General features: G+C 30.0%; 1 pseudogene; it reads right to left on the reverse strand.

Moving 5' to 3' along the window:
• Positions 1-5,082: 5,082 nt before the first annotated feature.
• Positions 5,083-49,617, reverse strand: LOC121115946 (S-methyl-5'-thioadenosine phosphorylase-like; annotated as a pseudogene).
• Between the last annotated feature and the right edge of the window lie 22,472 nt (positions 49,618-72,089).

The following is a 72,089-nucleotide window of genomic DNA, read 5'->3' on the forward strand; positions in this document are numbered from 1 at the left end:
CATCAGACCTGAAATTTAACAACATATTGAATATAATTATATTGAATCATTATAAGATAAAGTTATTAATGATTTAGTTTCACCAGGAAGCTTATAAGGCCAAAAATTTTGAGCAAAACTTATTTTTACAGAAAATCCACAAGCATTACATAAAATTTTCATATAGTAACTGATTTTTTAGACAGTGCACAACGCACTTTGTTGCTTGGGCATAAAAAAACTAGCCAATGTTCAGCAAATTACTAAAAATTATAAAATGTGCAAACAAAATTATTAAATATTTAGTAACTGTTTTTTAGAAATAAATCTAATAAAAAAACATATAACCGGGAGGGAAGACGGAAATTCAGCTATTATTAAAACTGTTTTTTTTTTTTAAATCCACCAAGCCTGTTCATAATAATACCGAATATTCTGTAAGTCTTCATACTGGAAGCCCTCGGCTGAGACTTTCATTATACTAATATTTCCCAACATTTATAAAAAAAAATAACATCCAAATTAGTAAAAGTATGAAAAAACGAATATTGGGGGAGGGGGCTTGGGAATAACGACTATAATGTATATTATGAAGACATACACATTTAATTTACAAAAAGAAACCCTTATTTTTAAAGTTTTTGGATTTTAGTTTGTCCCCTCCATAGTGAACTAGAATTGTATGCACCCCACATTTTAATGAATTGCTTAAAATCTGTCTAAAACAGATTTTATCCCCGGAAGTTGTAGTATGCTCTTAAAACTCTCTTCAGAATATATGCAACACTTTGCTGATGTAAAAATATATCTTTTTGTTATTATTTATAAATATTGCCATTTTTAATAAAGGTTTGATGAACTTGTTCACTTTTATATTGTTCTTTTGCTTTTTCTAAGAACAATGTTTTAGGGGATATTTTATATATCACTCTCATTTCATCAAAATTGATGAGCACATTTTTGGTACCTAAAATTCCTTCAAGATAACTAATATTCCATAGTTTTTATCTTAACTGTAATAAAATAATAATAAAATTTGTGTAATATTTGGGTTAACGTCATAAACCACTTCACTTTCTGAGTATTAATAGAATGCTGACTAAAAAAAGTATTTTAAATTGTTGAGACCCAAAAATTAAAATAAACCAAGGACAATATGGATTTTAACGGTCAAATAATGACATGTTTTGAAACTTTTCATTTTATTAACTTAAATTACCTATTATATGTTTTATAACATATCGTTCGCTCATTATTCAATAAATGAAACTTGAACCTTTTCATAAATAAGTTTTTTCCAAAATATTAAGTAAGTTGTTTTAAGCAACTATTTTTGAGAACAAAGACACGTTTCAAATGGATGTTGATTTTTCAGAAAAATTAAGATGAATCAGAAGCCCAGTAGCATATTCCAACATAATAAAAATATTAATAAAACAACGTTTGTGAGTATGTATGTTGGAATAAAAATGATTTGAAAATATTAATGAAATCTTGCAGGAGTTTTGCTTGTAGCATTTTGCGTGTATATAATTCCCCCTGATATAAATTATATTTATATTCTTGTTTTATTAAATAATAACAATGTCGTCGCAGGTATGAGTGTGCTCATGAAAAACAGACAGTAGTTGTTGTCTGCTAAACAAACTTTTAGACAAAATTTATCTGTTTGACAACGCTTAATAACTCAGTGCAATGTAGGCTACTACTGTTAGTTAATCAGTAAAGAGAAAAATGTATAAAAGATCTATTTAACTTTTATAAGGGCAATATGCAAATATTATTGGAAATTGTCAGTTAATAATGATCTCAACGCTAAAATTCTTATTAGCTCCCATTCATATAGTAAAAAACAAACAAGTATCTTTGAATGTTTTTACAGTTTTAGTCAAGGAAAGTGTGAAGTCCTTCAGCATCTGACTTAAACCCATTATGTCAGTGGTACGTGTATTGTTAATTTTTTTAAAAGGACAATTTTTCTCAAGTAGTACGCTATGTAAAAAGTTGTAATAAATTATTCATTGTAGGGACAAATGAAGAGGGAGGTCCAAGATGTTAGATCTTATTTAGAGAGGGCTTTCTCAAATAATGGAATATACTTTTAATAAAGCAACTCTTTACATGAAGTATTATCTTAATAAAAAAACATTTTTCTATGTAATATATCTGTATAAAAGTTAATATAGTTATAATATTAAAGTTAAATTTCACAAAACTTTTGACTCACTCATTATTATGAGTAAATACAGTGTACCTAATTTTTTCAATGTTTATATTATTTGATAAAATCAATGGTGAAATACTCAAAAATTGCATTGCTGTATATTTATGATGAGTTTTTAGTCCAAGTACTTTTGTTTATAACTAAATCATTAAAAAATATAAACTATATAAAATTTGAAATTATAAATAGTATTTTGTAGAGGTTTCATTAATGTTTGTGTACAACTTTTGCTTATAAAACCAAATTAAATAAACCAATATAATTAATGAGCTTGACGGATTATCCGAATGAGATATCCATTACATTAAAATCCTTAAAGACACGATGATTAATGATTATTGGGCTAACATGGATATAGATACCAATTTGGTAGAAATATAATGTCTCGACTAGTGATGTTAAGATGGCGTACTATGACAAAGACGGATAATTAATTATACAATCATCATTATATACATCAGGGCTATTAAATTACAAATTATACTATGTTAAATTTACAAGTCAAGGCCTTGATTTGAACTAAAAAATGGAATAATAATTACGTCATGAAGAACATGATTAATAGGAATTACTATTACATTCTTGGCGTAAAATGTCAAATCTCTCTTTTTGAAGGAACCTCAGACGAAGACACTCGGAAGTTGTTGCTGTTGAATTGTCCGTTATGGTGTCATCTTACTAACATAAAAACTTACTATGTATTTTGTTATTTGCTGCTCAAAATTATTCTTCTTTTCCTCTAATCAGTGTTCTGTACGTTGATTGGTTGAACTATGATTATGTCACAAATATGTATTGAAGTTACATTTATATATACGAGTATTTTTTAATCATATTTTCTTTTTTATTTATTTAAATTTTGTATACTACATAAAGAACTTTTCCATCATATTTTTCATATCAAATAGTCTAGATTATGTTGAAAATGAATGAATTGATTATAATATGTATTCAGTAACGTAGCTGGAAAAGATAATCTCTCATCATTGCCCAAAACAAGGGGATCAATAATTCCATAAATGATATAATTAAATCATGATATCTATGTAACACATTTTAAACTTTTCCTAATGCCTGGGATTTAATGGTTATTATTAAATTTTTGTCCGCAATATTTCAAAAAATATAAAAATGAACGTTTTAAATATAAATTTTGCTTATATGGTCTATTTTTTATTATTATTCTTAAGTGAATGATAAGATTCTGATTCATTTTCAATAGTTCATTCAAATGTTTTCAATATTGAAGTATCCTTAATGGAACTTAAGTAAGTAAAAACTGCCTATGAAATAAAGAAAATGTCAATTCCTTGAATTTTTAAAAGAAGGAAAAAGTACATTGTTTATAAAAAAAAAAAAAAACTTTCTTTTAAGACTATTAATGTATCAGTTTGTATAAAAATATATTAAATTTTTAGAATATCTAGGTTTTGCACAACAGCTTCTTGTGTCCCTTATTATATTTCTATAAATAAAATGCAAACTCAGTGTTGACTCATACAAGTTGATCTGTATGCCTCATTAAGAAGTCTATATTAAGATATGCCTATCATTTCTATAAATATTTAATAGGTAGTCATAAAAGGATTTGGGTCATTCCACGTCACTTGTACACACTTTTTTTTTGCAATTTACGCCATAATCATCATCGATTTTGATGTTTGTTGTAAGCTGACTTTTCGATATGAAATTTTGACGTATTTTTTTTTCTAATTGAGCCACTTTGTGTGGAACTATGACTTTCTGAACAAAACTGGTCCAATGCATTAGGCCTAACTTTGAGAAGGGACTAGAACGACCCAGGTGAGTCACAGAACCCTAATATTTCACACACTCTCTTATTTTATATAGAAAACCCAGGTCATTAAAAATTATCAAACTCAGAGATGGTCATGCCGTGAGGGTGTGTACACTTGAAAAAGAATGCCCCATTTATGAAATAGATTACAAGATTAATGTTGTAATTATTTGGCTCATTAGATGAATTAGTTATGTAGTAATTACACATTATTATGAGCATAATTGAATTATGTGTAATTGGTACGATATCTACGACAGTTTATAATTAATAAGTTAAATTATGTAGAAAATTATTAATTTTTTCTACAATAGAAATGTTTTGAGCATAGACAAAATTAAAAACGATTTTGTGAAAATAGATTATAAAAATCTAAAAAACCCTATAAAATCGTCTCAACAGACGAATTTAAAAGCTTTTTAAAGCTTATTCCATTTTTTAAACTCTATTTTTCATCATAAAGTCAGTATATGTTGGGCCTAGTCAAAGAAAGGATGTGCAAGGTCTATTTATTTGCTCTATTTCCAATTTGTAATCTTCTTTATTTTTAAGTGTCCATGCTGATAACATTTGAATCTTCAAATTAGGCAGGAATAATTAATAAAAATACAAATATTTCGCAAGTTGCCAATTGATTACTATGTTTTTTGAGAAATTTACACTTATTGGAAATTTATTTATTTTCACATCTCTACACAGGGTCACCGGAAGTACGGAAACACTAAAGTAACTGGGGCTACGAAGGGCACTAAAAAAAGTTCATTTAAAATATTTAAAAATTCTAGACCAAACATTAGTGAAGAAATAAGTACCCCTCCAAGCAGTAATGGAAAGGTTGATATTCTCTGCTTTAAGGGAAAAGGTGACAAGATGATTGAAACAATACTGAATTATAAAAATATGTACGTAAAATTATATTCAATAATTCACACGGTGCTAGGTCATTTCATTCCCAGTAAATTCATTCCGTGTCTTTCCATTCCTAGTAATTTCATTCCTATTAAATTCATACCCTGTAAAATTCATCCCCGTACATTTCATTCCCCCTTTAAAGATGGATATTTAGTGACGTCATAAGGTTTCAATCCAGAGATGAACTTAAAGTAGGTATGTGTAAGTGATCCTTTAAAAGGGTGAGTGAGGCCTGAGCAATCTTACTTAAATTGAACTGTGAGAAGAGAAATAGGAGAAATGAAATTAATGTAGTGGTAATGATAGACGATCGCAGGGAATATTAATGACGTCATTTACTTCTACTTCCCTAGGTTTGAATAATATCCACGGGTTGGGATTCCATTCACAACCTTCACAAATTCACACACCCTCTCTAAAATATGAATAAGGATGGGACTTTTGAAGAGCAAGAGGAAAATATAACTGTAATTTTCCTCTACAAAAATCATATGCCTAACAATGACGCTGAACTAAAGCTGAACCATTGGAAGTAAAATTAATAAAACCTACCAGAATTAAAGGTGACAATTCCCCCCATTTAATGGACATCTTTAGCTAAATAATATGAAGCACTTTGTTACCCCTTTAAGCTGCAGCTAGTATCTTGGTTGGTGAGTGATGGGATATGAAGGATATTTTTTGGAGATCTGGGCACTTTTTTAAGGCTGGTATTCAAAATTGGTGGTTAACAGAAATTGCCACTTAGCATGAGTGAAAATCCGGATTTTATTGTCTGGAAAATGAATCCCAAACCAAAAAACAAAAAAAGAATCAACACTTCGGTGAATATATCTTGAAATGTGTTTCATAAGATTTCAAGAAAGAGAAAGCGGATGTGACGGAAATCAAATCTTAAAAAGCGTGACACAAAAGGGATTATATATAGAGATTGTATATTGTATTAATTAAATACACATTGTGTGATATCAAAGATGCTTTATTTAACGTCTTAGGACTTAGTGTGTATCAAATTTATGATTAGAAGTTATAGTTCTTTTTTAATAAATATTTTTGTCAAGTTTTTATTTTCCTCATTTTTACAGTAAAAGCTTTCGGAAAATATTTTTGAGGGGTTCCATAATAAAAAGTGTATAAATGAAAGCCTAGATTAGTTTATATTACAATCAAGAAATAAATCTATACATTTCCATAATATTCTTAAATTTATGAATGAAAATACATATAGCATTTTATTATCAGTAATTATCGATTCGATAATTCCTGGGAATCAACACTAAAACTCACCTTAAGAGATTACTGTCATTTTATGTGATTTCGAAATAACATATACATATTTATAATCAATATATACATTATACATGTATCTACATATGTAGAAAAACTTCAACCAAATAGAAGAAGTGTTTGCCTCATTAATCGATTCTCTCACTAAAACGGAATCTAATCTATTCCAATGGACTGCAACCATTTTGATCTAAATGTGAATGTTTCAACCAAATCGAAAAATAAACATTATTATAACTAATTATGTACATTAACTATATTAAGGCCTAAAGTAAGCATATCAATGCACTTTTCTATACAGTTAATATCTCTTTTTTTCAAGTATTTGTTCTTAGCCTCCTACAGGGTCCGTATTATCGTGAGTGGACCCTAGGGCAAACATAAATATGCTGGACCCTTTTTATGACTTTTTTTTTTTGAATAATACATTTCGAATTTTATATCCAATGAAATTTTTTATCAGAAAAATGATAATAAAAGTTTCATAGGTGGGGACCTGGGTCAAGTTCCCTCATTCCTCCCTAAAATTCACTCTGTTTTCACATCCATTTTAATGTTGATTTCCAGACTAGACAGCCAGTTGAGCGATATCAATTTTTGTCAATTATTATTTTATGTATGATGACGTAAAAACCTAAGAATTTAGTTGGTTCTTTAGGAAGTAGATCACATATAAATGGATCTTGGTAAAGGTATTGTTTAAAAATCCGACTTTCAATCAATAATTTGTTTTAATTCTCTTTCAAATTATATTTAATCTTACATTTTTACATTTTCGATACAATTATAATATACATAGCAGTACTTACTAAATCAATTATATATAATTGAATAAATTCTTTATTTTTCTGCTCTTTCAATCGAGGGTTTAATTGATTAATTATTCAAGCCACTTTAGAAGATAAATGATTTTAATACCATTGCATTATTCTATTACGAGTAATGGATATATTTCTTGGATGAAAAAGTATTAAAAAATAAAGTGCACTTTAGAAAAAAATAATATAAATTTGAATTTTTGTTTGAAAATAAGGACAAAAATTAGGGATAAACACGGATTAACAAATTGATTTTAATACTACGTAAAGTTACATTTCCCCCTATTTTCAGTGTACTTTTTCAATCTATATTGCAAGACGTGATTTTAGGAACTATACCTTTTGATGTACTTACAAAGTCAAAACCTGTCAAAAAATAGTTGGAAATCAAAAAGTTTAGAAATTTGAAAATAAATATTGAGTAATTTAATCTCTAATGAAACTTTATCAAATTGTCTTTTTCAAATGAAGCTGCTCGGAGTTGTGAAAATATTTTTGATATGTTTTATTGTTTACTAGACCTCAATACAACATATTTGACGTCCATATTCTACTTAATTGAATACTTATAATACTAATCCCCATTATCTAATGAAGAATGTTCCAACTACCAACTAGGGATAGGACGTGTATTGGAACCCGACCCAAAGTAAACGGGTACGGTAAAAGTAAACTTGTATTATCCGAAAAGATCCGTGATCTGAGACCCAAACCGGCTTCAGGGATCCAAACTTTTAGAGATCATAAAAAAAGATTTGTTTGATTTTCCAGATGCTAAAAAGCTTACACATCAAATTTATATTTCATATAGAGTCCCAGGGGTTGACAAAAAACAACAACCCTTTTTTTAATTCAAAATGGGAATTTTATAGAGCAAGTTCCCTTAACACTTTTCAAGCCATTGTTTAGCTTAAACGGTATTTTTCCCCATTAAAAAGTAGTGTAAAACTAAAAAAACGAAATTGTTTTCGATCCAATGTTTTGTAATTAACAAAAGTAACGCCGTATCACTTTGAACAATAACTCACAAACTAAAAATCAGATTGTCATTAAATTTTGAAAGCTATCTTTTGAATGGTGGCATTAACCCTAAATCAGGTGAAATTTCAAAATAGGGCCATCTATCTTTGATGCCGATACTTGTCAGTCCACGTGTTAGTATTGCTACATACTTGAGCCTATTTATAAAAGAAGTATATGTTTAATATCGAAGGTAAACTCCATTTATCTTGATTAGTGATTGGAGTGATATCTACATAAACAATTATTCCACACGGTGTTACCTCACCTCACAAATACAAAGTGTTGACTGTATTTATTCGTCAGCTGTCGAAGTGTCTTCTCTTTTTCTCTAATCAGTTTTCTTAACATTGACTGGTTGGATAGAAATTAGTTCTTATTAGGTAGTGAAATGTTATAAAATATTATTGAATAATAATTTCATAATTGGAAGAATTTTTTGCCTTTTGCTGTTTTTTTTCGGATGATAGGTTACGAGAAGGGTTAGGAAGGGTTTGACCTTAATATAACAATAAATGTAGTAATAACTAATAACTATATTCTAATAGTAATAACCTTGGGTAACCCATTGTTTCGGCATCAGTAATCAGTAAAAATATAACTTTAATCCTGATTTGATTTTATTTAGGTCCGAACTTAGGGTAAAATACTCCAAAAATTCGAAACAAGTATTTGAATAATTTTCGCTTCAGATTTGGATCCGAAAATTTGGGTATCCTAAATTTATTCGAATATTTACTTCTTTATGTCCGAACCGGCCCGGATCCGAGAAATGTTACTAGCAACGGATTTTGAATTATTTTTTCCTCTTTTTGAAAATAGGTAAATAGATGTAAAAAGGTCATTGAGTAAATCATAGATTCTTAGCCAATCACGTTTTTTTCTCTGTCGTTATTTATCAAAGCAAATTGCACTTTAAAAAAAAAAAACATTTTATATTGAAAATATCTCATAATATTTTCTGCAGTTAAATAACTTACAAATTGAATTTTGTACAATTAATGTATATTTTACTTTTACAGCTCCCAATTTACTGAATGATTTACTATTTTTGACCATTTCCTTATTCATTTAGATAGTATCAGACCATTTTTCCTTTGCTAAAGCTCATATAACATTTTTGAAATAAGGCTTTAACATTGACAGAGTTCAGAACAGCTGGTACATTGACAGTCCCTCTTGACTTTCTACAGCCATCATATTTAGTCATCATAGCAACAGAAACATAGGATATACCCGCTTCCTTTGCCAAAACAACCTCTGGAGCTGTTGTCATATTGATGACATCAGCATTTCACGATTGAAAACAATAATTATTTAGCTCTAGAAGAAAATTTTGGACCTTATATTGTAAAAATAGTTCCTTTAGGGTTAATTTTAAGACCTATTTTTATTCCAATATTATATACAAACTTAAAACTTTTCTAAAAACCTGGTAGAAATGGAATCAAAGCACAATAATGATCATCAGGGTTGCATAAATCATGAAAGGTTTCGCTTCCTCTTTGAGGTCTTATCAATAAATGTATGTAAAATAACAAATTCTAGAGGGTTTTTCTCCTCTTTGAAAGATCTGCTTGCTGTTTTAGCAAGGATATGAGTTACAACAGCTTGTCTTAAAGCAACAATATATATTTGCCTCATAGTTAATTTCAGTCGGATTGAATCGTTTGTCATGCGATTGTCTAGATAAAAAAACTCTGTCAATACCGTTTATCCTTCCGGATACTAATGCGGAGGATGCAGTGTAAGATTCTTCCTTTTCATGCCATCCCATAAATAAAATCCACTTCCACCAATGATAGCCATTTTGATCCCCAGATTCCAGATTTACAAATTGCGCTTTTATCAAAACCTTAAAGTTTCAGCTATTAAATGATGTAATTTTCAATTACTTGTAACTACATACTATAAAAGGTTGAAATATATCTAGAAATTCAGTGGGGGGAGGAAGGATGTCATAGCCTCACCCTTAATATATAATATATCAAGAATATTATCCAAAAAATATATTAAAAAATGAAAAATAATTACGTCAATTCTTTGTATTTCAAAATAACTTCATATTTTGTTTGTATGATTTGCATATTTATGTATAATTTTTCTTATTGTATTAAGTGCATCAATCTCTTTAAATGCATTCCTTTTCATGTATTGCATAGGATATTGAATAAACATTAAGGAAAAAACGCGTTGAAAAAGTTAATTATATTGGAGGAAAAGCTATTTTTTATAATTCAGCTACTATTGAAACCATCTAAAACTAGGTCATAAATAGATTTGAAGAAATTGTAGGCTCTATTTATGAGCAGAAAATGTTTTCATAACACTGTTTTTTGCAGGAAACTCCCAACATATTTATCATATTAGCAATTAAAAGGTTAGTTTTATTAAGTCTTTATTAATGTCTTAATTAAAAATTGATTTGGGTCAAAGTTATCACATACTTGTAGCAATCTTCATTGCGTCTCTTAACCTTTCCTTCGAAAAGAGAAAGACAATACGTCTGAAATTAACTGTTAGTCTGTTGGACTGTTTAATTGTAGGGGAATTAACGAAAAATAATTTCATTTCAACAAACTATGTTCAAAACTAGTATGTATTTAGAGACAGTATCAACAGCTGAAAAAGCTACATAAGCGTTGTTGATGTAGTGGAGATGATGCCACTGCGATGAACAAATGTCCAGAAATTTTGACTGAAAATGTCTGAATTTAAATCGTGTTTTCGCTAACTTTGCAGATCGTAGGTCTTGACGGTTCTTTCTTCGATCGCTGACACGTCATTGGCGTTTCTGATTTGGATTTTGTTACAAAATTTGACAACATTTCGTAACAAATATTGGACATGTCTGTGATTAACTTTAATCGTAACTTTTAGCCAAAAAAAGTTAATTAATTGAAACTAAACAATAGATAACTTAAGTTTTAGACAAATAAAAATGGTTCCTCCCTCTCTCAGAAAATTAGTTTATAATCGTATACAAATACTAATTCCATACCTCATTAAAATAAACTGAATTTGCATTATAACTTATAATGGGATAAGCTCAAAATTTAAAAAGGTATATGAAGTATCTAAATAAAGCATAACATTGAATGATAGCTACATTTTTTTATTATTCTGCTCGATGAAGAGGAGTGCCCTTGATGATTGACCTTCAATAGAGCCCATTGATGAAAATAGTTTTGCTCTTAGAGTTCCTTCATATCCGTTCAATACTTTTATTTTTAACGATATACCCTACTTTCATGTCGACTGTATTTTAATCCGCTGTCAAATTGTCCACTACTCTTGACCCTCATTAGTGTTCTTGTCGTTGACTCGTTAAACTCAAGTTTGCTCTATATAAATTGCAAAAAATTATCAACTACTGAATGTACAGGGGGGTATGAACAAATTGGAAAAATCTTTAAAGGCTTATAACGAACGAACGAACCAGATGGGATTGAACCATATTTCTTTTGACTATTTGAAAGCTACATTGAATGTTATTTAATTATTCATAATGAGACCCGTATCTCTTGATAACCTCAGATACACGGCGCTGAAACCTTTGGCAGGCCCAGGCGACCTCGTGCAGATCCAGCTTTGCCATTGGACTGGTTCTGGTTTTGCACTTTTAATTTGCATTCCGTGGATGGATGGAGTACCCTAAGGAAGAAAGTACACCTTTCAGCAAGACAGAACAACGGCCCACAAGGTCAAGGAAGTGCATTATGTCTTCACTTTTGGAGCCTGGATTTTTGGCTTGCTACCAACCTGGACCCTTGTGATTTCTATCCATGGGAAGGGTCGAGTATGAGGCCTGTGCCAAGTATCATTCGTCCGTGGAGGCTCTGAAGAAGTCCAAAAAAGAACAAACCTGGATCTGCACGAGGTCGCTTGCAGCTGCCAAAGTTTCCGGCACCGTTTGGCAGAAATGATCAAGAACGCCATATCTCATTATGAATAATTGAATGACATTAAATGTAGCTTTCAAATAATTATAAAAATATGCTTCTAGCCCATCTAGTTCCTTCGCTATAACCTTATAATATTTTCACAATTTAGCTGCACCACCCTGTACTATGAATAGTCCCACAGGGGGAGGTCTGGTTCGATTTTCAGAGGGAGGAGGGGAGTGATATGTAAATATTATGATTGTTGAAAATAATATTATCGGGTGGTATGTTAAAAAATGAAAATAAACCGAAAGTCCTGATATAATTTGAAGACTGTATGGAAGAGGAGCAGTATAGTTGTCATGCCGTTTCATTAAATTAGCAATGAAAGAAAGTAACTTGTAACTCCACATCAAATCCTCAGAGTAACTCTTCAATTTGGCAAATTTCTGGAATTTTGAATTCATTGTGTTTTTATCAAAGACAAAGTTTTTATATAGAAAATATCAATTTTGACCTTGATTTTTTTTATTATACTCAATCCCCCCCCCCTTGAAATATTCAACACAAGAGGGCTTATAAACTAAATATGTGCCTTTTTTCTTTATATTTTTAAGGAAAGAGTTAAGAGATACAATACAGATTACGTCAGAAAATACGCCAATTTAAAAAGCCAAAATTCCTAGATTCGAGTGGGCTATAGCCCTTCTAGACCCCCCTCCCTGGCAGACACCTCTGAACGTATCCAATATGTTTTCGTAGAGTACTATTTTCTAGGAAATATTTTAAAAATAATCCAGAAGAGACTTATAAAAAATATATAGATAGATCATTATTTAAGTTTTGATGACACAATAGAATAATTTTTTCTTTTTTTTGGAAAATCATGTCGTGACCGTTCTTTGTTTCCCACGACCCAAACTTTGGAAACATTGTACTATATAATATGGAGTAGCAACATAAAACTGACATACCATGGGCATAAATAAATTATAAATGTACCAATATTTTTAATTACATACATATAATCCTACATTTTATGTCTAAAATTTTGAAAATGAGGGTCATAAATTTAATTTGCAGACGTGGTACCGGTTTTTCATAACAAAAAAAATAATTTTAGATACTAGAATTGGAAAAACAGTTGTTGCGTAAGCTTTTCTTCTTTTTAATTTATTATTTAATAGCGTGTGGGGATATTAGCTTCTTCCCTAAAGCAAGCATTCTTGCCTTTCTGTGGTGTAAATTGTTTTAAAGATGCAGGATAAAAAAAATAATTTATAAATTAAAATATAATTACACTATTTTTCAAACATTAATGCTACTTTATATGTATATAAAAGGTTCGCCTCTTAATAGCAATATTTCATTATCTCCCCCGAAAATCATACAACAGGCAGCTGATAGTACAAGGCTTTTAATTAAGTAGTGCCATATGATCTTCTGATCGTGCACTTTTTTTTTCATGTCATAACACCTAATTTTAGAACTAACTTTTGACCCTTTTTAGAAACATAGCAGGGGTAATGGTCCTCCTGCTGCCAGCAATCTTTTTGATCCGGCACAAAACAAGGTCATCTATGAAACTTAGATAGCTGACCCTGATTTATATGTCAGAGATATGTGGATAATTTTTTATAGTAGTAAATATTATTTAATTCACTTTCTTTTATGAACAATTATACTACAAATATTATTTTACAGTAATGTCCAAGTACATCATTAGTATTAACTTTCAAGCTAAACGCAGGTACGACTCTCACATAGAACAAAACTCCAAAAAGTAATTTTGAAACTTCAAGATACCTTAAAAAAGTTGTTGGTTGCAATAAAAAAAGGGTCAATATTAGCTATTCTTAGAAACACTTACTAAAAAGTTAACTTTGATATTCAGGTAGTAAGAAATAGTTTCAATTACATTAAAAGTTAGAAAAATGATTTAAGACACGTCGGTCAGTGAAGGAATGATTATATGAATGTATGATCCTTGTAAATGTCAAATGGTTTGATAATTTAACTCAAGATAAATTAAAAATCATGTGGTTTTTTTTTGTTAATTCATACATAAAAATGTAAATATTTAATATTGAAATTTTGAAGATTGTATCTCATTTATTTAGGTAGTTTTATTTTTTTATGCAGAAGTTTCTACTTCTCCATTTTTTTTTTGCTCCTGAATTAACATTAGCGGCTTTAATTCACTTTGTACAATTATCTTAATATCTCAATTAGATTACTTAGTAGGTTATTGAGCATTGGCATTTTTATCCGACTTTTTATGCTTCTTAACGAGATTTGTTATATTTTTAACCAGCTTATCGTTATCAAAATTCGATTGGTTAGAAAACTCAAATGCGCACAGGCCACCTTCTTTGATTTTTTTTCTTTGTTTCCTCGTGCACATCAGATCTATCTGCAATTTTCTCTTTAATTTTTGAGATTAATTTCCTCAATCTCTCTTTCACAGGTATAGAAGGTGTTGTCTTTCTTGGATGGATATTTAGATTCATATTTACTTATGAGGTTTGTAACACAGGAATTCAGAACACCAATAGATGACTCCAAGGATTTGACATCATCATCAAATCTCAGATTAAAGCTACTAGCTACTCCAAGCTTATAATGAGTTTTGGCTATTGATCGGGAATCTGATGGCAACACCCTGTTCGTAATTTTCATTTTAAATAAATACTTCACCAAGAAGTTTATATACTTCTCACAATTTTGTTTCTAATTCAATACGCTTATCTTCATTTGGATCTTCAATGCTGTCAGCGTGTTTTTGAAAAATAACTTTGGCTACCTCGAGAATTTCCCAAGATAATTAAAAGTTAGATGAATGTTCTTCTCCTTCTCTTTCTGCTGTATCTCTGTCCTTAACATCTTTAATCTCCTAAGTACTTACATCATTAGAACATATAGACTCTGTTACTTCTAATCGGTCTTGTTTATTAACGGAAAATGTAGACACTGGGGCATCTTACAATCCATCTGTTGTTCCTGAAAAAAAAAAATAACCTGATTTTTAAAAACTTTGTATTGACCAAGGTTATTTACTTTTGCTCCTCTTGGTTAAAATGAACCTTCCCTAATTTCTCATATGTTGGTTCCATGGATGTGAATCGCAAATTAAATTATTTAATATACAAGTATGATGTAATATGAATATTATTTGTTCCTGTTTTTTATTGGGGGGTCTTACATATCATATTCGTGGTACTGTAAAGCGAAAGTGTGAAGTCCTGACCCTGTTGACTACATATCATAAGTTTTTTTCTTTTTAACGAATAATAGTATATTTATATATAAGAAAGCTAAAAAATCTTTTAAACCTATGTAAACACAATATGTATTATATATACAGAAATACCCCGATAAGTCCGGGTCATTGGTTCCACAAATAAACTAAACTGTTTCAAACACAATACGAGTGTCAATGTACTGAACTACCATTTTGTTAATTTCGGATTGAAATGGTAATTTTATTATTACTAAAAGGGGGCTGAAATAAAAAAAAAACTGTATTATAACTTCACTAAACAAAGTAAAACTATAAGTTAGGGATAGGACAGTATCCTAAGCCCACGGCTTGGAACAAACTCTGGTACACCCTTTACAGTACGCGGTTCGGTACAGTATAAATGTAAAATCATTTTTACTAAATGAATTTCTTTTCTGTACAAATAGTGTATTCCTAAATATACTTAACTTCTCTAAAAAAGTTAGGTTGATATAAAATAGACAGAAGTTATATAGTTCTATTATGCATTAATTTATAGTTTTTTCGCTTGTCTACATTTTCCGTTAATATACAAGACCGATTAGAAGTAACAATATCGCCAGCTTTCCAAAAAAATATTTCGTTTGATACAATTGTACCTGTAGTTGCAGTAGTCACTGTTGTATAGTAAAGCTAACTTGGAAACATTGAGAAATTTATCCCTCCACCATACCACCCACGGTTTTTTGTCAACTGTATTGGTTCCCAAACGACTCCAAAAGCTGAATAAAACGGACACGGGGATCGCTAAAGTGAGATGGAGATCAGCTATGAGAAATCCATTCACCGATTCAAGAGAGAGATGGCTACGATATCGTCTCTCTATGTCAACAGTCTTCACCAACAAGTCGAAAAAAGATCAAAAGGAGAGGCTCTGCTCTTTTTGCAAGGATCGCATAGAGCCATCCTTCCATCTTCTTTATGGATGTAGTGCACTTCTAAAGGAAATAATGGAACAGAAAATTCGGGACGCTATGCCACCGATGCACGGCCTTTCCTACGGGCTGACGCAGTCATCACGAAAGTGATCTATATTTTATACTTCACCCGGACTATGGGCTCTATGACAAAGACGTCTGGACTCGTTGATTTCATTGACGGACAATTGAGGGTGCTTCAAACGTTTTGAGCTATGGTGTTTTATATATGATTATTCATGAGAACAGGCCGAGATCCTCTCTTCTCTTAAGTCGTATGGTAGCTTGCTTATCAGATCCACTCAGGTTTTTTCCCCCGTATATTCGAAGAGGGGAAGAAAGGGGAAAAATATAATAATACGCAAACTCAACCTTTCATCTGTTTTATATATTTAATGTTAATGATTGTTTTTATTTCTGAGTCATTATCTCATTTTTTTGTATAAACAAATGCATAAATTGATTGTTACAAAAAAAAAAATTATTTATTATTATATTTGCGGCCTGTCAACACTAAAGGAAGCTATAATGATTTCCCACAAAATTGAGTTTTGTACATTTGCATTCTTACAATAGTTCCCTTCTACTTATGCTAATACAACATTATGATTAATTTTTTGAAGGCATGACTTTTAAATATTGGAAAAGTTACCTATAATAATTTAATAAATACATAAAATAAAACAGTTTCTATTTGGAATGACATATCGGGGTTAAATGAAGTATAATAAATCAAGTGAATGTCTTAAACTTCTATAAAATACATTATTAGGTACTTCAACTCTGTGGCCAGTAATTTTTTTCCCACTCACAATTTTGTCTCGAGGAGATTTTGCCACATGAAATATTCGCCCCTTTTTTATGTTTTTATATTATCGGTTCGAACTTTAATATTGTACTGAATGGTCAATTAAAATCTGAACCCTTTGAGCTTTAAACTTCAATAAGATATAATTGATTAATTAACTTCAGAATTTCAACAGAATTAATACCATAAACAGATATGTGTCTGAGCTCTCTTAATCATTAATGTAGAATCCCTAAGTGGCAATGATGGCTTCCAGGTGGTGAGGGAAGGCCTTGCAACCGCTGCAGATGTAGTCCTTTGTCATGGTGTCCCATTGCTGGGTGACAGTGGATTTGAAGGAACTCGTAGTCCTTCTTCCTCTCCAACATTTTGGAAACGCTAACGGCGTAGACGGTAGTATTGGAGATACCCAACTGTTTGGAGTGTGCGAATGGAAATTAGCCAATCACACTCAAGCGTCTTTTTCTCGACTTCTACGTAAGATAGAGAGCTCAGCTGTGTTTGATTTTGTATGTAATTGTCTATGCTTTTATATTTCAAAATATGAATTATTTTCAATCACTCAACCTTCATTAATTATTGAATTACTATGTTTTTAGACATAAAAAAGGGGCGAATATGTCCTACGGCAAAATCTCCTCGAGGAGAAATTGCATAGAACCTTTCAATTCATCCCAAAAGTTTGAATATAAAGTGAATAATTGCACAAAATATGTCATAAATTCAAAAATTAATGAAGTAAAAAAAATTAATAGGAGTTTTTTGATGCTTACTCAAGACTTTTTTTGTGCTTTTGAATATAGATGTATTTGTTAGCTTTGCATTTGTTATCCTCTTGTGTAGAATTATGTTCTCAACACTAACTCAAAACTTATGACTTTCTTCATATTACGAATTAAAGATTGATTTTGACAAGATAAGGTTCCTAAGCCAAATGTCCAGAAGTAAGCTCTTTCGATAGCCATTTCCTTGTGTCAAATAACACCTTATTTATTTATAGTATTGAACAAGCCAGAATCCAAATGAGTATAAAGGAAAAATTGACTTGTTTCACACACTTGAGACAATAAAATTTGTTAGCGACAATGGAGGAAACTTATCAAAATCAGTTTGATATGGTTTGATTCTAAGGATAAAATCATCAGATTGATTTTTTTTAGAAAGGGATTTTTCATCCCTGAATGATATGGTTACTACATTTTTTTTTTGGATTGCTTAAAAAATATATTTTTCTGATCTTTAAAAGACTACCCAAGAGAGCAAAAGTACTTTAGTCAAAAGATAAATTAATGTTTCTACTGATAAAATTATTTATTATTAATTCAATTATTTATTTTATTTTCAGAATTCCAAGTTTTCAATATTTTTTAATAGTAGAAGTATATACATTCAAAACTAAGTTTATTGGCTTTAAATACAAAGTATATCGAAATACATTTTTCATAAAGTTTAACGTAAATAATGACTAAGAAGAAAAGTTATAAAATTGTTGGTTCTCCAAGTATTTTATTATTCTTAATCCTCCGTTACATTTCTGGGGTCTGAGGAAGTCCAATTTTTTTTTGAAACAGGTGTATTTTATAATTTACACACATTTTTTTTCACTTTTTTTTAACTGAAATTCCTTATTTATCTTTATTATCTAATATTTAGTTCGGTTATATTGTAGAAATGTACCCACACGTCATACTTTGTAATAATATCTTGACATTGGGGACCGTCTAAGCCGAAAGTTGATAATCAATTATTGCAACCTTTTAAAAAAATAAGAAAACAATGAACTAAGTTAGATAATATGACGTGAAGAATATATTATTGGAGTAGGAGGAGGGGGATCTCGACTTTTGCGAGATATTCCGACAATTAGCACTTGGGATTATTGTGAAAGTAGGTGGAATGTCTCAATAATTGGAGGAGGTTGTGTGTCTGCCTCGTATGGAATATTTCAGAGCTGGGGCATCGAGTCAATCTCTAGGCTGAGGGATAATACACTACGACCTTTCTTGTACCTACCATGAATCGAGATAACATCATTATATTCTGTCTTCAGGTTTAGACTATCCAAGTGAATAAGATACAATAAATAAATAATCACTTAAGCTCAATGGGAACAAAGAATACAAATCAAGCGAGTTGTGATAATCGAATTTCAACTTTCTGGATACACAAACTACAATTTCAAGCTAGAAAGGGAAAGTAAGACGTAATACAATGGACTCCTGGCTTTTTTATTATTTATTTTTTTGAATTATCTAGAGTTATTATCAATAATTATTATTAATTAATTTGGCTCTTTCTGTTTTAGGTTTTCCTAAGAGTATTTTAATATAATTGACCTTATATAGAATTATATAGTATATTGTTTCACAAATAATTTATGAGTTAATCAAATTTAGCTTATTTTCTTTATAAAAGTTAATGTCTAAGACTCTACTTTAGATAATAAATATTAACTTCATTTTATGTATATAATTTTTATATTTACTCGGTGTTACCATATGGAAAAACTTAAAAGCATAAGTTTGATACTTTGCACTTACATTAATATGGAATATCTTATAAAGGATTTAAAAAAACAGATCTGTTCATAATACATATGATTTTTTTGTCTTTGGGTGTTAATCACACTAGCGATCGAAGGGGAAATTAAAGAAAAAAGAAAGTTAAACAAGAAATATCCTGTTTTGAATGATAATAATTTTTCTTTCTTTTTACATGCAGTATATGATAAATTACATTAAAGCTTTCATAATTGTTTTAAATCATACTGAGACACACATAAAATTTTAGCGCAGTGATAAGTTTCATCTTGATATTGTCTGGATATTCAATGCGACTAGTAAAGATTTAAAAAATTGTAAATCTTTTTATAATGGTTTTGGCATTTTTTTTGCAAATTGTATACAAGTACATATAAGGTTGATTATCTTTCAAGTATAAAAGTTTTTGCATGATTACAGATTGTAATGATATCAATTAGTAGAATATCTACTTAAAAACAACTTGTATGAGTATTTGACTGATTTCTTATACATGACATACAATGTTTTCAAGAGAAAGGTTTCTTAAAACTTGAGTGAGTAAACTCATTTCAATTTCCTAGACAACTTCGAAAAAGTTATGTCTCACTATTTTTTTGGAATAACTATCCATTAGCGTTGCATAGATTACAAGTCGTAAATAATCTCAATACTGAGATTTGACGAATATTTCTGAATTTAGAAGCTCCTAGCGATTATTTTCTTTTCCTTTGAAATTCAAGTGTTAATATGAATTCTTAAACATCTTTTAATATAATAAGAATATATTTATTTACAGTTAATTTAAGAGTTAAGTTAAGTTAATCAGTTAAGTATTCAATGAGAAATTAAATGGTGTTTGAAGTCAAAGAGTAACTGGGAAGGGAACAAGTTGACACATGTTAGTTAATGGAACTTTTGACAAATAAAAAAAGAAGTACTTCAACATTAAATGCTGAAATAATAGGATCATAAATCCATTAAATTATATATTTTTTTGATTAATTTTGATTTCGTTTGAATTATACCGATTACTAATATTATTTTCTTTATTTATTTATCAATAATCGCTTAACCTATATGCCAAAAAGATAACTTTGAGTAAACTTTTAGCTTCTCTCTCTCCTACAATGAATCATTAGGACAATTTTTAAAACCTAATTAAATAGACGTTCCCTCTTCAAGAATGAATGAATAATAATAAAAACTTGACTAAAAAACACAAATATGACGTTATGAGTGATGAGCCGGGATAAACTTTAGTCTTTATACTACTAACTGGCTTATTTGCACATGCCAGATGCTACATATAGAAACGCGTACGGGATTTCATGAGTATGATAAGATTTTTATTTCTTAAACCTAAAATATGAATATGATATACATCAGGGATCACTATATACAATGCACACTGTATACACGCTTAATACTACATGGAACTGCGAAATTTCATTAATATGACTACATTATTATTTCTTATATTAAAAATGTCTTTTTCATTCCAATATAAACAAATAGAGACAAACTTAGCTTTATTAATATACATATATGTATATAATATTTTGTCATTGCTGATAGCTACACTCTAAAATACTTTTGATCAACCTCTTCATCTTGTTACTGCATTAACTGATGTAGTTGTATATAATAATGGATCTTGGGGCTTTAGATGAAGTAATTAACCAAAAATTTGATTTAGTAACGCCGAAAAGTGACGGGTTACATTAATGGTTATAAACAAACGTTATTGATCGATTTTTTTTGTTTTAATATTTCACATATTAGTATATTATATGGCTCATCAATCCATATTCTATTATGTCCGTGAGTCACAAAATATATTATTCATTTTATACTTGCTCCGAAAAACCTCGTATTAAATTGGTTTATAATATGTACATACTTTAATATCCCCTCATTTTACACCTGTTTCTCCTACCAATATGACCTATTTGTGAATAAATATATTTTTTTCTTAAACAGGGGTTATTATTCATGTCATGAAAGTTATATATTCACTGCATGTTTTACTATCATGTTAACATGATCATGGCTTTTTATACTGGTTTAATCAGAGTTTATAATATTTTATGGAGGTAGAAATGGTAATAAATATTATATTCGGAACATGGCGTGCACTTACCTAAATAAAGGGGTCTTACAGTAATTGAATTCACTTTTTACACGACATAATCAGACATATGACGTCACATGGTTAAGATTTTTCTTGATGTAATTCTATGTAAATGTTTTAGTTATTTACCAATAACGAAATGGATTAATTATTATTTAGCGGAAAAATTCTCAAAATTCTTAAAAACAGACTGCAGGGAATATTCCAACACACGTGGAATGGCTTTGATGACGAGAGGAGAAGTTACTGAATTCGATCAGGTTTTTTTCAGAACAATGCAAATATTGGGAAACGTGGGTGCCACTTTGGTTCCCATTGCAGTGCCCTACAACTGGAGGAAGAGCTTCGAATCGAATTCAAATATGTTATGAGAGAGAACAAGTTTCAACAATGATATCAGAAATGATGTTGGAATTGATTTGTTGTTTGGAGTCTCAAGAGCTTGTTTAAATGTCTCGATTCCCTCATTAATGGGATTATTGCTATATAAACCAACAATATCAATGGAGATGGACGTCGCGTTTGTGCTCTGAGTTTCACTTTTGTTCATCTCGTTGATGGATCTCAAGAAGTCTGGAGTATCCTGGATGAAGGTTTCTTGATATTTTACGAGAGCTATTGAATATAAATCCACGAACTGAAATATCTTCTCTGTGACTCATTGCCAGATATGATGGAACGTCTTTTGGGATGGTATTTGTGAATTTTAAAGATTTCAATGCTCTATTAGATGGTTTGACTTTTTGTATAATTTTGTTTTACGAACTTTTTTCACCGAGGTATTGCAGTATGTACATTGTACATATTATAATATAACATATAACAACGTGACTGAGGAAGCAATAAGTTGAATAATAAGTAAAAGAAATAAAAAAAAATAACTATAAAACAATATTATGTCTTTTTACTTTTTATTATTTTGCCTTAAATAACGTATGAAATAATGTGTTGGGGAAAAAGTAAGTTTGTATTTTTTGCTTTATTTCAATGCTTTATATGAAGTTTTACAACGATCCGATTTAAACCAAGTATGCCTTGTATTGTTCAATAAATTGTTGTCAACCAAATTCCAACTTAATAATGCCCCTATCAATGAAGGCTTTGTCCCTATTGGCAAAAACTCGGACAACCAATTTTCACAGGCCTTCATTGAGAACAAATTTGTACCCCCAAGCGTGTTGGCCATATAGAGGAACAGGTGGTAGTCACTTTGTTGCCAGGAATAGACTGTAGGGTGGATGCAAAATAACTTTCTATCCTAACTCCTGGAGCTTCTGACGCATCATCAAAGATATGTGCGGCCCGGCATTGTCTTGATGGTCTCTTGCTGTCTCCTATTCTCCAATAACGACAACTTCTGTTGGATCGCCAGCTTCAAAAAGTCAATAGTAGAGGGAGAAATTTAGAGAGAGAAAAATTAGCTTGAATCATTGTTGTGCAGCACAAACCGAAAGAGTATCTGTTCCGTATACAACGCAAATGATCTTGTTCGCCTTCAATGCGTTTTTCCCTTTTAGATAGTAAAAATGAAAAATATGTCGAATTTCTTCCTTTTAGACCCACATACTCGACTAAAAAAAAACATGGTTGAACCGGCCAAGTGCAATACTGTCTGATAACCGTTTTTAGAATACACTTACACCTTTACAACTCTTAAAGAATGATCCGATGTGACTAATAATTAACAAGATATACTCAGTTAAAAAAAGCTGGCGGAAAAAACGATATTACTTCTTTCCCCAACTTAATAATAAATCAACTGTTGACAATCTATTCGAGTTATAAGAAAAAAGATGGAGCTAAGTGGATACATTTTACTAATATGCAAGAGGAAGGGATTAGTGTATGAGTTCGTTATATCTGGAGTTGAATTATCCAACTTCTGCAACAAAATCTACTAATGTTTTTGAAAGATAATTAATCGATACATATAGTAATTGAGCGTAATAAACAAAAAATCCGGTAATTTTACCGTATAAAAAAGTAATTAAACTCTTGTATACCTAGGACATAATCCCTAATACAAACCTTGAGTATTTTCTGTATTTTTATTCTATTTTAAAATGTAAAATCAAGATTTATACTATATATTTTTACCTTTTTATACAATTGAAGAGGACAACACTTTTCAAAAAGGATTTCAAATATACATTAACACTTCTCAATTTGCATATATATAAATATTTATAATTTTTATTATTTCCATCTTGATTTCCCTTCGTAAATCTCTATTGCATAACTTGTTCAGTCGTAAGGGTGGATTGTGTTGATGTCAACAGAAGGGAAGGTGTCTTATTTATTTTTGAGCTTTGAATGAAATAAAAAATTATATAGATACATAAGTCATATACCTTGTAATCCGACTTGGAAATGATTCTTTTGGAGCAATCCAGTTTGGTTTCTGAAAACAAAATTCCTACAAAAATCATTTATAATTCGGCTTCTTTTAAAACTTTGGTCGCTCAGACTTTTGAGGATATCAATTGCGTCTTTATTTCATAAATAAAAAAACAAGGCGTGAACAAAACAAAGTAATTGACTTGATTTCACAAAGGGGCATGTTATTCAATGAAGGATGACCTCACATTTGTTTTGAAATAGAAATGATCTATTTCAATTTGAATACAGCAACATATCGAACAGTCAAAGCTATTACTGGAGTCGTAGATAACCCAGACTATTTTTATTCGATCATTTTTTTTTTTCAAAAATATCTGATATGCACCTAAACTACATATATAGGAAAACAAGACAAAATGAACCTAAACATAATTGTTTTCTTTTTCCTGCTCCCGATTTGTATAATTTAAGATTTAATTATGCTTAATTGAATTGATACCCAAAACTAAACTAGGTTGATTTGGCTTCATTTCTCTACTTAGTAACACCTGTTAGATAATTAAAATTCAAATATTTAAAAGTCCGAGCTAACAACCATAGAAAAAATAAAAAATCATCTAGAACCATTTAAAGACAGCAAATCTTTGCGTACTTAGAGCCATAGAAAAAGCAGAGTCACGAATATTTTTTAATAATATCTGAATTCATAGTTCAGATGTATGATTTTAGACTGTATGTTCTTTGTCTTCTCCTTGTTTCATATGAAGAAACATCTATCGATGACATCATTTTAAGGGGTATATTTTTTGGTGGTCCACAGTCTGAAACGGATTAAATAATGGTCAATGAACGATGCAATTTCGTTCTGCGGTCTGAGTCCGAGGATTTTCTATCAAAATATTGTTCTAAATCGATCTAGAAGCAATTACTTAAAACCGGAGAACTAATAAAAATAGTTCTCGGGCCGTGTCTCAACACTAATACCTACGCCATCAAATATGTACAACACATTTGTCATCAAGAAAACCAAATAAAGAAAAGGATAAGTCAGCTTCAATTATTTTCATATTGCATATCATACATAAAGCTAAATATTGCAATATAACTATGTGTGTACACGTATAGACGATAGTATAGGTATATTTATGAAAAAGTATGTATGTATGCATATGAAATCAAGTGCATCTGATACATATAATTTCAAACGTGATGAAAATTTGATAAGTTAAATTGTGCAAAGATTTGCATCATCTTTTGTCCATATTGATTATATGAATTATTTGTACGAAAAACAATTGCATTTTCTTTTAATTCAAGCAGCAATAAATCAATGTTTTTATTTATACAGAAGAAGAATACAATACATGTATGTATGTATTGTCATATGTGACTCGTCATCACAAAAGCAAACTAGAATTATTTTTCTCAAAATAATTCGTGGATTCTTCGACGAATAATTTATCAATTTCTACGAAAAAGGTATTCACATTAGCCTTTTAAATGTACTGCAAACGGCATATAAAGTATCCAAAAATGATCGTCACAATAAAAGAATGGGAAATGGATGGATTTTATGGTTGAAAGGGGTTATATCTAGGGCAATATAGGTCTCTTAAATCAAATAAAAATTATAAACTAAAGATCAAATTATCAAATGTTTTAACATATCCCACTAGTTTAAAAAAAAACAAAAAAAACTATAATTGACACAAATAGGTCTTTAAATTTATATCCATGCACCGAGTAAAAAACATATTCTAATTTGAGTTAAATTGTAGTGAATGATGGACAGGCCAATCGCTGACTAAAAATATAGTAAATTATTTATTTAATGGAGATACTATTATGCCATTTCTAAGTGTGCGGAACACACAGTTAGAACCCTATAGGCTATATCTTCAATGAAAAAATGTGAGAGGGAAATATGGAAATGCTATTTATATATGCAATATGTCTAAATGGGATTTTTGATGGTTTTTCCCCACCCTTCATATCAAAACTTAATTACTAGATATGCGAAAATGAGTGTCCACCCCTTACCTGTCATCAGGGCGTCCGGACTTGTGTTTTTTTTTTGTATTTTATTCGAAAAAATAGGATGTCAGTTAAAAAATTTGGATTATTTAGACAGTAATTGTACAAAAAAAAAAAAAAAAAAAAAAAATGGCTATTCTTAAAAAAAAAAAGTAAATAAAATATGTTTAACCTTTATTTAAAAAAAATAAAAAATGAATATTACTATATAAAAAAACAATAAAAAGTTTAAATTATAGTAGGTCATTAAAAAGCAAAATAAAACACCATTCGATAAATATTACTTAAATATTTGGGAAAAAAGGTACTCCAAGATCTTAATTTAGAATAAAAAGAAAGGTATTTATTCTATTTTTGTTCAAAAAAAGTCATTTCATATTAGAATTTTAAAAATGTTCTTTTCATATTTGAGTCAGAAAAAATGGAATATCAATCAGAAAATTTGTATAAAACTTAACAATTTCTATTTATTCAAGGACCAATGTGTCCGTGGTCAGTTTGTTATTTTGACAAATGTTGACAACTATTTTGATAACAATCTATAGACACCTGTCTCTTTTTAAAATGAGATTTTGGATGCAATTTTCACGATTTTCAAATACACAGTCTGGGAAAACCATTCTTCATTTCTTTTTAGGAGATTTTTAGGATATAATTGAAAATCCAAATAGTCGAATGGTAGAAAAACAAGGGAATGTGTTGCTGTTGAAGTTCAAGGACTGGCCTATCATCCGAGGTATTTGTAATTCTCTATCCAAAAGATATGTAGATCTCATAAATCACATCACATTTTCGGATTATACTTTAAGGTATTAATTTAGCAGCAATCACACCAGAGTTTTTGTTATGCTGGATTTGTTGATTTTATTACTAATTATCATAATTCTTCTTTAATTCTTATACATTAATAAATATGATATGACAAAATCAATGTGTATATCATAGTGTTATGGTTAAATATCACTTCCTTATTAAAGATTCGACAGCATATCAGATTACATGATGTATCTCTGGATTTACCTATTTTTTGCAATGTTATTTCAGCCATAGTTTTATGCACACCAAGAAGGGATTTTACTCGTCATCTCTAGTAGTTACGTCGATTCTTGTACCAACCTCAACAATATAACTTTCATGACAAAGATTATATCACCTTGCTATGTAAAATAATAGTCTGAGGGTACATTAATGCAATAAAATTAATGTACGAATTCCAAGTGATTCCACTCAAGTCATTGATATAATCGTGCACTAAATTGTCCGTAAATTATCGTATAAAAAACAGATTTAATATTCCTGCTTTCACATTAATCAATTTTATCTCAGTGAATGATGAACTGTTTATGAATATGTTTGTATGCACCATATACAAAATAATCAAATTTTTATTCCTATTAATTTTTGCCTCATTAATTTTTGAAGATAAGTTTATCAAATAATTTAAATCCTCTTGTATGTTTACGAGGTATATTACAGAGAATACCAAAAGAGATGACAATAAGTAGTGATGTGAATATTGACTAAATTAAGGTGAGCGTAAAAAAACAGCCTGAGAGAATTTTATAAAAAATATGGTAACATTGAGAGATGACAGAGATCATTATAGTTGCAGCAAATATTATTTTCCTCTATGTTATAATTAATGTGGGTACCATCACAATTGGAATAATATTTGAGAGGAGGGGAACTTAGCTGTCATGACGTTACATTAAATTAGCTGCAATCAGCTATGAGGATAATTAAATAATTATAAATCCCTCTACGTATTTAACAATGATATATACAGGAATTATTACAATGTCGATCCTCAATTCTACTCCGAGTCCAACAAGGGCTTATAACTTTGCAACAAATCCTCAGTATTTGACTTCCCTTTTCATGCACTAGGGACTGGTTTATATATAGATTTTTTATCTACAAGAATAAAATAACGATGATAACAGCTTTCCAAAATAAAATAAAACACTGTTTCAGGTTGCAACTCGCAAACTTGTCTCGCACTCGTCCAATGTCATCTATTTACCACTAGTGAGACCACAATAAACTATAATGCTCCTTGCTTGCTTATACTATAGAATTTAAAAAAAAGTGATAATTAATAGGAGCCTTCATATTTTTCACATACTTAAAAAAAAACTTACACTCACCTAAATTTATCCAATATTCTCATTCCTAAGCATAAAATATACAATTTCTATATTAATGCGTGGGATGGGATATATAACAATAGGTTATGGAAAAATAATTTTGTATTTTTCACTTTATTTCAATGCTTTATAACAAGTGTTGCAATCATCCGATTTAAGCCAAGTATGCCCCGTTTTGTTTGATATCTGGTTGTCAATAAGAATCCAACTTCATAATGTCCCGTTCGTAGAAGCCTTGTTCCTATTGGCAAAAAAAAAAGAAGCTCAGACAACCCATTTTCACATGCCTCTATTGAGGCCAAATTTGTAACTCCAACTGCGTTGCCCATAGACAGGAACAGGTGGTAGTTACTTGTTTCCAGGTTTGGACTGTTGTATGGATGTATAATAACTTCCCATCCGAGCTTCCAAAGCTTCTGGCGCGTCATCAAAGATATGCACAACTTGGCGTTATCACGATGATGTCTTGCTATCTCCTATTCACCAATGATGACAGCTTCTGTTCGATCTCCAACTTCAAACGGTCAAGTTGTTCACAGTAGAGGGCAAATTGTGATAAAAAAAATAAAAAATAGCAGGCACCTTTGCTGTGCAAAACGAACCAAAAGAATGAACGAACGAATTGTAAATTTGATTTGTGCTTTTTACCCGTTTTTCCCTTTCAGATAGTAAAAATGTAAAATATGGCAAATTTCTTCATTTGAGACCTCTATACTTGAAGCACTACTGAAACATCCAAGTGCAATACTGTCCAAAAGCGTTTGTATTATACACTAACACATTTACAACATCTTATCGTTTGATCTAATTAACAAGAAATACTTAGTTAAAGATAGGGCATAAAAAAAAGAAATACAAAAATCACTTTTTCCCAACTTATTTGTAGGATTGTAAATCCTTAGCATTTTTAGCGTGAAATTTTTGATGTTGTTAGCAACTTGGACAATGTTATTTCTTTTCCAAAGCTGTTATCATTATTCTTTTCTTCTTGAAGAGATAATATATAAGTATAAAGTGTAACCACGAGTATGATTGCTCATGAATGACGGAGAGTAAGGCTGAGGAGTAATAAATGTAAGTTTTTTTTGGATTCTGAGTAGAATTAAAGATAAAAAACGGAGTAATTCCTGCCTATGCCATTCCTCGTATCTAATTTAATAAAATGTAACGTAAAAGTACAACATATTTGTGTATATGGAAAGGCTAAGAAACTATTTATAGACACAAGACACTTTCTATCCATCTATGTAATTCTATTCGACCCTTCATTACAAATAGCCATAATATCCTAATTCGTTTTGTACAAGATAATTTTCCAGAGAAAGCTATTAATAAACACTCATTAGTGGACCACATATTATTTGTGTTAGCTACTCGTTTTATTTATTTTGTTCTGGCTGACTGAAGGAGAGTTCTCAAGTTCTAATTACCCAAGTCCATTCAAGGGTTCAAATGATGATGTTTTTTACTAATTAAGAAATGTTTATTTTTCAACTTACATATGAATGAATGTGTTCCAAACATCAGGTCAGTAATAAATGATGCTACAATATCCAGGATAATTAATAAGGATTTCGATTTAGGTCTTACTCACATATGAAGAAGTATTTCATAATATTTTTGATTGATTACATTTACCTCAAATTAGGGGTGCAATAGTTCCACAATTATGACGTTCCGTCCAAATTGGACTTAAAGTGGTCCTATACAACAATCTTTAGATACCAACCCGTGTTGTCAACATCAATAAGTATAAACAACCAGGGCAATGAGTTCCAATCATGGAGTAAAATACATAGAGTGCTTACGTTGATCAAAAACAAGGGAATTTTTTTGAAGCTGAAAGGAAGTTGACCAAAACAATGAAAAATATAGTTATAAATACATCAATCACTCTACTATTTTGCCTTAGGAAATTTTGCCTCAAAATTTTAATGTTTACACTAACAGTATCCAACTATTTCATGAATTTGGACCAGAGAAAAAATAAGTAATAAAATTAGTATAATAAGAAAAACAAATATGAATAAACACGGCAATGATTCGAATAGAAGAATTGCTGAACACATCTCCTATTCGTAATTATCATTAGACATTAGACCAGTTTGATTGTTAACTTTTTTTTAGAATTTAGATTATGAATAGGGTGGAAAAGTTGCCTTGGGTTATGAAAATAAGGTGTACAAAATTTCATCGCTCTACGATTTCATGTTCAGTTGGCAAATTTTGTTCAAAGTTTTTGAAAAAAATAATAATTTAACCTTATTTTGGCTATATTTTTTGGTAAATACTTATATCAGATTTTAAAAAAATGCAATTGTTAGATGTTAGTACAATCTACGTATAGTATTTTATAAATTTTTTCTTAAAATAATATTTTAGTCCGCAAAAAGGGAAAAATCATAGCAATTTTTTTGATGACTCGCGTATAACGCGCTCCTGTTTTGATGTATTTCAATGAATAATTTAAATAGTAGTTCATTAAAAAGTTAATTTCCTTACATTCACTCGTGAAATTTGAATAGAAAGATAGCAAAATATATAATTTTGGTAAATACGTATTTAATGACTTGCACCTAAAATGTAATAAATTTCATATAAATGCGCTTTTATCATCCTATCTTCAATAACCTAAAAAATTGATTCATTTAAAATAAAGGGTGACAAATGATTTATTTGTTATTCCTAATTATATTCCTATACACTTTTAAACAAAAACAATAAAAAAACATACATATAAAGGTAGTATTAAATAATTTTCAAAATTTATATTGAGCCTAAGTTTCAAACAAAGGCATTTTTTCCCTGATGCTAAAGTTGCTTTTACAAATCAATTTATATTATTTCCTCCATTTACGCTCTCTGATGATTTTGAAACTAATTTTATCATACACTCTACCACCTGTGTGTGGGATGGTATATCGGAAATATTTTCATATTTTCCTTTTGATATAATTATTTCTTGTATATATTTGTTTGTCAAGTGAATTGTCATTGGCGCTTCTGTGTCATTTTCTTTCTTCTCATTCATTGGACCATATACATTCTTTATAAAAATGTCAATTTCTTTCAGGTTTTTAAATGGATTTTTGTAGAAACATAAAGCCTTAAAATGTTATTGGCAGTAGTAACCCATATAGAAAGTGCAATTTCCCCGTGATAGTCTATTGGACAGTGAGTTGATACAAGTACCTATAGATACTACTTTGCAAATATCTAATAGGTATTGTTTGTAATTACTTAAGTCATTAATATTAGGGATGTTATTAAAAAAGTTGGAATTGATGGGTTTGTATTTAACAATTTTGAGCTTATCACACCTGTTTTCCTATTTCTCCACTTAGACTTGTGGGTCCTGAAGTTTTACCATCCAAAGTTATTCTTTTTTCACATTCGCATTTTTCGAAATCATTACATTTGCAAGAAGCAATATCGAATAATTGGTTAAATATATTTTTAAAGAGTATTTACTTTTTTTGAAATTTAGCCCAATTTCTTCTGTCCTTGCTCACTTTAAGTAGGTTTTTATATTGATAATGGAGGTTGTCAATCTTTTGAAATATTCTTGTTTCAGAGACGATAGGTATCGATGATGATTCCCATATACAGGTAAGTTTCAAAATAAGTGTTTTAGAAATGAGTTTATGTGACGGATTCTTCAGCGTTGTCTTTAGTTGCATTCGATACCACAAATGACTTCTTAATATATCCCCGATGGTTGGAAGCACATTTGATGGCAAATCTTCCGGCTGACCTGCGAGGGGACAAACAGTTTTGCCCCTTGTAAGTTGATGTTTTTTTTTCTGACAATGTAGCACTTACAACTTTTAAAATGAACTGAAACTCAGTTTAGAATTGAGAATAAACATATTTATCGCAGTTTCTTTGTGGGATCAACCAAAGCCCAAGCAAAATAACAAAGAAAAACTGTGTTGATTTCTTATATACGTAATGAGAATGTAAATCAATTGTTTTGCTTCAAAATTAGTTAGTCGTGCTCTTAATTAAATTTTTTAGGTTATTGAAGAAATAATGATAAAAACTCATATTTATATATGAAATTTATTATATATTAGATGCAAGTCATTAAATAGATATATACCAAAATTATATATTTTGTTATCTGTGTATTCAAATTTCACAAGTGAATGTAAATTAATAAAAATTTTTATCAATTACTATTTAAATTATTCATTGAAGTGCATTAAAACAACTACGCACTATACGCGAGTCATCAAAAAATTGGTATGAATTTTCCCTTTTTGCGGAATAAACTATCATTTTAGGAAAAAGTTTAGTAAATACTATATGTAGACTGTACTAACATCTAACAAAAGAATATGATATATACGTTTATTATAAAATATGGTAATTAGGTAAACTTATCATTTTTTCAAAACTTTGAACAAAATGTGCTAACTGAACATGAAATCGTAGAGCGATAAAATGTTGTACACCTTATTTTCTTACTCCAAGGCAACTTTTCCACCCTATCCGTAATCGAAATTCAAAAACAGATTAAAATCAAACCGGTCTATGACATATGATCATACTAGAAAAGACTCAAGGCTTGACGGACAAACATAATATGAGCACAATTCCATCATTATTACCTTACAATTATACAGAGGGCTTTATATGCATATAGGTTTAAAAAATATAGTTCAGCCTTTGAGATATCAAATAAGATATTTTTACACTTTCTGGATTTTTTTATCTTAGAGCTACTTTTGAGCATCTCAACAAAAACACCCGTTTTAAACTTGAAACAGTGATTTTAATACCAGTTTTCCGAAGAACCTTAGGGCGATAGAGAAAAACTAAATTCATGCGTTATAACAAGAACAGCCATCCTCTATCACGATTATTTGGTACAACCCTTTACCTATTATTAGGTGAAGGATTGTATCAAATCATCTGATCAGGATATCATCATAACAATTGAGAAACATACTCAATTACAAACATCGTCTTCGGGGCATGGAAAATAGAACGGAAATGGAAATTGAATGCCTCCAGATTTGGTTATATGTAAGTCATGTCATGGGCAATACCTACCACACTGGTAAAGTCAATCTGTAAGCCAAAAAAAAAAAATATATATCTGCTGCTATTTCTCATGGGAAGACGCATGAGTCTTCCCGTAATTTTTTTTACAAATTTAAAAAAAAAAGTCAACAAATGTAGTTTTTTTAAAATTCAGAATATCCCTTTTGGCTGCAACTCCCAGTGTACGTGTGGAAGAGGACTCACTCATCGAGGTGAAATTTCCTTATTCAGGACGTTATGATAAAATTTTCCCAGGATCTGAATTTCCATTTTTGGAGATTCGTGGTCGCGATATTAAGTTGAAAATAAAACACAATTATTACTAGCAAATTCAGGGTCAGCTACGAGGAGTAAGGTAATCAACATTTCTATTTGATTTCCTTCACATATGACGATACTTTTATTGAAGAAATTCTATTTAAGAATAAATTCTTTAATGATGATATACGTTCTCCTCTCATCAAATTTTATAATGATCATTGTGTATGTTAAATACATATCAAATCAACTCTAACTAAACATTTTGATTTCCTTAGTGTAGGTGGTAATAGTTGTATAATTTTCTAAGTTGGGTAATTTCATCTAAGGGGTTGAGTATTATTTCACAACTTCATAGGAAGATTAAATCAAAAAGATGTAACCGTTCCTTTTTGCTCTATGTTTCCATATCCTTACATATTTTTTTTCTCCTGCTATATCTATATAATACCTGAGAATAAATATATAGATATTTTCTATCACACTGTTTCTTATTAAAATTATTGTTTTACAAACTTATTTAATTTCAGTAAGTTTAATAAACTTGATTTCAGGGAATTTTACTTATAGACACTTCCATACTAACTTCAATACGAGGAAAGTTCATGATGATAAATTATGCCATCAAGAGACCTTATTTTTATAAAAAAAAATCTTTGAGGCATTACTTAATATATTCATTTTTTTATTTATATTTTGTAAACTATCTATTCTCTAATGTAATATTGGTTCTATAAATATTTTACTAATCACAATTATTTTGCTCCAAAATACGGTTGCTAAATAGCTCTCAACATGTATTCTTTTAAAAGCAATTTTTTTGTCATTAATGACTGTTTCTCCTCAGAAGTTGATTAATCCCTCCCATTGGCGTTAGAGTGTTCACTTAAACAAAGATTTTGATTGACAAAAAAGTCCTGCACCATAATCCCATGATTGCATCTCCTAACGTCATTCGTTTTTTCCTTAATGGGTCTGATATTTCGATTGTTTGGCAATCACCACAGGAGCCACAATACGCAGAGGATATTATGTAGGTGACCATACCTCTCGAACTAATTCCTATCATAACTTTTACCGTATTACTGTTCTTGTAGGAAATCCAGGTTGCTTTTTAATCTACAACATTACTTGGTTTGTTGATTTTGACCTCAGTGGCATCCAAAATCATTCTTGTATTTGGTAATTTCGACTTAAAGTTATCAGGCACGTAGAGATCTATGATGCCATTGGTCAACAACAAATAAATTTCCCTAAATTGATAATACATAAAGGTCAACCATGTTTTAAAGACTTTTTCGACTAATGTACGGTGTATTTTAAAGGTAATGCCAATCTCATTATCATCCTTGTTCTGCGTAACTTCACCAATGTGAGTACTTAACTCGTTCTCTCGAGTTAAGTACTCATTTTCTGGTTTAGATCATCAACAATCGGTCCAAGAGAGAAATACAAGCATTTGAAGTAACTGAAGTTACTCAGTCCTCTGTAGTAGGGGATTGTTGAAATAAATTGAATTGTTTACAGTCAAATTCACACAGGTCTATGGGATAGGTCATTAATATTTGAACAGTGAAAAATTCCTCTTAAAAAATGTGAATAAAGTTAAAAAACAAATAATGCGTTTTACCATTTTTATTTAAAAAAACACAGATGTTGATTTAAAATACAACTTTAGTATCCTTCTTTAGAATTTCCCAGGATATGAAATATTTTATTTACCTACCTGATGGATTATTAACAAAGTTTTGAATCGAGAACATAGGTCGAAGGAGTTCTTTTTTTTTTGGTCCGGCAGTTTGAACATATTGATCATATGTGATAAATGGATCTGAATGGTCATCTCCGTCTTGTCTGGGACTTAAAATACCGTCGTTGATGCTCTCAGTCTGTACCTCCTCTACTAACATATCTAAGTATTGATCATGATTCATGATCATGCTGTTGTTATCGATAATTATGCAACCCTTGTATGGGCTTATAAATTTAAATTACTTAAGAAGATTTGAAGACCTTAAACTTGCCCCATTTTCAATGTTGATCAATTTTATCTTCAACTGGATTATTACTCACTTGTGACAAAGAAAAAAGGGATTGGACTGCATCTTGTTTCGCCGATATACTTTTCCTCCCACGGAAGCTAGAGTTTGCCTTGGCACTCGGAAATCTTCTGGCTTGTAGTGTTTTTCAGATAACACAGAGTATGGGAATGACCTCCATGGTGAAACATTAACGTCTTCTTGTCTCAGAGAAATCTAACATTTAAGACATGTACTTTTATATGAAAGGAATTGAAATGATCCTCCTCTCGAGCACCCAGAGACACCATAAGACGATGTCATTAGTATAAATTATAATAATTACTAATTTTCAACTTGCAATTTGTAAAGATGAAATATTATTAATATAAGTATAAGTTGTTAATATTAAATATAAATAAATCTTATAAGCTAGTATAGCTAAAGAATACACCGGCGGCACACAACTTACGTGACACTGGCACCCTTAAGCAATCCGTACTTTTATTTGACCTAGCGCAGTGAGTCACATCACCTTGCAGATATTATATATTTTTTAGTTTACCCATTGCCTTTCAATAGTTAAACTATGTACACCTATATTATGTAAGTCTAATTGTAATGTCAATTTCATTTTAAATTGTGCGAGAGAAATTAATGGTGTTCAATTTACATATTTTAAAGTGACATCTTGATGCACAAACATATGGTAGGCATATGTTTTGAATAAATGTAACCAAAGGAGAAGAATTTACATAAAAAGACATTATAAAGAGATGTTTTTTAGTTTTTTTATAATATACGAAGACTAAATCCTTCAAATATAGGAAACACCATCTGCTCAGATACAAAAAAGTACGTCAGAGTATTCTAACTTTAGATTTCACAACCATCCAATCTTAAATTTGTATCTCTTTAACAATAATAAGATAAAAAATAAAAAATATATGTATTGTATGATATAAAAAAATGCTTTAAATTATTTTATCAAAAGATTTGTGTCTCGCAAATATTTACACAAGGATGAAAACGTCTTACTAGCATATCCGTTTCCTCACTAGAAAACTTTGTGTAATAAAAGCAAATATTAATAAAATAAGTGGTACTTTAAATTTAAGAAAAATGTTAATGCAACGACCTTTAATCAGATATTTCTTTGAATATTGTAGATATTTTAAGGGTGATTTCGAATAATATTTTGCATATTTATATGGTATTATTTAATTTAAATCCTCTATGACATTCAATATGCATATTCATGAGAATTACATAGCAATAAAGGAAAAATATATAATTACCTAGATTATAGTCTAATCAAAGCCAAATTTAAAGTGTAATAAAGAAACAATATAGGATAATTGTCGTATTCTGAAATTGATTCCTTAGTGATCCATAAAATCCCTTAAGCACAGCTGTTGAGAAGTTGCTGATATATAAGTTGGCGATGTTTTGTCATAAGGTGATAGAAATAACGGAATATCTGCTATATAACTGCGAAAGTGTTCGTACTTAAATTGTACTAGATCATTCTGGAAGAATGCGAAACGAAATACTGCCAAGGGAACTGGCTGATAGTCAATCCTTCTGATGGAAAGGCAAATCACTACATAGAGGCAATAATAGCGAATGAAGTCCAAAGGACCTTTTATGTTGCTCGCAAAAAAAAAAAAAAAAAAAAATCACCTATCACTGAAGGTATTTCCTCCTTTCTGAATAAAAGGTTCTGTTGGGTCTCTTCATGGAAGCTACTCAAAATAGAGTATCCATTATGTTTTTAAATGGTATTATATTAATAATATAATTTTTCTGATTTATTTGTCTTAATTGTTATGTTAATGTTTTAGTTCCTTGCGAATATATTTAATAGAAGATCTAAAAAAAAACATAGTTAATTGATGTAGCTATGTTTTAATTATTTACGTTTTTTAGATTGTTTCAAAAAACTATTCGGCTATAACCTTTATTTATATTCGGTATAACTTAAAGGTACTTTATTTTTAATAGATATCGATATTGGGGATATCTAAATGCAAAGTTATAATTAGAGCTGCGGAGTCGGAAAATTTGTATCGACTCCTAACCCTCCCACAAAATTATTATAATTGATGTAAACAAAACTTATATATAATTTAAGGCTTATATTAAGAATCCATAAAGTTATTTTCTAAATGTTTATCTGTATTAATTTAGGAAACTTATTAAGTTAACTAATTTAGAAGTTTAATTCACAAATTTTAGACGTTCTCTTTGGACCCTGCAATCACAGTTCCTAAACACTTCAAGTCTAAATTATTATTATATAGGGGAGAGCATAGCCACTAGCAGTGATAGTTTATTAATTAGACTTGTGAAAAGTTACTGTCATAAGTGTAAAGTGTAACATTGGAGTGAGATGTTAAGTGTATTGTCGTTCCTTGGCTACGAGTACATCATTTATTTTCTTTTCCGAAACTTATGAATGTATTAGCAATAGATAGATCTTGACCCGTTTAATTGATTATTCATCTAGTTCATCTTATATTAGCAATAGATAGATCTTGACCCGTTTAATTGATTATTCATCTAGTTCATCTTATATTCCAAATATTTTCTTTATCCATAGCACACTTATTTACAACATATAACTAATAGCTACCTATAAATATAAATTAAATCTATATTTAATTTATATAGTCTGAATTACACAACGCCATTTATGGTTTAGAGAATACGACTCTTCGAAACTCTTTGAAAGAAAATATCTGGGTATAATTTCTATTATTTTTTTGCTTTTGTACCAGATTTATGTTTAATAAAATTTTCATTTACAATACCTCGTATTGAGATGATGTGTTCTAAAGACCATTATTATGTTTTTAAGGTAAAAATATTTAAGATCTCACCATCTTAATCAAAGAGCAAAAACTTGTTGACTAATTTAATAATATTGATATAACAAATTATACATTTTTTAAATCTTAAGATGCAAAAAATATGTACTACGTAAAGTTTTAGCCCTTGATTCCAAAAATCGAAAGAAAAAGGCTCTTATTATCTCTTCAGATTATTTTCATAAAGTATTTAGATCTTTAATTGTAATTCAACTAAAACATAAAAACGTTACTCAAAAATATTAGTTATTGAATTATGATTGGTGAAGTAAAAAAGTCGGGTTTTACTAAGCCCAAACATCCCAAAGTTTCAGTTTTAAAGGAATGTTCCCTTCTAAAATACACAAGCGTAACCCCAAGCTATTAATAATATATAATTGATATTATTTGAAACTGTTTGTGTTCCAAAATACTAAAAAAAGGTAGCACATGGAAGACCCAAATGCTTTCAGACGTTATTTATTCAATCTTCTAATGACAATGAGTAGTAAGAATTAAAGCCAATGATTGTATGTGCTACAAATGATGTAAAATCTTCCTTGTTATAGGAATTCTTGAAGTAGCCCCTAAGAAACAACTATTTTCTCCCTTTGGTCAGAGCCAAGATACTTAGAGCGGAACTATGTAAATAGGATCAATAAAAACTTTTAAAAGGAATTGTTTAATGCATGGCGTCATTATCAACCTAAATGACTAATCCATAAACGCCAATTAAAGTGGGCACATTTCCGAAGGCGGTTAAGTCTGACCACCTTACTATTAAAAACTGTTATTTAAAATGAATTTATAAAATTAGCTTACCTTTTGAAGTCCTAGGCTCAATCTTTAAATTACCAAGCTCAAGGTTTAGAATATTTTTAATAGGTTCTTCACGCATATTTTTGTTTGCTATTCTATTTATGATCCTTTTATAAGAAGAACTTTTATTGAAATACTATTGGATTATTAGCAATGCATAGCATTTAAAATGGGAATACATCTCTAAGCAATTAATTTACTTACTTATATGAAAACTATGACTCAATATGGCCTAAAAAATCAAGGTTTTATTGTGAAATTCCATTTTTTTTTTTCATGAGAAGAAGAAAACTATCCCTACGCTGTGTATATATTGGTATCACCGTAAACAAAAACAGCTCCTATGGATTTTAAGTCAGTTGTTAATTGTACATTCTGTCAAAAAAATACCAGGAATTGTTAATTTAAATTACTAGCACTGATGAGATTTAAAACGTTTTAAATCAAGGTCAGCAGCACTATCTCTCATTATGATGCCAAGTATGAGCGTGATCTGTAGACCAGTTTGCTTGCAAGAGCTTGATAAGTCAGTGTACCTCACTAGTGCTCCACGATTTTTTAAAATGAAAGGAATTATTGAACAAAGTGATTGCCTTAAATTTTATGTTGCGAACGAAATTTCATGTGCTGACGATCTGAAAATGTTTTTGGCGAATCAGTTTTATCAAAAAATCAATGCATATGAGTGGTACAAAACTTTCAAGGAGGACCGTGAGATTGTCGAAGACATGCCACGTTCTGGATAACCTTCGTCCAGAACGACCGAATTTGTGCATTCTTTCCAAAGGGACAAACGTTCAATAAGGAGGATTATTTGGGTGTACTAAGGCATCTGCATTAGAAAATCATTCAAAAAAGGCCAGAATTATGGAAGAACAACTCGTTTATTTTACGCAACAATAACGCGCCAACGCACAGAGTCACGATTCTGTGTGAATTCAAAGCCAAAGACGCAATAAATGTCATCGATCAACCACCATATTACCCTGGTTTAGCTTTGTTTAACTTCCCCCCCCCTAAACTTAAATTGCCACTCCGTGGAACCCGTTTTGAGTCTATTGAATCCATAAAACAAAATTCTTGGAATGAGCTAAAGGCCATGCCAAAAAGTGCCTATAAAAAATGTTTTGAGGTCTGGAAAAAAAGTTGGCATATATGTATTGCATCTAATGGTGATTACTTTGAAAGCGACAAAATAAATTTTAATGATTAAATGTTAAATTTGTGTTTTATTTAACATTTCCCAGTACCTTTTGACAGAATGTACTCTTCTCTCCATTATTTGTGCTTTTCAAATTATATCTTGCTAAATACAAAACAAATTCCAGAATAGTTCAAGAATAGAGTATGAGGGTTGTTAACTTATATTGGTTACTTAATAAAGCGCCAGAGAGTGGCGCCGTCTTGTGGTGAAATAATACAACTCCCTAATATTACTTAATACAAATAACATACGTAGTTACTCATATAGAAGTCCCTGTGAAAAAAAAAAAATACGTCCCCAAGCTACAGACTGTTACACCACCTTGCAGGTAATATTTTATTTTATTTTGATCATGTCCTATTGGATTTAATAGTGCGCAGTTAGCTAACAACAACAGCCAGTGAATTTCTTTCTTTTTTTTTTTCGTTGAGAGATACAAAGAAGATTGACCGTAGTACTTCAAAAAACTAATGACTGATACTACGAATTACATTATACAGAAAGCTAAACGATAACCACGTGATACAATAATGTCCATGTTAAGTTCGCTACTAGAATAACTTTTTAATCATGTGCTCCAAAACACTTTAGATGTTGACAATGTCATACAATGAAACTGTTCTGAGTGAACAAAATGTTACCAAGTGGTAGAAACTCTTCCAAGATGATCGGAAAAATGCTAATGACAAGCCTCGCTCTGACGCCCAAACACGTCAACAACAAATAAAATGTTGAAGTAGTAAAGAAAATTGTTTTAAGAAACCTTCAAATCACTATGAAAGAAGTTGCTGAGGATATTGACATATCAGTTGGCGCATGTTATTAAATTTTTTCGTACGTTTCGAACATGAGACGAGCTTCAGCGAAGTTCGTTTCTAAACTGCTTAATTTTGACCAAAAGAATTGTCACATTTTTTGGCCAAAAATAGTACCACAATTATGATTCCGCCACTATACTCACAGGATTTAGCACCATGTTTACTTTTCTTGTCCTCAAAAATGAAGACAGAGATTTTCAGCAGTTGAGGAGGTAAAGACTGCAATGCGAGAAGAGCTCAAGGCTATGATAAGTGCTTCAAGGATTATGAAAAGCGTTGGCACAAGTCTATTGTACTGAGAAGGATTACTTTGAAGGGCATAACTTAAATATTGATGAATAAATGAATATTTTTTCATAAAAATAAAAGGTCACCTTACTTCTTCCACACACCTCGTACACATTTTGTCACTTTGTTTTATAGCTCCGATTGTTGTACAAAGATAGTCCTTTTTTTTCAAAAAAATAAAGATATGACTCATAGCAATTAAATGTTTATTATCATAAATGGCACCCGGAAACAGCATAAATATGCAAAGCCTTCGTCTTTATACCTACTTATATTTATGTATTGAAATATTCAATTGAATGACCTGAAACAAAGATAACTCTTAAAAAGGTGTGGCAGCCATTTCTTTCATATTTTTCCATTGAAACTATACTTATTGTTTTGCAATTCCATTATGTAAGAAAAGAAAACCTTTTGTATATACCTATATGGTTGGAGTATACAAAAAAACACCTTAGAATAACTAAGTGATGACGTCAATAGGGCTTAAAGTTAAATCCTTGTCAATCGCTGTTTAATGTCATTCAAGCAAGATAAGTTAAATTATATTCATAAATAAATGATACTTAGAAAAGATGTAAAAGGAAAATACTCATGTAAAAAGATGAAATTTCATATTCAGGCTATGACAAACCTTAATAATACAATATTATAAAGGCATTTCATGTGTGTACCTATGTAGATATTCTTTTGATCTTGATAATCTTGGTTTTTATTTTTGTAGTTATGTAAATTCTTCTTTCCTTTTGACAAAAGGAATGAAAACTATATTCAGTTGTAATAAAGATATTTAAATCTTAACATTGGTGACACTAATCGTTAGTCATGCCTCCTTCTGGTGATCAAGATCAAGCAAACAAAAGTACGTGGTGGAAGAGATCAGCCACTTCACTCTTGTAGTAGCAGGTCACCGTTTTCTTAAATTATCAGAAACAAATCTGCAAAATAACTTTTGGATAATCAAATTGGATTTTCAATCAAGGGTAAACCGAATATAGCTTAATTGCTACTACTAAGGATTTTCTACTAGAGAAGTTCAATACTAAATTGAGTGTCTTTTCAACGAGGAATATATGTATATTATGTAACAATATATACCAGTTCTAGGTATTTGAATGATATATTCTTATAAGTATACATTTGTAACCAATAGGTATTTAGAACAAAAAATTCCTACCAAATACGAAGGAATTAAAATATTCTATAAACTCTTTTCTAGGAGTTTAGAGATTCATGAAATTAAATTTCTTAGTTTTATGACTTTCACAAAAAAAGAAAAAGAAAAAAAATCACTTACTATTTTATTTTTGATAGCTTCATTTTGATATTTCACTCAAAAGAAGTTGCATATGTCTTTCAACACTTTTATTTATTTTTATTTGTTTCAATTATTTTTTTTACAAAAATGTACTTTAAAATCCGTCATATAAATTTGTGATGAATTTATGATGTGTGGTTTGAAAAGCAGTTCAATTACTATTCCTGGAGTTTTTATAAAATATTGGATTCAAATATTTTCAAACTCAAATTTTGCTTGACAAATGAATATACATATATTAGTATTGTAAGGTGCATCAGCATGAAAACAATCTTGATCAAAATAAAGAAATCCCAAACTATTTACATGCCAATTATTCATAGACATATTTAAGTCACTCATTGGTATTGCATTCATATTACTGGGATGAATTAAGATACCCAAGAACTTTAGGTATAGTTTAAAACCTTTAACGATATGACTTTTCAAATCAAATCTTTCAATTTCTAATTTTTTTATTGTGATGATCAATTTCAGATATTTTAATTGTAAATGTTTAGTAAGGGGAGGTTATTATTAGGGGAGTTTATAGAAAATATTAACTTTGGAAGTCAAAGAAAAATTTAAGTTCTCTGATAGATTAATAATTTATATAAAATATTAGTTTGTCAAGCTAAAAGAGAAAATTCTTTTAGTTTGGAAAACTTAAGTTAATAAAACTATCAGTTTTCAAAACTGACAATGAATGCCTTTTAGTTTTTGATTCTTATAACTTATATCGAGTGTTACATTGAAGTTGTAAAAGAGGATATTACCTAATAATAATTTTTATTTTCATGTGGGTTAGAATTTTGAGATTTATTTTTTCCTTACTAGTAATAGATCTAGGTTAGGTTAAGGTGCAGAGGTAGAATAAACCTAGATAAGCTAAGGCCGCATGAGTGTGGGTTTAATCCTAATTATAATTATCGAAAAACATTTGTGTTTAAATAATATAATTTTAATGTTTAATTGTTTGGCCATCCAAAGGGGTAATAAGAATATCTTGTTGATCAAAATTAATAATAATTTGTTGAAGAATACAAATGTACCTAATCCACACTCAATTTTGAGAATAATAAATTCAACTTGCTTTTGTCATGACGGACCGCATGTATTGTACAGTTGATGTTTCAATACATTTGAATTCTGCTTTCATAAATGTTAAATATTTTTTTGGATATTAAATAAACTTGTAGTATTAAAAAATTCGTTTAACAAAATAAAATACAAAATTCCTAGTATCAGTGGTTCTTTAACTTTTATATTGTGGAGATATCAATATCTCCAAGTACCACCACCACTATGATTGACTTAACTGAAATTACAATAGTAGAGGCGTAACCTGTTATGAAGTTCTTCTACTAACCACAAACAGGAGCTCCCGTAGTACAGTTTGAGAACTACTGCTCTATATGTTTTCTTAAAGAGAACGAAACAGAGGAATAAAGGAGTGAAAGGGCTTTATATTAGTAATTCGCTATAATTGGTATATAAATTCAGTTAAGGTAAAGGGGTAATGGATAAAACTATAATACCCTGTTATTCCGAGTTTCGTGATTCCTGTCATGGGTTTTTAACATCTTACTCTATTTATAATAAAAACCAATTTTAGAATCTATGGGTTGTAGCTTATTTCAAATTTATTCGATAACTTGTTTGAATATTGTAATATTAGCTAAGCTTAGGAAGAATGATATTGTCGATACTTTTGATATCCGCACTATGCATACAGTTTCATGATTTAAGAAGATGAAGTGCATCAGAAAAGGGATGACGAGGATTCTAACAGTTCTTCAAATATTTGATTAGAAATGGATAGGACCATTTTTGAACCTAAGATTGCGAGTGACAATGAGAATTTAAATGATAACAATTTTTAAATTATTATGAGTATAGTTTTCTTATATCCAAAATACCACTTATTGTATATTCGTGAAAATCGTTCACTCTCCATGTACATAATGATTTATAGAGATAGTTGAATAGGTAGATTAGAGCCATATTTCGTCTACACATCTTTATATTGTTGTTGTTGATTTTTTGTCAGTCTCCTCTTTCCCTTAAGCCCTCTACTTCTAACCATCGCGTCGGTGATACACTAGTAAGAATGGTATTTATTCCCTCAGTAACATTTAAGTATTGATAACATTTGATCGTAGGGGGGATTTTATCGATAATATTACGAATATACATCATACTTAAAATGGTACGCAATATTAAAACTTTTATCCACTATCTACTCTCAAAAAAATAATCAAACATCCAAAATACGTTACCGGTTATTTTATGTATGGTTTAATGAATAAAAAATTAATGAATAGCATATAGTATTTAAATTTTTGTGGGTGTGCTTTTTTGATGTTCAAGAAATGTCCTGTTGCAACTATCTCATGTTCTTTTTTGCACCTCTTTCATGGAATTGCTCCACAACTCCACAATTTGAGAAACCCCGAAATTTTTGAGAAATAGTATGTAGGGAATTAATAAAAGAGTTAAACCAACAATATAAAATACCATATAGAAAACATTTTAGTAATACCGTAATCCCTAAACTTTAAGACGAAGCTAAAGAAGTTCTTGCTAATGCTAATCTTAAAATATATATCTTTTACAAGCAATAGATATACCTCTAGAGCAATTGAGACCTATTTAACTGTCAATCACCATATTTTACATCGAATTGGCAGTTAAAAGCTCAGTTTTGTGCACAAAATCTTTGCATGAAAGCCATATTTGTGAAAAAATTTCTTCAATTTTTAAAGAAGTCATAGAAGAGTGAAAATTAAATTGCTACTTTAGACAAGATTCTAACTTAACATTAAAAGATTAAGACTTAAACCAAAAGATTCGGGCGTGAAGACTCGCAAACATCTTTAATTCAAATTATCATTATCATGATCTAAGAGATATTTATCTGGAGACACACTCAAGTCAACTTAAATTTCAACTGAGGAATGATGACGTCACTACCTTTAAACTGTCTTAAATTTAACTTACACTTAAGTTTGAATAGATTCGGTGAAACTGGGCCTCAAAATCGAGACAGATTTAATTCGACCAGGAATAAAAACAAAAAACTAGCTATTCGACTTGAACTCGAGCTCATAGACTCGCAACTTGACTTGGACTTTATAAAATATATCATACATAGCTCTGATTCTCAGATGCACCTGGCAATTATCCATCAAATAAATGAATTATTAAGTCGTAGCTCTACTTATTTAAAATGCTCTATATACTTCCTATGCAATTTTTGTCTTGTATTCTATTTTCACATATATCTAAACAGGGTGTTTTATGCATTCACACACAAACAAAGCTATGCTCTTTAATGTCATTCCACGTAAATTGGCAAATATCCAGCGATATCAAAGATGCAGTGTTTATCTTTTCTCTGAGTTCATGGAATTGTTAGGAATTAATTTGTTAATTATTTCAAAATATTTTGCACATTTACTCGCTAGACTAATTGATGCCGTTTTTTGTTTCATGATTATCCATGAATTAACTTTTTCAATTCAATAAATAAATGTACGAGTACGTGTGGGTCAACCCAAAAACAAACTGGAATTTGTTTTTTTTTCTTAAAATTGATTGTGAATTGCATTTGTATTGATCAACGAATTATCCTTTATTTATATCAACAAATAATCTTATTTGCGTAGTAAATTAATTTAAATAGCCAAAATTGATCGTCATAAATAAAAAAAATGAGTAAATCATGTATTTTATTAGAATGCCCAAATTGAGACCAATATTCCAAACTATTTTTTGATGTCGTAACTCATCCTTCAAATTTGAATACAAAACCTAGAATTGACTGAAATATGTCTATGGATATTGCAATGTATGTTGTGCTGTGTTGGTCTTTATTTATTTGGTCCATTCCAGTCTTAAGACCAGTCCAGTCCAGCCCGTAGACTAGTCCTATCGGTCCTTAGTACCGTCAATAATTAGGACCGGTTCTTAAGACCGTCTATTTTTGGAATTTTTCCTAAGAATATCGATGGTTTATTAAGCTAAATAAGATATATGAAATATGTATTAAGATCACATACCTCGCAAAAAATATAATTTTTTCCATTATAATACAAACATCCTTATATATATACTTTATTCTATTATATTACAGAATATCAAAAAAAGGAAAAACAAACCTTACTGGCTTCACAAGGGATCAATTTTACCATCTTTTAGGACCGACATGTAGGACTGATCTAGATGAGACCGGGCTGACCGCGGTCCTAAATAATAATATGTATGTATATATTAAGTAAAAATATCCCATCGAAAAAAATATAATATAGTATACATACGAATTTATTCGTTTCTTGACGGAGCTCGTAAGTCAAAATAATTCATTTCAAAATAAATAATTTAGCTTGAAGTGGCTCTTGCGTTCCGTCAACAACTCTGGTTCAGTTCGTATCTTAATAAAATAATTGTATCTTATGGCTCTTGCATCTGAAGGTTTTACTGTAAATTGTCATATAAGATGCAATCGATGATGTCAAAGCAATTTATTAATTTACTCTAAAAGAAATAATTAAGAAAAAAGAAGCTTGAAGTGTACTTGTTTTCTCCTGCTAACTTTCGACCAGCTCATATCTTAATAAAAATTACTTTGTTGTGGCACTTGCATCTCAAGGGATTACAGTATCTGTGTTTCTACACTTTAGCGTAGATTATATTGATTGTTGCATACAGAATATATTAATTTACCATAGTTTCATTCTCCCGAGCTGTCTATCAAAATTCATAGTTGTCTTAATGTATTACTTTCTGCATAGACACAATGATCTAATCCTTTTTTTTTTTTGCATTCTATATAGGCAAAAAAAACAACACACCAAAATATAACAATTGTGTAATAATTGTTATGATTTTATACAAAAATACTTTTTTTTTTACTTTCATGTGGGGGAGCAAAAAATTGCTCATCACGTCATCAAAGACTAATTTTCGAAGTGAAATTTTTGAAATAAAATGCAGTTTATTTGATATTAAATTATATTTGACTAAGAAAACAATTGATCCTTTAGATCAGAGGTATATAGGTCACAATCCAAAACAAGTTAGTAAAATAAATTCCCCTATTTTTATTTCTATGATTAAAAAAAAAAAAAAAAAAAACCACAGGTTCAAATGATATAACTTTTTTAAATTTAGTGTAAACCCAAGATTTTGCAAAAATTATAAGAATAAAGGACTCCATATCTCAGAAATCAATCATTGATTAGGTGTTTACAGGTAAAAATCTACATTACAATTTACTAAATTTGGTTGTTGTCTGAATTTTTGAGATGAAAACCTTTGGGCAATTCTATGTAAATATATAATTTTTAACATTTACAAAAGTTTAAAGTGTGAATATTTAGTGTTTCATGAGAGTTCAAAAAAATATTTATAGATACATATATTTATTTCATTCGTCAAAGCATTAATTTCTGTTAGAATGAAAAATTATACTCTATTTGTATGTAAGGTGTTAATTTCTCTTCTTTAATCGCTTATTAGACTCCTAAATGTTAACTTGCTGAACTTAATGTACATATCTTGTTGAGTAGTTAACATATCCCTAATATTAAAGAATTAGAAGTTGTAACCGGCATTGCTCGCAGTTATTAGACGCTGGCAAATATTTAAACTTTGCAATAATAAAATGAATTTACTTTCTTCGACATAGGAATTTACATCTTTCGTGATCTAAGATTTAAGAAGCATTACATTACAAGTAAGGCTCCTTTAAACTTGGGAATCATTAATAGATGTTTCAAAACACGTCACCCTTTGTTCATGGTGAAATTTTACAAACTTTATGTCCTCCCGATCTTAATGTACGGGTCTGAAATCTAGAATCCTTCCATGAACTATTTTATTAAGTCCTTGGAAAAGGTAGAAGTTAGGTTTTTGTATATTGTTTCTTCATTGAAAGATGACGACAGCTATCCATGCAAACACAAAAGACTTGGCCTGATCACTCTATATCATAAACGTGGCATTAAGGAGGTTACTACGCTCCACAAAAAGATTATCTACAATTTCCCCCACTCCGCATACTAAAAACTATTACTTATTCTATGAAACGAGACTCTCTTATCACAACACCGTCTACCTCCCAAAACCAAGTATAGACATTTTCACGCATAGTTTTTATTATAGATCAGCTAGTAACTGGAATTATATACTTCTATGCTTTTGTCAGGGAAGTGAGGCTGATATGAAGTGATTGTTAGTTCATTCTTATTTTATTTTACATATTTATGCATATATAGGGATTTTTTTAAATCTCCAATAACATTACTCCAAAAAATTATCTGTATTACTCTATGTTTTTCACGAGTATACTCACACGTATTTACTCAATACTTAGATTTTCTATCCTCAAAAATAAAATAAAAAAATTTTAAGAGCTTATAAAGATAGGTGAAAAATTGTTCGGAAAGTCAAGATCAACACAACTCCCGCTAAAAATGTTCCAGACTTACTACCCCAAATATATGTACTCCCCTTTTCATTTTTTATATGACGCACTGAGCTATAGGTACACACTCTTGTTAAAAATGAGCCTTCCTCAGAAGATCAAACGTTCCCTTATTAATATACATATGTTGAAGTTTGATTTGATGAAGTTGATCACTTCTTCTATTTCTTCTTGTTGTTATTATTATTTATCTAGAATATAATCAGTAGTTATTTGAACATTAAATACTTTATATTGGTGACCCTGACATAATTCAAAAATGCCCCGAAAGCAAACTTCTCCACCTGTGTCTCCCCAAGAATAAGCATGGTCGATTAAAAGGGAAGAGGCTAATTTAGTAATGTCCGTTGCAGAACTCCACATTCCTAGGTTTTGTTCCTCGGATGTTGAGAATTGAACTTGATTTTGGATAACAAGAATAGTCGACATGATCATTGATACTGCCGGGATCTCGAGCATGGAGGTAAAATATGAGGTTGAACGTCTTCTGGATGAGGAATACCTAAATGATTTGCATGAAAGTTTGATTAAAGAGACACTAATAAGGAATGCTCCAAAGGAACAACAGGGATATTTGAGAGCACAATCAGCCCTTACGACTAAGAATTTAGCAGATATGTGTACGGCTGCGAAGGAAGTCACAAACACATCCATTACTACTGTCGAGGATCCATCTTCTTCTCCCACTGTCGCACCTTTGATTAAGAAGAGACTTAGTTGAGCTTTTTCGAAGTCCTTAATATCTGGAAAATTTAAAAAATTATGTTATTATAATTCAAAATTTGGTTTGAATGCAACTGTGTGCTCTGGTCCTGATTGTCATTTTAATTCATTGATTCAAAAAAACTAAATTATCCTCGGTTGCATGGGACCGAGGCATTAAACAATCATTCAAACTTCTTATTAATTAAAGACAATATAAATTCAATAAATTTTCTTGTAGATACGGGTGCCCAGGTATCCGTTATATCCCCGACGAATTGTAAAGATTTCATTTGATTTTAAATATCACCTATCTTTGGTTATGGAGGGAATCCATTATAAATTATCGGTACTAAAACTATAAGGATACAAATAGAAAATCTAGACACTTTCCAATGGAAATTTATTGTTGTATCTAGAGGCCGCCCTATTTTAGGGGCTGATTTTCTTCATTTCTACAAAATTAATATGGATCTATTCAACAGCAAAATATTTTTTAATGATCCATGTGTCATTTCAGAATTATCAGAAGTCCATTGGGTTTAATCACAATGCACTGAAGTTTTCGATGATAAAAAAATCGCTGAATCTGACCCATTTGATGGAGTAGAACATCACATCGAAACTATGGGTCCTCCCTGCTTTGCAAAATCCGGCAAGATGGATGGTGTTAAACTCAATTTTGTTAAAAATGGAATTGATGGACTTCTAGAGAAGGGAATAATTCGTCCATCTTCTTCAAATTTTTCCTCAGCGATTCATGTAGTACCTTAAGCCAAAGGAGGCTGGCAAATGTGTGGTGATTATCGTCAATTAAATAACATCTAGATCGATATCCTCTTCCAAATTTATCTTCCATGAGTGAAGACTCCATCAGTAAAACAGCCATCGTTACGCCATTTAGGTTGTATGAGTACTTGAGAATGCTGTTTCGGCTTAAAAATGCTGCCCAGACATTCCAACGACTCATCGATTCTGTTTTGAGGGGAATTAAAAATGTCTTCGTGTATCTTGATGATATATTGATTGTTTCTTGGACACGGGATGAACATAGATGTAGTTTTGTTGGAGCTTAAAACTTCCGGCTCGGTACTTTCTCTTGAAAAATGCGAGTCTTTCAGGGACTCCGTTCAGTTTCTTGGACATTCTATTTCACCGGAGGGTTTTAGACCTCTTAAATCGAAAGTTGAAGCTATTGCAAGAATTTCATCTCCAAAATCAAAAGATGTTTTACAGAGATTTTTAGGCATGGCTCCAACCTATTCATAATTCATCAAAAATTTGTCAAAATGGACAGTGATGTATAATCAAGTTTTGAAGAAAAAATTTAAATTCATATGGAATGCTCAATGTGAAAGAGCTTTTCAAGGTATAAAACACAGTTTATCCTCAAGTACTCAACTTTCATTCCGGGACAACTCATTACCTTTAGCCCTAACAAAAGATGCGTCTGATACTGGAATGGGAGCTGTTCTAGAACAGAAAGTGAATGGAAGATGGCAACCACTAGGATTTTGGTCTAAAGCCTTATCTGAAACGTAAAAGAAATATTCAACTCTTGATAAGGAATTACTTGCTATGAAGAAAAACATTTTATTTGGGTATTAAATGGAAAATTTTTTAGAGTATTCACAGATCATAAGACTTTTGTGTCGGCGATAGACATCCGCAATCCCTCGTTTATTTTAAATTGGACTTGGGCGCTAAAGTCGACAATGTCTCCAAAGATACTCTCCGTCCTGCTTTTGGAATCGCCAGGATCCTACCAGAATTTCCAACTATGCGCCTTACAAGATCCATTTTATAAATTAAATACTGTTGTTTTTATGTTTATATTGTTTGTGTGATCTATTATTTATTTTCTTTTATACTAGACGATAAAAAAGAAAGAGAAGGAATTTTTTATTAGTTTCTTTTTCTTTCTCTGAGGGGAGGGGGCCCTGTTGAAGTTCGATTTGATCAAGTTGATTACTTTTACTTTTTCTTCTTGTTATTATTATTATTTATCTAGAATATAATCATTGTATATTTGAACATTATATACTTTACACATAAATAACAGAAGTCAACAAAACATGTAAGTTACCTTCATAAATATAAACGGTCCAATATTTTAAAGAAATGTTAATGTTAATTAATTTTAGATTTGCACATTTAAATGTAGATTGCCACAACCTATTTCTTTTATTATGACTAATTATTTTTGTGACTTTTTTTGCAATTTGTGACATCCCTGAATGATTAATTATAATGTTTTATGAAAAGAAAAGGAAGATATTTAATTAGATTTTCGAACCTTTCTCACTTTTTAAAAGTTTTAAACCCATTTTTTTTTTCAACCAACAACAAAAAAACAAACAGAAATATATATATGAAACTCAAATTCAAGCTTAATTTGAGTTTTATTCCGTTCTTAGGACTGTGGGTTCCTGGGGCCTAGATAAAAACTGACTCAAAACTGAACTCAGAACAAATTTAATTACATACAATATTTGGGATATCTAGACTAGTCTTTCTCAAACTTTTTTCAGTCAGGGCATCTTTCAAATTTGCATAAAATCTCGAGGCATCTCAGTGTAAAATATTATAAAGAATGGCATTGTATAGCTTAAATGAATTTTTTAGACGAGAAAGTAATGAAAAAAAAAAACATTATACAAACTGTAAATTATTATACACATAACCTTAACTTTTAAAAACACAGGCTTACAATGTGCTTCACAAAATTGCTTGACCGCCCTAACAAATCAACAACACAAAAAACCCACATCAATTGAAAGTTTTTGACAGAGCACATTATTGACAATGGGTACTAGAGACAGATTTACAAGATTAAATAAATATATTTATTTATATAAAATTTTATCCTAACATATGTTAAAGAATGTGTTTACGTATTAAAATATATTTATAAACTGCATGTAAATTTTTTTATTTATTTTGTAAAAATTAGATGTTAAAATAAGTATATACTGTGAACCGCGACACAAACTTAGTAAAACGTTAGCTAGACAATGATATCTTATATTCTTAGCTTCTAAGATACCTGCTACGGTACAACCTTCAATAATATGAGTAGTAGCGAGTGAAAACTTTTGTATGTATGTATAAAAAATGTTGACACATGATTTGCAAAAAAAAAAAAAAAAACGAAAAAAAACAAACCCAACATATATATACATATATAGTTATACATTAAAGACAATCATGTGATAGCTTTTTCTTTTTATTTCATATGTTTTGCAAATTTTATTTTTATAATATATATTTTTTGAGTGATATGTGTGTTTGTGTGTAACTAGGCGTTTGCTTATTTTTGAGTGAAGTTTTTTTTTTTTTTCAAAAGAATTTATATGAGGTCGTATTTTACTATTTTATGAATTCATAATCATTTTTAAACATACATATATATGAATATGTATGTTTGATAACTGCAAAAATATTTAATAACAAAGAATTCTATTACTGCAAAAAAATATCATTATGCAAACTTGCAATCGCTGTTTTATTATATTTTGATTCTTATTATCTTTATGCGTTGCATCATTTAAAAAATATATGAATACAATACAAAGTGTTATTAAGTTAATAAACGACAGAATATATTTATCAATTTCTTCTGTACCGGCCCGTGCAGAATTATTGTCCGATTTTTGTTCAGAACATATCGCGGACAATAATGACATTTCGAATGACTTGAGAAACAATTTATTCATACATTTTTAGAATAATAAAATAGTTTGTGATCAAATTTAATCAATGTAGCCACCATTTGATTCAATGACACTGGTCAGGCGACGTCTGAAGCTGCCACAGACTTGCTGGATGTAATCGGCGTCCATGGATGCCCAGGTCTTGTTGACAGCAGCCTTTAAGGCATTTATGTTCTTGTGTCGTTTTTTGTAGGGCTTGGTCTCCACGTGCGCCTAGATAGAGAAGTCTAGTGGGTTCAAATCTGGGCTCTGAGGGGACAGTAGTCCTTGAGCCAAGAGTTCATGTTGTCCTTGAGCTACTCCTGAGCTTTCTTGGAAGCGTGGGTGGGTGCTCCATCTTGATGAAAAACCCAAGGAGAGTTGCCGACTATGGATTTGATCCACAGAAGGACCTTGGACGCCAGAATCTTCACATAATCCTCCGCTGTTAATCTGTAGCCAGTGGGGAACCATACCGGCTTCATGGCCTTCCCGTTGGAGGCCATGAGACCCAACATCATCACCGAAGCAGGGTGTTTTGTTGTTGCCACATAGCGGTGCTTATCTTGCACATCTCCAAAGCTCACAACACGGTCATTTTGCCTGTTGTAAACAGGATCGACCGTAAACGTTTTCTCATCAGAAAAAATGATGATGCGTCCAGATGAGCTCTTGATATCATTCAAGATTTTCTTGGCACGCTCAAGTCTGACTTCTCGCTGACGTTCAGTTAGCAGAGGGCGTTCAGTACGCCTCAGGGACTTTCCTCCAGCCCTTCTCAATGCCCTTGAAACAGTTGATCTCGATGTTCCCATCTTTCTGGTCATGTCGGCAATGGACCTGTTAGGAGTCCTCTTGAACACTGCCTTTACTTACCTTGTTGAGACAGGGGCCTTCCTGCCAGCCCCAGGGGAATGCTTGAGATCACCCCCAGTCTCCAAGTGCTTGGAAACGTTGTAAATTGTCTTCAACGAGGCCCCAACCTGTTCCTTAATGTTGTTATGAGGCACTCCCGCTCGGAGGAAGGCTGCAATTTCGATCCTCTTTGTTTCCTGATTGGACATGGTCTCACGTGTGGAAGTTGTTACGCTCTCACAGGAAGGATTTTTGTTTATTTTAACAGTAAAAATACGAAACAATCAGATTGGTTGGTAAAAAACCTCTTAAAAAGTCATCATCGGTAAATAATTTTGCACGGCCCCGTACAACACAAACATACGTAAGCGAATTTATTTTCCTTCAATTTACATACATTTGTAATTTTTTTTACCTCTTGGGATAATTAAATACAAAAACTTTAAATTTGTTTCTGATAAGAAATTCTATGAAATATTAATTCTTTTATGCAAATTTAGAGAATCAAATTAGAACCCATCAGTTTTGAGTAGATTGCGTATATTATACAAAATAATAGCTATGACTTCACTTTTTGTGGCTACTGTTGTACGTCTAAGTCTGGGTCTAATAAAAGGGGGACTGGTCACTCATCTTAAATCCTAAAACCTCTCTACAAGTAGAGCCTAGAAGATACAATATTGGTTGTAGTTATACATCAATCAGGGGCGTCTGCAGGATAGGCTGTAATTAAGAAATTTTCGCTTTTACCAGAAATTTACTTAAATTTTTAAAATTTTTTTACAAAAAATTTGATTTTCTGAAAATAAATATAGATCTAAAAAAAATTTTCAATAAAACATTTTATATTTAAAAATATTTTTCAAAATTTTTTATATTTGAAGTACAGTTTAAAAAAAATTTTATATTTGAAATATATTTTTGAAATTTTTTTTCCAAAACATTAAATTTTTTGTGAAAAACTTAGGGGTTTGAATTTTTTTTCCAAACAATATAATATTTTCTATTTTTTTTCAAAAAATTGACTATTTCAATTTTTTTCTTAAAAATTAATTTTTTGTTAATAGCTGTGGATTTTCTAAAAATAAATTCTAGAAATTTGATATTTAATTTTTGAATTTTTGATATTGAATTATTGAAAATTTTTATATGTAATTTTTGAAATTTAATTCATCTATAATTTCAACACTTTAATTATGGAATCCAGATATGCAAAATAACAAGTTGGCCTGAGATTGAGTTAAAATAAAACTTGAGGGCGGAAAGCCGGATAAATTGTTAGTAGATTTGATATCCAATTTCTTTTCTTTTCAAAAGACTGATCATCTGACGTGAAATATTCCAATAAGATTAAGATTAATTAAGATCGTCGAAAATATGTATTGAATCTGAGGAGATAGTCCATGAATAATGCAAAAAAGTAAGTTTTCCATGTCTTCTATTTGTAAGATGGATTTTAGATGGCAACCCCATAAAGTCTAACTTATTTTTTACCTGACGTATACATGAAACTTTGTTTTCTTCAAAATAACTCAAGTCCAATTCTCTTTGACGTTCCAAACCTATTTTATATCTGCAAAATAATAATGAATTCAATGTTTTATAACTTATAACTAAACAATAAAAAGATTAAATACAAATGAACTAAAATTATTTCAAAATACTTGAAAATCAAAGAGATAAATAATTGGACATGGAATCTGAAGTTGAGGTTGTGATTCTCAGAGCTGGACGGTATTTGATTCAATGTAAAGGAGTACTCTTAAACACAGAGAGTCGTTTCATTTTTCTTATGAGGATGTGAATCAGTCCTCTGGGGTCCCCTCCTTTATCCGCCTAGTCCACTTTTTTGAAATCTTTGCTACATAATCTTTACTTTGTGTCTGCTTCATAGTTTTTTCTAGTTATAGTATGAACCCAACTATGAAAATCTTTATTTTTATAGGGGAATCGGAGAAAACAATATAGAAATCAAATATTTATCACAATATATGAATGCATTTTAATATATAGAAAGTAAGGTATATCTAGGCAAACAAGGGGAATCGAGTTTCTTTTTCATAACTTGTGATTTGACATTACTTTAATTTGATGTTATAAAGATCTAGTTTGAGACTAGAGATGTTAATCAAACAAAGAATAGTGCATTTTCTAAAATTAAAATAAAAGGATAATCAGAATATTATGTGTCCTAAAAAAGTACTTTTGAATCTTACTTGGTGACTTAGTTCCGTGTTTATCTTCAGGTAAAAATACACTTTAATTAATACATAATAAAATGATTTATACAACTATTATACCTAAAATGTTTTTCAACTTTCCGGAACTTCCATACATCTTTATAATTGATGTTAATAAAAAAATGTAATGGCTTCCACAGAATGACGTGTATACTAATCAACTAAATTTTAACTTTTTGTGCACTTTGATTTAGATGCTATGTTCCTGATTGTTTTTACCCTAACAAACATGACAATGAGCTTTATACCCCAAAATTTCTCCTGTTGTAGACTACAAAGGGATTTTGAAAAATATTTTTTTACTACTACACCTACATTATTCAATGTTATTTTCTGCACTGAAAGATCTAACTACAAAAAAAAGAATTAAAAATAATTAGTAGATACATGTTTTCTGACTCAAAAAATATTTAATTATTTCGGTATCTTTTTTGGAATTGGAGTAAATACAAAATATGATCAAATTTTTTTTTTTTTTGAATTCTAATAAATTTGTCATTTTTGAACACAATAATAAAATAATACGGAGCTTAAAGATTAAATTGGTGCCCTCTTTGGCTCAACTTAAAAATATCGTTTTATTTTTTTAAAATCCCGATTAAAAATATTTTGTCCATGGTAACCTTAATGCACACACTACTAAACGTTCCCACACAACTAAGGCAAGTCTGGTATCCACCATCAAGAAGCACTTTGTATTTATGCCCAAGGAACTCGTCATCAAGATCTTCTCTCATTTCAGAGGCCGTATTGAGGCTGGGGGCAATTATATCGAGTAAGCCTCAAAACATATGACCGAGAATGACTTTGTTTTTATTTGAAATAAAAAATATTAAAAATTACCATGTTATGTTGTTTTTTGTAAATAAGAGAAAGAGTACATATTTCATCTTTAAGCCCTTTAGTTTGTTGTAAAGTAGTAAAGACATACAGTTTGCTAATAAAAAAAGAGCTTATTAAAAAAAAACATTTTACAAGTTATGGAAGCTTTGTTGTTAGAAAAAACATTTTCATATAGTTATTTAACTATCAATCCTTATTAATATTATAAAAAATATTGATCTCTTTAGATCACAAAAACCGTAATTTTGGTCTATGAAGGAAATATTTTTGCGTTTATAAAGGTAAAATCAATCAAAAACATTCCATCTTTAATCCAAGCGAAAAGATATGTTGACTAGTGTAATTTGATGAAAATAAAATTTGGAGTTTGCTGCTAATTTTTCCATGTGTAGTGAATTTCTTCTCCATTCTTGTTATAACTTTCATAGTTGTCGTACATAAAATTTTAAATTATCATATTTTCTGAACCTTTGATTCAATTCCAACAAAGCAGTATTACTGTAAAGGAAAAAAAATACTTTTATCATATTAATAAATAAGCTCAATTTGGGCCATGTGGTATTTTACCTCAAATTTGACCTCGTGGTTCACATTTTATATTTCTAAAATTGACTAAATTTTAATGTTTTAAATGTCAAATACTATTTCAATTTGAATTAGAAATGTAATGGAGTCGGATTCAATAAAAGAACATACACAATTATATAAGTTATAAACATTAATTTGGTTGTTTAATTCGAAAGAAATCAATCTACATTTAATTTTGAAGTCGTCAAAAGAACAAAACAAATCTATATTTTGTGGAATTGGATTTGATCCATAATTAGAGTTAAAGAAGAAAAGGAGAATGAAGAAGGAAAAAGGATTTAAGGGTAGAGGAGTAATAGATCCGGGATTATGGGTCTATTAAAAAGTACTAAATGAACCGTGGCATCTTATTCCTAGTCGTGGTTTTAGCTGAGGCTTGAAGAAATCTACAAAAGTCTATAGAGGAGTAAAAACTAAATTAAATGTTTGAGCTTACACCATAATACAACAACAACAAAAAAGGTGACACATACCTATAGCATGAGGAACAATCTCCTACAGGCAAAAATGAATGCTGCAAAATTACATAGAACCGATCTTTTCATTTGGAGTTGTATTTGATAATTTACTCCAAGAAAAAATATTTCACGAGTTCATAATTGACAATATTTTCTATTCTATAGTTGTTTCTTTTAAATTGAAGTATTTATATCGATATGAACTTGAAAATATAACTTACTAAAATATGAAGTTTATCATGCAAATATAAATAATCATGTCTTTTTAATCAATTCTTACTTATTTTTGATTTGTACACATTTGGTACAACAACATTAATTGTTTTGAGATTACATTAGTTTTACACTACAATACTATCAAATTATTGCACAAACAACCAAAATTGAAAATATTGCTATATCTTCTCATAGCTTTCATTTACAAAAATATAAAGAACGTTGTTTTGACATTGGAGCAAAAATTCGCAAAAAATGAATTCAAAAGTTTGGAAAAAACTCACCTGCAATTATTGTAATTTTTTAACCTTGTTTTGAACTTTTGAGTTAAAAAATATGTTAAGATCATATCATAGAAGTTAGGATGTAAATATATTTTTCTGTTTTTCCTGTATGTCGTGCTTAATGCAAATACAACGTTTATGCTGTAGTAGAAAATGTACTTACTTTTTATTCATTTGTAATATGACGAAATGTTATCACGATACCAATCGATTCTAGTGCCAAAATTGATAAACATATTATCATATTTATCAACTAAAATAATGACCTAAAAGTTTAATTACGGATATATTTTAATAGAAAAGAATAAGCTCTTCCAATGTACAAAGTTCTGAAAATAAACCAATTTATGACAAAACTGATAATAATGACATTTTTATTTAACTCAAAACGAAAAAAAAAAAAAAACTACTTTATAACGATGTTAATAAATAACAGACATCTATTAGTCTAAACATTTAATGAGATAGTTACTTAGTTTTTTTCTTGTTTTTTTAGTACTTTAGTTTGGGTTTTGTCAATAGAGCATTGTTTAATGGAAAGAATAATAAGTTTTTATCTAACTATCCAAGTTTTCTTGTCCCTAATCGATTAAAATTTAATTGTGCAAATCTAGTTACTTTTAGACATTGATCGTACTTATTACTTAATGGAGTAGCAATTACTACTTCCAATACAAATTTAGTATAATTTTTTATATATACCGAATTATCCTGGTACCATGATAATACCGCTATATCTAATAACATTTATATGAAGTTTCGTAGTTAGAAAATATATATTTTGTAAAATTAAGTTTACTTACACTTTTTCTTTATGCTCCTTGGAAATCCAGAAATAGCCTAATTATGGTCAAGACCTCACATGAAAAACAAGAATTTTTAATCAAAAAATCAAAAGTGAGATAAAAGTAGAATAAAATCAGTCATGTATAGAAATGGCACGAATAACAATAATATAACATATTTGGACTTGAAGAATAGTTACTCTTGCGCAATTCATCATTTTTTTAAACTCTACATACATATATGGACTACCATTCTATTTTACCCATTTCAAATATTCAACGTTTTCTTACTTTCTTTCATTTTCATTAGGTTAGGAATTATCTTTCATTAGTTAGAATTTAGAGCTCGATGTAACATTTATTCACTAGAATAAATCTTTTTATTTAATTCATCTCTTAACTAGGTCAAAATGTAATTCAATATATCTTTGTTCTTGCTTGACAAAGTGGGCTTCCTATTTGATATTTTATAGATCAAACGTTATATTTTTTTATAAAGAAAACTCAATTACAGATCATAGAGATTTAGTCGTAGAAAACCATGATTAAGAGATGGTAGAGCCTTCTGGTCTTATAATTACTAATTTGAAAAATTCTGAACGAATCCCCTCGCATCCAATGCATCCTCCTAGATATCATTATCAATAACAGGTACTCTTTGACGTCAGTCACTAGATGAACTACTAAGTGGTTGTATAGATCAGTAGATCATATTAATCTTCATTTTGGGATCTACTTATTATAATGAAACACAGGGGTTCATGCCCTGTGCTCTTCTCCGGAGCACTCACGATGAAGGATTAGAATAATGTTTTATTAAGGAGAAATTCTATCTCATGATATGAAATCTTCTAGATCAATGTTTTTAAAAAGTGTGCAATGGTCCAATAGTGGATCCTTGACGCGATACAAAATTTATGTTACTGTTACCTAAAAAAAGGACTAATGGTTGGTTCTGTGGTGGGCTTATTCCGTAATTGTCAATTAATAAACATCAAACCACTCTTTAGAGTAATCAATGAATCAATAACAATTATTAATCATCTTTAGGACTTGTTTCAGAGTTATTATTGTAATTCCTTGTTATACTCAGATTAGAATTGAGGATCGACGTCGGAGTAATTCTTGCCAATGTCCTTGTTTAGGGTTTTTATTTATTTTTTTGAATAATTTTTTTTTTTTTGGGGGGAAATTTGGCATCATCATATCTTTTTTCATAATAATAACAGTGAAGATTGGCACGAATATGTTGCCATCAATAATCTAACGTCATTTAAATGTAACGTTTTATACATTGATATTCCAGTCATAAGTAGATGGGTTCAAATATTATCTGGACCCGTCCCTAGTATATACATAGGGTGTAAGAAATTTAAATCTTGGTATTTCAAAAAAAAATCGTCTATGTTTTTTTTTCTTAGACATTTTTATTTCATAGTAAGATGAAAACTAAATTATTGAAATCAATAACATGTTCATATGTTCACTTAAATAAAAATACTCTAAAATTTAATCAAAGAGATAGAATAAACAAAAAGTCATATATTACACAAAAATAAAATGAAGAAATTGTCGAAAATACTTGATTGTAGAATTTGTTTATAAAAAGGACTACCCGTTTTAAAACATGAAAGTAAAGTATCACAACGGATAAAACATTAAAGATATCATAGTCCTCGGAAGCACGGTCTGCATACAAAATATGATGGGCCTAAGTATTTGCTGCCTTAATAATTTTCTCTTTTATTTACACAGTACAAGGCTGAGAAATCATATTTCTTACTGTTATAAAAACAAAATCTTCTTTTAACTGTTTATAGAATTATTTATTCCCAGCTGTTATTAGGTTATTTTCATAATCATTCAATTTGCTCGGTGTAGAGGACTGGATGTTATAATGGGGTCTAATTTTGAGGATGAACACTTTAGTTTCAATTTTTAAAAGAGGAGGCTATGAAATGATACTGATTTATCGAACACGGGATACTTCTTTTTTGGCCGGTAAACGCTCATGTAGTCAACAACCACACATTTTGATACGAAAATCATGTTTCTAGCTTCAATATTTAGGAAGTTATCCCTTTTATTCCTACTATTTATGTTATAACCTACACCAAAATTTATGATCTAATAATTTCCAATTAATCAATAAATGTGAAATAAATAAATTTCAACACAACATTAGCACCTTTAATCTTTAAACTAATCAATATCGAAGTACTTTGTCTTATTATTTTTTTTATTGCAAGTACTTAAAAGTAACATCTTTTTCACAATACTGTACTCATTCTTGGAAATTTCATTCAATTTTCTTTATGTTGAAGACATTTGGGTTGTTTTATACATTTTTTACAATTCTATATAAGAACCAAGTATATAATACAAAATATGTCACTCTATAATGATATTAGGTAAATGTATTTCACTACTCAATTTTATAATTATGAAACAAGAAACCCTTGTTTATGAAAAATGTGCTGACCAAAAAAAAAAAAAAAAAAAGAAGATAACAAACATACAAAATATTCAACCAAAAGCCAACTGCGTAAAAAATGTCGATTACAGGTATTTTCGTTTAATATTTAAGCATATCGACACACTACCCATATTTACGCACATCCATCAAATTTGCTTCAAGTATCATAGATCATAATTAATTTATATTCATAATGTTGTGTCGGTCCTTATTTAGCAGCAAAGCCTGTAGTCCGGTTCAGTCTACTCCAGTTCCAATTTGTAGCCCTTAAAAAAAGAGAAAACTCAATTCCTCGTGACGTCATTATTTCACGTTTAATGATATAATTCAGTTGAGTGTATTTAAGGACCAGTTCTGGAACATATCTTAGACTAACTGGAACGAAGAAAGGATATCCGACACATCATTACATATGGTTGTCACAATATCTATATTTTAATACTTATATGAGCGTCTGTAGAATTTTCTTAAGCTTATACTTTCTAATAAAAGGACATTTTTTGGGAAGGGGGAGGATTATATCAATGAAGGCCAATATTTTAATAACAAAATACCGCCTCAAGTACCTGTTCCAATATCAAAATACAAAATTTACCATTTTAAGTGTGAAATTCACCCTGTATCACTATAGATACTAAAGTGGCACCAGGGTACTGACGGCACGGTATAGGGAATGATGAACGTCCGGCACGACTTGTCTGCCGATTTACAGGGCTAGTATCACGGCAAAACTCAATAGTATTTTAAACAATTATTATGACTAAAAACATTATGTATTGTGAAAAATTTATATAACAAGAAAATGATGCCACGGAGTAATGTGAATTTTTCGACCAAAATTCTACTTCCTCTTAGTGTTTACAATTTGAGATCCTCTCAGGGTTAGATTGGATAAAGGGCGCCCTAGTGGCTATTCTTGTACATTAAACAAGCCCTATACTGAACAACACTAATCTATGGACATATAAATTTTGTGAGCCAATTCCGAGATTTTTATAAATCCTTGGTCGAAAATAATTTTTAAAATAATTAGAAATGCAAAATCTTTTGTCATAGGAGCCGAGGGTTCACCTTTTGTTATCTTCTTAAAAAACTATCTTTTTGACTAAAAAATTAATAATGTCAAATTCTTATCATTTTAGAATTTAAAAAAGGTTTTTTTGTTCAAATTTAGTCTCTTTTAAAAAATTAACAAAAAGTTTTTGATAACAGTTTTAGAGTCAATTCTTCAAAAAAAAAAAAAAAAAAAAAAGTCAAATTTATCATTTATAAAAACAGACATACATGTTTTTTAAAATGGTAAGAAAAACCTTTTATAACTCTAAGGACGGCCAATCCATTCCGTCATTGCTACGTTGAAAATTGTCAAATCTAAAACTATTTTTAGAATTGATGAATAGATATGATTATTATTTTTATGATGTACATATAATTATTTTTCATCAACTCATGAATACTTGTTCATATTTTTCCTTTGTTGTTTTCTTTGGTTCTATTGTATAAGTTAGTCTCTTCAAAACTTGGAGGAACAAAACCACCGCATTGTTAATTGGGAGTAGTAGATATGTACAATAGGTACAAAATAAGTTGTGACAAATAAATAAATTTACTTTGTATATATCAAAGGGCAGAAATACAGAAAATAGTGAATAGATCTAGCACCACCTCGTTAAAAGTTCACAAATAATATTCCTTTACATATATTGAATAAATTTCTCTTTGGTGTCTAACGTGAATGAGTTCATTTGATTCAGATTATAATGAACTACAGCATATAATGTGGTGCAAGACTTATGCACTACTAGGTATCTCTGGCCTTTGATATAAATATATAAGTAAATTTATTTATAATTCCATTATAGGTTTGAAATATTTTCATTTTTCCCTTTGTATCAATTACTTGTACGTCAAATTTAATTCGAGATAAGAGTTGGTGGGTACAATAAGTGCCACGTCCTGCTTTTTCAGAGTATATAAAATACTCACAAACTAACTCGGCGTTGCTCGGCCAAGGAAGGGTCGGACATAACAATGAAAATGGTCAAAATAATTAAAAGTTATTTAGAAAATAATAAAATATAGAGATTCTATTATACTTATAATTATAACATGAATGTTCTGTTGTTGTTCGAGAAAGATCCTGACAATTCTATTTTTCTTACTATGACAATAATGATAGAGAAGAAATGGTATAAAGTTTATACTAGATGTACTAATCATACTATATAAATCCGGTTAACTAAGGTAATCCAAAAAGTCTTATCACAGCCCTCCCCCCTTAAAAAAACAAATAGTACTATTATTATGAATTAAAGAAAATATATATTAATATTTAAACTTCAAATAACATACATGTATGCCTCAATAAAATTGTGTAGATGAAAAGTTCATTTTTTATTTACTTCAAAAAATTACCAAATCGAAATTTGGGAAGAAAAGTGCAAAAACAGCAACACATTTTGCAAAAAAATAAATTGTTGATACAATTTATTGGCATTTTAAAGTGAGACCCTTTCCTACCACATTTTTTTTCGCATTTGCAAAAAAATTATGCAGACTAATTTTGGTAAAAATTATAAACTACCATAACTGGGTCAGTTTTGCAAATATTGGCAAAAAAAAAAAATAACAAAATATTCTGGAAATTGAAAATACTGTACTCGTAGACATTTATTTGTGCAAAAATCATCGTTTTGTGGCATTTCTTCTCAGAAAATGGAAAATTGATTGTTGAGGATTAGAAATAAAAAAAAAGAAAATAATTGAAAAGTTATTCAGAAATTTAGGAATATTTCGGTTAAACATAAACTTTTATGTCTTAAATTTATATCCAAACGAATCTTCAGACTAATTTCTACAAATTTTACTTAATTTACAAATCCAATATTTTATTATAATTCTTTTTGATTCTTCACACTATATCAATCCAGTTAAGTAAGGTAATCTACAAAGTCTCGTCCTCGCAAAAAAAAAAAAAAAAAAATACAGATATATTCCATTTACTAATCCCATATTCCATTGGAACTTCATTTTTTTGCAGCAGAAATAAACGAAATTGTAATTTTCACCGATTTCTTTTTTAGCCTATAACTTTTTTGATTTGGAATAAATTTAGAAAACGTAGTATTTCTTATAGTTGTTTTCAAAACGCTAATCACTTATAGATAAACAACTTAACCCCCTATCTAGTCTCCTTGAGCTGCAAAAAACGGTTTTTGGGCATAGAATAAGCCCCCTTAAATGACCTCCCCATAAATCGACACACCCGTCTTAGTTAGTCCTAGTTCAAAAGAGGAACCCATGCAAAATTTTATCTTCTTAGGTTTAATAGTAAGGAAACTTATAAAGGACATCTACAGGCACACACAATCTCTTTTTTTTTTTTTTTTTAATCAGTTTTTTTTTTTTTGGAAAGTCGAAATCTAGATGGGGAGACATAGTTGTTAAATATAAGGGCTAAACAAAAATGATTTTTGAATAAAATCAAACCAATTGGTGTACCTCTATAAGACTAAACATTCTTAGTAGACAGTAAAAGTCTAAGTTCTTGTGTTTGTTGTTTATACAAATAAAAACTCTTATATCAAAAAACATGACAATTATCTCTATTGTCTTCTATTAAAAAGGAGCAAGATTTTTATTCTTGTAGAATTAATTTACTTGTATCTTCTCCCAGAACGATTACATAATCTGAAAAGGGTATGTTCTCGATTATGTCCAATATAGTACTAGTAACCTTCCTAGTTTCCTAGTTCCTTCGATCTTCAAAATTCATGAAATCATATTCAATTAGATAATGATCCCCTTTTGTTTAGTAATCCTAACTAAATAATTCTTATTCTTTAACAAATAAATAAATTTGATAATTTATTTGTACATACATCGTTCAATTTCTTAATAAATATTATTAGGACAATGCTGAACTACGTCTAAAATTAACAACTTCAAGACATTTATTTATTTTTTCCTTAGAATGAATATAATTGATATAAAGTCCAATCAGGACAAACAAACTTCCGATATAATGAAAATACACTTATTGTTTATTCTGTAAGATAGCAATTTTTTATTACATAAAATACTTTGCATAGAATAAACAGGTAGTAAAAATCCGCATAAAGTCAAAATTTTCTAGCCTTTTTTTGGTATCAATTTCATAGAAATGAATGACAAAGAAGAATTTCCAAGAGGATTTTTCCTTTTTATAGGTAATAACCGTAAGTCGGCGCCAACAACTACATTCTCTATGTTTATTTTTAAATTCATTTCATATTGATTTACGATCTATACGGATACATATCATGATAATTTGATTTGCCGAATTATTAAATATAGGTCAAAAAGTGAGTTAAAGTGGGTTGATGAATTAGTGAGAATTGTAAAAACATGTTTTGAAGGATTTCATTCATGGGTTCTGTCATTGTTTTTTTATATTTTTTGTAAAAGATTCTAGTGAATATATAATGTACGAATATGTTCCCATATACATAAGAGGCATGAATGGTCTGATAAAAGAAAATAAAAGTCAAGAAGTTACCAGTACGTTTTCATTTCATGAAGGAAATCTTTGATTCATGTTTCAATATTATATGTAAATTCATGTTTTTATATAAGTTTTTCATTTTTAGACCTGTTTGTTTTCTTTCTCATTGTAAAAAAAAATAATACTGATTTAATTACATGAAGAAATCAAATCAAAGTGATGACAAACATCCAATGTTCTCAGTTGCTAAATCAACTTTCCTCCTTACTGGATTTTCTTCTTTCATTTTAGTCTTTTTATATATATGTTTGGATAGATATTTGAAAATATTACGTAAGGATATTTTAGATTATGAATTCGCAGACGTAGTGAAATAATAGGTTGGGGAAAAAGTAATTTCGTATTTTTGCTTTTTTTATAAGAAATGTTTTACCTAATCATGCGATTTAAGCCAAGTATACCCAATTCTGTTTGATAACTTGTTACCAACGATAATCCAACTTCATAATACCCTTCTCGTAAAAGTCTTTGCCCTTTGCCAAAAAAAATATGGACAATCAATTTTCACAGACCTCTATTGGGGCCAAATTTGTACCACCAAGTGGTTAGCCATAGACAGGAAAAGGTAGTAGTTATTTGGTGCCAGGTCTGGATTGTAGGATGGATGTATAAAAATTTCTCATCCGAGATCCTGAAGCTTCTGGCGCGTCATCAAGGATGTGTGCTCTCTGATGCTGTCTTGATGATGTTTTGTGGCGAATTTTTATCTTTGCGACTTCCATACACGACACACAATAATTCAAGGCTGAACCTGCCAAGCACAATACTGTCCGAAAAGCGTTTGTAGTATACACTCACAATATTACAACGTTAATTCAATTGGGTATGATTCAATGTGACCAATAATGAACATTAAATGCTTAGTTAAAAAAAAGGGTGAAAATACGAAATTTCCTTTTCCCCAAGCTGATATAATAACAAAAAAGGTTTAATTTTTTCACTCATGCTTATAGTTAGTGCTGTGTCAGTCCTCTTTTATGTGGGAGTAGCTAATAAAAAATGGTAAATTGACGGCTGATGATTAAAAATTTAAAAAAATGAAAATAATTAAAAAAATATTCAGAAATTTACGAATATTTCGGTTAAACATAAGCTTTTATGTCTTAAATTTATATCCAAACAAATCCTCAGACTAATTTGTACTAACTTTACTTTATTTATGTAATCCAATATTTTATTATAATTCTTTTGGATTCTTGACATTATACCAATTCATTTTTTTTGCACCAGAAATAAACGAAATTGCAATTTTCACCGATTTCTTTTTTTTTTTGAATAAATTTAGAAAACGTAGCATTTCTTATAGTTTGTTTTTTTCAAAATGCCAATCATTTATTGATAAATAACTGAACCCCTATCTAGTCTCCTTGAGCTGCAAAAAACGGTTTTTGGGTTTTGGACGGTATGTGACCAAAAAAGGACATTAAATGTTTAGCTTAAAAAGAAGGCAGAAAATACGAAATTCCTCTTTCCTCAACCTGATATAATGGTAAAAAATGTTCAATTTTTGTTCACTTATGCTTATAGTCAGTGCGGTGTCAATCCTCTTTTATGTGGGGGTAGCTAACTCCCCCCCCCCCAAGAATTAGGAATTCAAAAGAAGTAACAAAAGGTGAATCTATCAAAGCTTCATTTATATTCGTGTGGCATTTGTCATCCAAAATTTTAAAACTAATATAATCATATTTTTCAATTAAAATAAGCACTTAGAATGCATGAGTGGATTTTGACATATGCAAGGCAATTAATGTTCAATAAAATATCTATATATATGACGAGGTTTTTGTCCACTCGAAACCTCAACTTTGACAAGGAAAACTTTTACGAAATATATATGTTAGCATTGTATAGTTTTAGCCCGCTAAAAAACCTTTGACCAAAATATTAAAAGATTTGAAATGAGTGGTGCAGGCTCTGTATTTGGAATTGGTGAAAATGGTAGTCGATTTTAGAAAATCCTTATAAAACATTAAGCATAAGATACTTAAAGTTTCACAAATTTGGAGATTATTTTATCAGAATGGTAAGAGTCACTTTACGCAATCTTGATATTCCCAATCAATTAGGGAAAACAATTTCTAGTCAACATATGATTTCGTCAATCCAACATTATGTCTTCGAATTTATTTTTCCTCGCAATGAGTTCTGTAGTGTATGAGATAAATCGTCATGACGGAATAAAAGGTATTAATGCTGGAAATACAGAGAGCAAAATCAAAATTCATGCTGATAATATAACCACTCTCTTGTGGGAAATATCTTATACAAAAATATAGATTCAATCGACTGACTCAAAAGGTATGCAATTGACTCTGACTTGTAAATTAATCATCAAAAATAAAATACAGTGAAAACATTTGGGAAGATCACTGAGAAGGAAAATTGAACTTAGTCCCAGTCTTCAAAATATTAGAAATATTTGTATCATTGAATGAGAGAGAGAGAGAAACTGGTGGATCAGAAAGTAATGATTAATAAATTTTTATATGTAACAATCAAATTTGAAACGGGATTTCCTGTATTTTGAGACAGGAAAGTTGTTTCTACATATCTCAAGAGCTTCATTCTGGCAATTTCAAACATGAGCATTGAGGTGTACCATAAAAAAAAACTTTGGTTTCATGAAACTAATAATATAAAAAATATAACTAACATAACAAAAATCGTACAGATGTTTTAAAAATTCATCTAGTGCTGGAGGTTTAAAGATTTACTCGATTTTGAAGTAAAAAAATAGCTACAACTTTTATGGTTTCTGCACATAAAAACTTTACACTTAAGTGAATATGAGTAATTCTATGAGTTATATTACTTTATTTGACTTATATTTTCTTTTTGATTGAAGGAACCGTTATAATCTTCCCAAATACCCCCCTCAAGTTTTACAAGTGAACTACTGGCCCTCAAGACAGTTTAAACTCTACCACCTCCATATTTCTAACCACCAAGGAACCCTTCTAATATGCTATAATACACCCCGATATTACAAGTGTTCCTCGATGCTAAGGGAAGCAGTAATAGATAAATATAACTTGACTCGGGCCCAGCAGTTCACCTATACAGCCCTTATTATTAAAGCACATTAGAAGCCCTCTAACCTGGCATGTTTCTTCCTCGTTCAATAGTTTTATCATTCGAATATAATATAAATTGCAATGAAATTACTCTTTTATCAGGACACCCTGTCAACCATTAACATATCAATTTCAATCAATGATTTCTGGAGTAGTAACTTCAACAGCGTCTCCAGAACGTTCAGCGTCACTTGCGCCCATTTGACCAAAATGTTTGAAACCCCTTAAAAACTGTTCTAGTTAAAGGTGCAGAGTCTCCATAATGTTTATCACGCTTCTTTTAAGTCTCCTGAGGCATTTTGCCATTAATAAAGTAATGTTTAATCAACACACGAAATTCCTTTACGTCCATTTTTTGAAAATCACTCACTTCCTCGATTCAAACAAATGCCGAACAGAGAGAAAAAGGCTGATCTGGCTGAAAGTTTGTGTGTGTTCTTCCAAGAGATACTACTAACTAAACATGACCTCGATACGCGCGAGTAATACCATATCTCGGACTTTGTACGGACTTTTCAAACGACGCTCGTATGCTATCGGTTGTTATGTGGTTATTTTTTTGTATGTCTACTAATAATGATTTTCCAAATGTGTATAAAGGCCAAAAAGTGAGTGAAAGTGGATTGATGAATTAGGGAGAATTGTAGAAACATGTTTTGAATGTGTACATGCATAATATGCGATGTGTCTACATAAAATCAAAGTTGAACCAAAAATCGAGAAAAGGAGAAAATCCTAATATATTTTTTTACTTCATATATATATACTGCCCAATATTTCATAGGCATATTAGAGTCAATTACATGCTTTGTTTTCAAATTTCTAGGATGAGTTAAGATACTTAGTAATTTTAGCTATAGTTTAAACCTTTATTTTATTTAAGATACATATGTTAATATGACTTTTCAAATAAAATTCTTCAATATATCATTCTTTTATTATGATTATCAATTTCGGATATTTTAATTATAATTTTTGTCACTTTCAAAGGATTAATGAGAATAATTTGTTGAATAATACAAATGAACCAAATCCAAGCTCAATTTTGAGAAAAAAAAATCGAACTTACTTTTGTGTTAACATTATTTGCCAAGATATTCTTAAAAATACATATATTATATGTAAACATGAGTGCGAATCAAAAATGCATAAACGTCTGATAAAAGAAAATATACGTGAGGAAGTTACCAGCACTTTTTAAATTCATGAAAATAGTATTTTATTCAAGTTCCAAGGTTTTATATTGTACACTTAGTGCATAGAACATTATGTAAATTCATTTATGTAAATATTCATAATGACCCTTTCAACTAATAGAAAATAAATTTTTATAATATATGTAAATATCAACTTTAAAATTGTGTAACCACAATTTGATTTTTTACTCAAAACACATAATGAATACTTGTTTAATTGTAACTAAGTTACGTTTTATTTACACCAAGTCATCAGATTGTTCTTTTGTTCATATTTACAAATATTAAAAAGTTATATACACAAATATATGTATATTTTTGAATCAATATTTAAGTTATGATGGGTACATTTAGCTCTACGAGGTCAAAGTCAAACTATAAATCCTAAAAATGCAATAGTTTGAATCGTACTTCAACTCAAGTACGAGACAAAGTTTTGTCAGCAATTGGAAAACTTATTTTCTTACTACCAGATACTTTATGTATATATATATATATATTAGATTGAAGTTTATAAAGAAACGATCATTTGACTGTCACAAAAAATACATGTACATTTATGAGCTTAAAAATTTACAAATATTATACAAGAGTTGTTGAGCTGACTTCCTTTTGTGAATGGGTGTGATATTACCTCATCTTTTTAATAATTATAACTAAGTAGGAAATTTAGTTCATATTGAGGTTAGTAGTGATCTCAGTATACATAGATAAAGTCCAAAAAATCAAAACCCTAGCGACCTGAAAATATTGAAGCCCAATCGAAAAATAACTTATTTATCGAACTCGATCACATCTGAAACAACATACTTGTTACCAAAGTGTGGCTCAAGCTTAGTATTCACAATTGTAGCTTTATTTAAGCTGACATGATGACTTATGGACTGGCACATTAGTCCTTATGTCTCTCAATATTTCATTGAAAAAATCTCAAAATTAATAGATACTA

This window comes from Lepeophtheirus salmonis, chromosome 1 (assembly GCF_016086655.4).
Source record: "Lepeophtheirus salmonis chromosome 1, UVic_Lsal_1.4, whole genome shotgun sequence".
Taxonomy (NCBI): domain Eukaryota; kingdom Metazoa; phylum Arthropoda; class Copepoda; order Siphonostomatoida; family Caligidae; genus Lepeophtheirus; species Lepeophtheirus salmonis.